The following is a 71,700-nucleotide window of genomic DNA, read 5'->3' on the forward strand; positions in this document are numbered from 1 at the left end:
GAGACATTACCTATAGTGGCCTGAATACTAATGGTGCGTCCCCAATAGTGCCTTTGAGCAACAATCATGGCAAGTAGTTTTTCTCACTGATGCCGACTCTGTTTGTTAAATCTGATTTGTCCTGATGCTTATCTAAACTGCTTACCCATTACTGACTCCAGGGCTTGTTGTTTTCCTTATTGCCTGCTTACTCCACCAGTCAGCGACTACTCTGGAGATGCAACGTAGGGATTCGTAGCAGCAAAGTCCAGATCCCTGTACAGGGGTTAAAGGGTGAAAACTTGCGATCCCTAGCCTCTGCTACGCAGAGTAGCCAGCGCCAAGTCTGGCTGTGGTAGTGCAATTGCTAAACAGGCAATTCCGAACGCAAAAATGTTAGAGGAATTTAGCATTATAGAAAATGTGTTTGAAAAATTTTAAAAGTTAGGTTCGAGAGGTTATATGGGAGAGGGGCGGGGTTTGTGGGATAGGGAGGGAGGTGGTGATGGTTTGTGGGATAGGGAGGGGGGTTGTCGGGGTTTGTGGGATAGGGAGGGATGTGGTGGGGGTTTGTGGGATAGGGAGGGGGGTTGTGGGGGTTTGTGGGATAGGGAGGGAGGTGGTGAGGGTTTGTGGGATAGGGAGGGGGTGGTGGGAGGTAATGGGGTTTTATGGGATTGGGAGGGAGGGAGTGTATGGGATATTTATTTTTTAAACTTGGTAATGTTTTAAAAAGGTATTCCGGTTGCAACAGGTTAGCCCCTAATGACCCCAATTGCAATAGTGCGCCCACTTAATGGCTCCAAAAGCAATAGTGCCCCCCTTAATGGCCCCAATGGACTCAATAGTAGCAGTGCGTCCCCTTAATGGCCCCAATAGCAATAGTGCTGCAATGGTAATATTGCCCTATTATTTTTGGAGACATTACCTATAGTGGCCTGAATACTAATGGTGCGTCCCCAATAGTGCCTTTGAGCAACAATCATGGCAAGTAGTTTTTCTCACTGATGCCGACTCTGTTTGTTAAATCTGATTTGTCCTGATGCTTATCTAAACTGATTACCCATTACTGACTCCAGGGCTTGTTGTTTTCCTTATTGCCTGCTTACTCCACCAGTCAGCGACTACTCTGGAGATGCAACCTAGGGATTCGTAGCAGCGAAGTCCAGATCCCTGTACAGGGGTTAAAGGGTGAAAACTTGTGATCCCTAGCCTCTGCTACCCAGAGTAGCCAGCGCCAAGTCTGGCTGTGGTAGTGCAATTGCTAAACAGGCATTTCCGAACACAAAAATGTTAGAGGAATTTAGCATTATAGAAAATGTGTTTGAAAAATTTTAAAAGTTATGTTCGAGAGGTTATATGGGAGAGGGGTGGGGTTTGTGGGATAGGGAGGGAGGTGGTGGGGGTTTGTGGGATAGGGAGGGGGGTTGTGGGGGTTTTTGGGATAGGGAGGGAGGTGGTGGGGTTTGTGGGATTGGGAGGGGGGTGGTGGGAGGTAATGGGGTTTTATGGGATAGGGAGGGAGGGAGTGTATGGGATATTTATTTTTTAAACTTGGTAATGTTTTAAAAAGGTATTCCGGTTGCAACAGGTTAGCCCCTAATGACCCCAATTGCAATAGTGCGCCCACTTAATGGCTCCAAAAGCAATAGTGCCCCCCTTAATGGCCCCAATGGACTCAATAGTAGCAGTGCGTCCCCTTAATGGCCCCAATAGCAATAGTGCTGCAATGGTAATATTGCCTTATTATTTTTGGAGACATTACCTATAGTGGCCTGAATACTAATGGTGCGTCCCCAATAGTGCCTTTGAGCAACAATCATGGCAAGTAGTTTTTCTCACTGATGCCGACTCTGTTTGTTAAATCTGATTTGTCCTGATGCTTATCTAAACTGATTACCCATTACTGACTCCAGGGCTTGTTGTTTTCCTTATTGCCTGCTCACTTCACCAGTCAGCGACTACTCTGGAGATGCAACGTAGGGATTCGTAGCAGCGAAGTCCAGATCCCTGTACAGGGGTTAAAGGGTGAAAACTTGCGATCCCTAGCCTCTGCTACCCAGAGTAGCCAGCGCCAAGTCTGGCTGTGGTACTGCAATTGCTAAACAGGCAATTCCGAACACAAAAATGTTAGTGGAATTTAGCATTATAGAAAATGTGTTTGAAAAATTTTAAAAGTTATGTTCGAGAGGTTATATGGGAGAGGGGTGGGGTTTGTGGGATAGGGAGGGAGGTGGTGGGGGTTTGTGGGATAGGGAGGGGGGTTGTGGGGGTTTTGGGGATAGGGAGGGAGGTGGTGAGGGTTTGTGGGATAGGGAGGGGGTGGTGGGAGGTAGCGGGGTTTTATGGGATTGGGAGGGAGGGAGTGTATGGGATATTTATTTTTTAAACTTGGTAATGTTTTAAAAAGGTATTCCGGTTGCAACAGGTTAGCCCCTAATGACCCCAATTGCAATAGTGCGCCCACTTAATGGCTCCAAAAGCAATAGTGCCCCCCTTAATGGCCCCAATGGACTCAATAGTAGCAGTGCGTCCCCTTAATGGCCCCAATAGCAATAGTGCTGCAATGGTAATATTGCCTTATTATTTTTGGAGACATTACCTATAGTGGCCTGAATACTAATGGTGCGTCCCCAATAGTGCTTTTGAGCAACAATCATGGCAAGTAGTTTTTCTCACTGATGCCGACTCTGTTTGTTAAATCTGTTTTGTCCTGATGCTTATCTAAACTGATTACCCATTACTGACTCCAGGGCTTGTTGTTTTCCTTATTGCCTGCTTACTCCACCAGTCAGCGACTACTCTGGAGATGCAACCTAGGGATTCGTAGCAGCGAAGTCCAGATCCCTGTACAGGGGTTAAAGGGTGAAAACTTGCGATCCCTAGCCTCTGCTACCCAGAGTAGCCAGCGCCAAGTCTGGCTGTGGTAGTGCAATTGCTAAACAGGCAATTCCGAACACAAAAATGTTAGAGGAATTTAGCATTATAGAAAATGTGTTTGAAAAATTTTAAAAGTTATGTTCGAGAGGTTATATGGGAGAGGGGTGGGGTTTGTGGGATAGGGAGGGAGGTGGTGGGGGTTTGTGGGATAGGGAGGGGGGTTGTGGGGGGTTTTGGGATAGGGAGGGAGGTGGTGGGGTTTGTGGGATAGGGAGGGTGGTGGTGGGAGGTAATGGGGTTTTATGGCATAGGGAGGGAGGGTGTGTAGAGGATATTTATATTTTAAACTTGGTAATGTTTTAAAAAGGTATTCCGGTTGCAACAGGTTAGCCCCTAATGACCCCAATTGTAATAGTGCGCCCACTTAATGGCTCCAAAAGCAATAGTGCCCCCCTTAATGGCCCCAATGGACTCAATAGTAGCAGTGCGTCCCCTTAATGGCCCCAATAGCAATAGTGCTGCAATGGTAATATTGCCTTATTATTTTTGGAGACATTACCTATAGTGGCCTGAATACTAATGGTGCGTCCCCAATAGTGCCTTTGAGCAACAATCATGGCAAGTAGTTTTTCTCACTGATGCCGACTCTGTTTGTTAAATCTGATTTGTCCTGATGCTTATCTAAACTGATTACCCATTACTGACTCCAGGGCTTGTTGTTTTCCTTATTGCCTGCTCACTTCACCAGTCAGCGACTACTCTGGAGATGCAACGTAGGGATTCGTAGCAGCGAAGTCCAGATCCCTGTACAGGGGTTAAAGGGTGAAAACTTGCGATCCCTAGCCTCTGCTACCCAGAGTAGCCAGCGCCAAGTCTGGCTGTGGTACTGCAATTGCTAAACAGGCAATTCCGAACACAAAAATGTTAGTGGAATTTAGCATTATAGAAAATGTGTTTGAAAAATTTTAAAAGTTATGTTCGAGAGGTTATATGGGAGAGGGGTGGGGTTTGTGGGATAGGGAGGGAGGTGGTGGGGGTTTGTGGGATAGGGAGGGGGGTTGTGGGGGTTTTGGGGATAGGGAGGGAGGTGGTGAGGGTTTGTGGGATAGGGAGGGGGTGGTGGGAGGTAGCGGGGTTTTATGGGATTGGGAGGGAGGGAGTGTATGGGATATTTATTTTTTAAACTTGGTAATGTTTTAAAAAGGTATTCCGGTTGCAACAGGTTAGCCCCTAATGACCCCAATTGCAATAGTGCGCCCACTTAATGGCTCCAAAAGCAATAGTGCCCCCCTTAATGGCCCCAATGGACTCAATAGTAGCAGTGCGTCCCCTTAATGGCCCCAATAGCAATAGTGCTGCAATGGTAATATTGCCTTATTATTTTTGGAGACATTACCTATAGTGGCCTGAATACTAATGGTGCGTCCCCAATAGTGCCTTTGAGCAACAATCATGGCAAGTAGTTTTTCTCACTGATGCCGACTCTGTTTGTTAAATCTGTTTTGTCCTGATGCTTATCTAAACTGATTACCCATTACTGACTCCAGGGCTTGTTGTTTTCCTTATTGCCTGCTTACTCCACCAGTCAGCGACTACTCTGGAGATGCAACCTAGGGATTCGTAGCAGCGAAGTCCAGATCCCTGTACAGGGGTTAAAGGGTGAAAACTTGCGATCCCTAGCCTCTGCTACCCAGAGTAGCCAGCGCCAAGTCTGGCTGTGGTAGTGCAATTGCTAAACAGGCAATTCCGAACACAAAAATGTTAGAGGAATTTAGCATTATAGAAAATGTGTTTGAAAAATTTTAAAAGTTATGTTCGAGAGGTTATATGGGAGAGGGGTGGGGTTTGTGGGATAGGGAGGGAGGTGGTGGGGGTTTGTGGGATAGGGAGGGGGGTTGTGGGGGGTTTTGGGATAGGGAGGGAGGTGGTGGGGTTTGTGGGATAGGGAGGGTGGTGGTGGGAGGTAATGGGGTTTTATGGCATAGGGAGGGAGGGTGTGTAGAGGATATTTATATTTTAAACTTGGTAATGTTTTAAAAAGGTATTCCGGTTCCAACAGGTTAGCCCCTAATGACCCCAATTGTAATAGTGCGCCCACTTAATGGCTCCAAAAGCAATAGTGCCACCCTTAATGGCCCCAATGGACTCAATAGTAGCAGTGCGTCCCCTTAATGGCCCCAATAGCAATAGTGCTGCAATGGTAATATTGCCTTATTATTTTTGGAGACATTACCTATAGTGGCCTGAATACTAATGGTGCGTCCCCAATAGTGCCTTTGAGCAACAATCATGGCAAGTAGTTTTTCTCACTGATGCCGACTCTGTTTGTTAAATCTGATTTGTCCTGATGCTTATCTAAACTGCTTACCCATTACTGACTCCAGGGCTTGTTGTTTTCCTTATTGCCTGCTTACTCCACCAGTCAGCGACTACTCTGGAGATGCAACGTAGGGATTCGTAGCAGCAAAGTCCAGATCCCTGTACAGGGGTTAAAGGGTGAAAACTTGCGATCCCTAGCCTCTGCTACGCAGAGTAGCCAGCGCCAAGTCTGGCTGTGGTAGTGCAATTGCTAAACAGGCAATTCCGAACGCAAAAATGTTAGAGGAATTTAGCATTATAGAAAATGTGTTTGAAAAATTTTAAAAGTTAGGTTCGAGAGGTTATATGGGAGAGGGGCGGGGTTTGTGGGATAGGGAGGGAGGTGGTGATGGTTTGTGGGATAGGGAGGGGGGTTGTCGGGGTTTGTGGGATAGGGAGGGATGTGGTGGGGGTTTGTGGGATAGGGAGGGGGGTTGTGGGGGTTTGTGGGATAGGGAGGGAGGTGGTGAGGGTTTGTGGGATAGGGAGGGGGTGGTGGGAGGTAATGGGGTTTTATGGGATTGGGAGGGAGGGAGTGTATGGGATATTTATTTTTTAAACTTGGTAATGTTTTAAAAAGGTATTCCGGTTGCAACAGGTTAGCCCCTAATGACCCCAATTGCAATAGTGCGCCCACTTAATGGCTCCAAAAGCAATAGTGCCCCCCTTAATGGCCCCAATGGACTCAATAGTAGCAGTGCGTCCCCTTAATGGCCCCAATAGCAATAGTGCTGCAATGGTAATATTGCCCTATTATTTTTGGAGACATTACCTATAGTGGCCTGAATACTAATGGTGCGTCCCCAATAGTGCCTTTGAGCAACAATCATGGCAAGTAGTTTTTCTCACTGATGCCGACTCTGTTTGTTAAATCTGATTTGTCCTGATGCTTATCTAAACTGATTACCCATTACTGACTCCAGGGCTTGTTGTTTTCCTTATTGCCTGCTTACTCCACCAGTCAGCGACTACTCTGGAGATGCAACCTAGGGATTCGTAGCAGCGAAGTCCAGATCCCTGTACAGGGGTTAAAGGGTGAAAACTTGTGATCCCTAGCCTCTGCTACCCAGAGTAGCCAGCGCCAAGTCTGGCTGTGGTAGTGCAATTGCTAAACAGGCATTTCCGAACACAAAAATGTTAGAGGAATTTAGCATTATAGAAAATGTGTTTGAAAAATTTTAAAAGTTATGTTCGAGAGGTTATATGGGAGAGGGGTGGGGTTTGTGGGATAGGGAGGGAGGTGGTGGGGGTTTGTGGGATAGGGAGGGGGGTTGTGGGGGTTTTTGGGATAGGGAGGGAGGTGGTGGGGTTTGTGGGATTGGGAGGGGGGTGGTGGGAGGTAATGGGGTTTTATGGGATAGGGAGGGAGGGAGTGTATGGGATATTTATTTTTTAAACTTGGTAATGTTTTAAAAAGGTATTCCGGTTGCAACAGGTTAGCCCCTAATGACCCCAATTGCAATAGTGCGCCCACTTAATGGCTCCAAAAGCAATAGTGCCCCCCTTAATGGCCCCAATGGACTCAATAGTAGCAGTGCGTCCCCTTAATGGCCCCAATAGCAATAGTGCTGCAATGGTAATATTGCCTTATTATTTTTGGAGACATTACCTATAGTGGCCTGAATACTAATGGTGCGTCCCCAATAGTGCCTTTGAGCAACAATCATGGCAAGTAGTTTTTCTCACTGATGCCGACTCTGTTTGTTAAATCTGTTTTGTCCTGATGCTTATCTAAACTGATTACCCATTACTGACTCCAGGGCTTGTTGTTTTCCTTATTGCCTGCTTACTCCACCAGTCAGCGACTACTCTGGAGATGCAACCTAGGGATTCGTAGCAGCGAAGTCCAGATCCCTGTACAGGGGTTAAAGGGTGAAAACTTGCGATCCCTAGCCTCTGCTACCCAGAGTAGCCAGCGCCAAGTCTGGCTGTGGTAGTGCAATTGCTAAACAGGCAATTCCGAACACAAAAATGTTAGAGGAATTTAGCATTATAGAAAATGTGTTTGAAAAATTTTAAAAGTTATGTTCGAGAGGTTATATGGGAGAGGGGTGGGGTTTGTGGGATAGGGAGGGAGGTGGTGGGGGTTTGTGGGATAGGGAGGGGGGTTGTGGGGGGTTTTGGGATAGGGAGGGAGGTGGTGGGGTTTGTGGGATAGGGAGGGTGGTGGTGGGAGGTAATGGGGTTTTATGGCATAGGGAGGGAGGGTGTGTAGAGGATATTTATATTTTAAACTTGGTAATGTTTTAAAAAGGTATTCCGGTTCCAACAGGTTAGCCCCTAATGACCCCAATTGTAATAGTGCGCCCACTTAATGGCTCCAAAAGCATTAGTGCCACCCTTAATGGCCCCAATGGACTCAATAGTAGCAGTGCGTCCCCTTAATGGCCCCAATAGCAATAGTGCTGCAATGGTAATATTGCCTTATTATTTTTGGAGACATTACCTATAGTGGCCTGAATACTAATGGTGCGTCCCCAATAGTGCCTTTGAGCAACAATCATGGCAAGTAGTTTTTCTCACTGATGCCGACTCTGTTTGTTAAATCTGATTTGTCCTGATGCTTATCTAAACTGCTTACCCATTACTGACTCCAGGGCTTGTTGTTTTCCTTATTGCCTGCTTACTCCACCAGTCAGCGACTACTCTGGAGATGCAACGTAGGGATTCGTAGCAGCAAAGTCCAGATCCCTGTACAGGGGTTAAAGGGTGAAAACTTGCGATCCCTAGCCTCTGCTACGCAGAGTAGCCAGCGCCAAGTCTGGCTGTGGTAGTGCAATTGCTAAACAGGCAATTCCGAACGCAAAAATGTTAGAGGAATTTAGCATTATAGAAAATGTGTTTGAAAAATTTTAAAAGTTAGGTTCGAGAGGTTATATGGGAGAGGGGCGGGGTTTGTGGGATAGGGAGGGAGGTGGTGATGGTTTGTGGGATAGGGAGGGGGGTTGTCGGGGTTTGTGGGATAGGGAGGGATGTGGTGGGGGTTTGTGGGATAGGGAGGGGGGTTGTGGGGGTTTGTGGGATAGGGAGGGAGGTGGTGAGGGTTTGTGGGATAGGGAGGGGGTGGTGGGAGGTAATGGGGTTTTATGGGATTGGGAGGGAGGGAGTGTATGGGATATTTATTTTTTAAACTTGGTAATGTTTTAAAAAGGTATTCCGGTTGCAACAGGTTAGCCCCTAATGACCCCAATTGCAATAGTGCGCCCACTTAATGGCTCCAAAAGCAATAGTGCCCCCCTTAATGGCCCCAATGGACTCAATAGTAGCAGTGCGTCCCCTTAATGGCCCCAATAGCAATAGTGCTGCAATGGTAATATTGCCCTATTATTTTGGAGACATTACCTATAGTGGCCTGAATACTAATGGTGCGTCCCCAATAGTGCCTTTGAGCAACAATCATGGCAAGTAGTTTTTCTCACTGATGCCGACTCTGTTTGTTAAATCTGATTTGTCCTGATGCTTATCTAAACTGATTACCCATTACTGACTCCAGGGCTTGTTGTTTTCCTTATTGCCTGCTTACTCCACCAGTCAGCGACTACTCTGGAGATGCAACCTAGGGATTCGTAGCAGCGAAGTCCAGATCCCTGTACAGGGGTTAAAGGGTGAAAACTTGTGATCCCTAGCCTCTGCTACCCAGAGTAGCCAGCGCCAAGTCTGGCTGTGGTAGTGCAATTGCTAAACAGGCATTTCCGAACACAAAAATGTTAGAGGAATTTAGCATTATAGAAAATGTGTTTAAAAAATTTTAAAAGTTATGTTCGAGAGGTTATATGGGAGAGGGGTGGGGTTTGTGGGATAGGGAGGGAGGTGGTGGGGGTTTGTGGGATAGGGAGGGGGGTTGTGGGGGTTTGTGGGATAGGGAGGGAGGTGGTGGGGTTTGTGGGATTGGGAGGGGGGTGGTGGGAGGTAATGGGGTTTTATGGGATAGGGAGGGAGGGAGTGTATGGGATATTTATTTTTTAAACTTGGTAATGTTTTAAAAAGGTATTCCGGTTGCAACAGGTTAGCCCCTAATGACCCCAATTGCAATAGTGCGCCCACTTAATGGCTCCAAAAGCAATAGTGCCCCCCTTAATGGCCCCAATGGACTCAATAGTAGCAGTGCGTCCCCTTAATGGCCCCAATAGCAATAGTGCTGCAATGGTAATATTGCCTTATTATTTTTGGAGACATTACCTATAGTGGCCTGAATACTAATGGTGCGTCCCCAATAGTGCCTTTGAGCAACAATCATGGCAAGTAGTTTTTCTCACTGATGCCGACTCTGTTTGTTAAATCTGTTTTGTCCTGATGCTTATCTAAACTGATTACCCATTACTGACTCCAGGGCTTGTTGTTTTCCTTATTGCCTGCTTACTCCACCAGTCAGCGACTACTCTGGAGATGCAACCTAGGGATTCGTAGCAGCGAAGTCCAGATCCCTGTACAGGGGTTAAAGGGTGAAAACTTGCGATCCCTAGCCTCTGCTACCCAGAGTAGCCAGCGCCAAGTCTGGCTGTGGTAGTGCAATTGCTAAACAGGCAATTCCGAACACAAAAATGTTAGAGGAATTTAGCATTATAGAAAATGTGTTTGAAAAATTTTAAAAGTTATGTTCGAGAGGTTATATGGGAGAGGGGTGGGGTTTGTGGGATAGGGAGGGAGGTGGTGGGGGTTTGTGGGATAGGGAGGGGGGTTGTGGGGGGTTTTGGGATAGGGAGGGAGGTGGTGGGGTTTGTGGGATAGGGAGGGTGGTGGTGGGAGGTAATGGGGTTTTATGGCATAGGGAGGGAGGGTGTGTAGAGGATATTTATATTTTAAACTTGGTAATGTTTTAAAAAGGTATTCCGGTTCCAACAGGTTAGCCCCTAATGACCCCAATTGTAATAGTGCGCCCACTTAATGGCTCCAAAAGCATTAGTGCCACCCTTAATGGCCCCAATGGACTCAATAGTAGCAGTGCGTCCCCTTAATGGCCCCAATAGCAATAGTGCTGCAATGGTAATATTGCCTTATTATTTTTGGAGACATTACCTATAGTGGCCTGAATACTAATGGTGCGTCCCCAATAGTGCCTTTGAGCAACAATCATGGCAAGTAGTTTTTCTCACTGATGCCGACTCTGTTTGTTAAATCTGATTTGTCCTGATGCTTATCTAAACTGCTTACCCATTACTGACTCCAGGGCTTGTTGTTTTCCTTATTGCCTGCTTACTCCACCAGTCAGCGACTACTCTGGAGATGCAACGTAGGGATTCGTAGCAGCAAAGTCCAGATCCCTGTACAGGGGTTAAAGGGTGAAAACTTGCGATCCCTAGCCTCTGCTACGCAGAGTAGCCAGCGCCAAGTCTGGCTGTGGTAGTGCAATTGCTAAACAGGCAATTCCGAACGCAAAAATGTTAGAGGAATTTAGCATTATAGAAAATGTGTTTGAAAAATTTTAAAAGTTAGGTTCGAGAGGTTATATGGGAGAGGGGCGGGGTTTGTGGGATAGGGAGGGAGGTGGTGATGGTTTGTGGGATAGGGAGGGGGGTTGTCGGGGTTTGTGGGATAGGGAGGGATGTGGTGGGGGTTTGTGGGATAGGGAGGGGGGTTGTGGGGGTTTGTGGGATAGGGAGGGAGTTGGTGAGGGTTTGTGGGATAGGGAGGGGGTGGTGGGAGGTAATGGGGTTTTATGGGATTGGGAGGGAGGGAGTGTATGGGATATTTATTTTTTAAACTTGGTAATGTTTTAAAAAGGTATTCCGGTTGCAACAGGTTAGCCCCTAATGACCCCAATTGCAATAGTGCGCCCACTTAATGGCTCCAAAAGCAATAGTGCCCCCCTTAATGGCCCCAATGGACTCAATAGTAGCAGTGCGTCCCCTTAATGGCCCCAATAGCAATAGTGCTGCAATGGTAATATTGCCCTATTATTTTTGGAGACATTACCTATAGTGGCCTGAATACTAATGGTGCGTCCCCAATAGTGCCTTTGAGCAACAATCATGGCAAGTAGTTTTTCTCACTGATGCCGACTCTGTTTGTTAAATCTGATTTGTCCTGATGCTTATCTAAACTGATTACCCATTACTGACTCCAGGGCTTGTTGTTTTCCTTATTGCCTGCTTACTCCACCAGTCAGCGACTACTCTGGAGATGCAACCTAGGGATTCGTAGCAGCGAAGTCCAGATCCCTGTACAGGGGTTAAAGGGTGAAAACTTGTGATCCCTAGCCTCTGCTACCCAGAGTAGCCAGCGCCAAGTCTGGCTGTGGTAGTGCAATTGCTAAACAGGCATTTCCGAACACAAAAATGTTAGAGGAATTTAGCATTATAGAAAATGTGTTTGAAAAATTTTAAAAGTTATGTTCGAGAGGTTATATGGGAGAGGGGTGGGGTTTGTGGGATAGGGAGGGAGGTGGTGGGGGTTTGTGGGATAGGGAGGGGGGTTGTGGGGGTTTTTGGGATAGGGAGGGAGGTGGTGGGGTTTGTGGGATTGGGAGGGGGGTGGTGGGAGGTAATGGGGTTTTATGGGATAGGGAGGGAGGGAGTGTATGGGATATTTATTTTTTAAACTTGGTAATGTTTTAAAAAGGTATTCCGGTTGCAACAGGTTAGCCCCTAATGACCCCAATTGCAATAGTGCGCCCACTTAATGGCTCCAAAAGCAATAGTGCCCCCCTTAATGGCCCCAATGGACTCAATAGTAGCAGTGCGTCCCCTTAATGGCCCCAATAGCAATAGTGCTGCAATGGTAATATTGCCTTATTATTTTTGGAGACATTACCTATAGTGGCCTGAATACTAATGGTGCGTCCCCAATAGTGCCTTTGAGCAACAATCATGGCAAGTAGTTTTTCTCACTGATGCCGACTCTGTTTGTTAAATCTGATTTGTCCTGATGCTTATCTAAACTGATTACCCATTACTGACTCCAGGGCTTGTTGTTTTCCTTATTGCCTGCTCACTTCACCAGTCAGCGACTACTCTGGAGATGCAACGTAGGGATTCGTAGCAGCGAAGTCCAGATCCCTGTACAGGGGTTAAAGGGTGAAAACTTGCGATCCCTAGCCTCTGCTACCCAGAGTAGCCAGCGCCAAGTCTGGCTGTGGTAGTGCAATTGCTAAACAGGCAATTCCGAACACAAAAATGTTAGAGGAATTTAGCATTATAGAAAATGTGTTTGAAAAATTTTAAAAGTTATGTTCGAGAGGTTATATGGGAGAGGGGTGGGGTTTGTGGGATAGGGAGGGAGGTGGTGGGGGTTTGTGGGATAGGGAGGGGGTTGTGGGGGTTTTGGGGATAGGGAGGGAGGTGGTGAGGGTTTGTGGGATAGGGAGGGGGTGGTGGGAGGTAGCGGGGTTTTATGGGATTAGGAGGGAGGGAGTGTATGGGATATTTATTTTTTAAACTTGGTAATGTTTTAAAAAGGAATTCCGGTTGCAACAGGTTAGCCCCTAATGACCCCAATTGCAATAGTGCGCCCACTTAATGGCTCCAAAAGCAATAGTGCCCCCCTTAATGGCCCCAATGGACTCAATAGTAGCAGTGCGTCCCCTTAATGGCCCCAATAGCAATAGTGCTGCAATGGTAATATTGCCTTATTATTTTTGGAGACATTACCTATAGTGGCCTGAATACTAATGGTGCGTCCCCAATAGTGCCTTTGAGCAACAATCATGGCAAGTAGTTTTTCTCACTGATGCCGACTCTGTTTGTTAAATCTGTTTTGTCCTGATGCTTATCTAAACTGATTACCCATTACTGACTCCAGGGCTTGTTGTTTTCCTTATTGCCTGCTTACTCCACCAGTCAGCGACTACTCTGGAGATGCAACCTAGGGATTCGTAGCAGCGAAGTCCAGATCCCTGTACAGGGGTTAAAGGGTGAAAACTTGCGATCCCTAGCCTCTGCTACCCAGAGTAGCCAGCGCCAAGTCTGGCTGTGGTAGTGCAATTGCTAAACAGGCAATTCCGAACACAAAAATGTTAGAGGAATTTAGCATTATAGAAAATGTGTTTGAAATATTTTAAAAGTTATGTTCGAGAGGTTATATGGGAGAGGGGTGGGGTTTGTGGGATAGGGAGGGAGGTGGTGGGGGTTTGTGGGATAGGGAGGGGGGTTGTGGGGGGTTTTGGGATAGGGAGGGAGGTGGTGGGAGGTAATGGGGTTTTATGGGATAGGGAGGGAGGGTGTGTAGAGGATATTTATATTTTAAACTTGGTAATGTTTTAAAAAGGTATTCCGGTTCCAACAGGTTAGCCCCTAATGACCCCAATTGTAATAGTGCGCCCACTTAATGGCTCCAAAAGCAATAGTGCCACCCTTAATGGCCCCAATGGACTAAATAGTAGCAGTGCGTCCCCTTAATGGCCCCAATAGCAATAGTGCTGCAATGGTAATATTGCCTTATTATTTTTGGAGACATTACCTATAGTGGCCTGAATACTAATGGTGCGTCCCCAATAGTGCCTTTGAGCAACAATCATAGCAAGTAGTTTTTCTCACTGATGCCGACTCTGTTAAATCTGATTTGTTCTAATGCTTATCTAAACTGATTACCCATTACTGACTCCAGGGCTTGTTGTTTTCCTTATTGCCTGCTTACTCCACCAGTCAGCGACTACTCTGGAGATGCAACCTAGGGATTCGTAGCAGCGAAGTCCAGATCCCTGTACAGGGGTTAAAGGGTGAAAACTTGCGATCCCTAGCCTCTGCTACCCAGAGTAGCCAGCGCCAAGTCTGGCTGTGGTAGTACAATTGCTAAACAGGCAATTCCGAACACAAAAATGTTAGAGGAATTTAGCATTATAGAAAATGTGTTTGAAAAATTTTAAAAGTTATGTTCGAGAGGTTATATGGGAGAGGGGTGGGGTTTGTGGGATAGGGAGGGAGGTGGTGGGGGTTTGTGGGATAGGGGGGGGGTTGTCGGGGTTTGTGGGATAAGGAGAGAGGTGGTGGGGGTTTGTGGGATAGGGAGGGGGGTTGTGGGGGTTTGTGGGATAGGGAGGGAGGTGGTGAGGGTTTGTGGGATAGGGAGGGGGTGGTGGGAGGTAATGGGGTTTTATGGGATTGGGAGGGAGGGAGTGTATGGGATATTTATTTTTTAAACTTGGTAATGTTTTAAAAAGGTATTCCGGTTGCAACAGGTTAGCCCCTAATGACCCCAATTGCAATAGTGCGCCCACTTAATGGCTCCAAAAGCAATAGTGCCCCCCTTAATGGCCCCAATGGACTCAATAGTAGCAGTGCTTCCTCTTAATGGCCCCAATAGCAATAGTGCTGCAATGGTAATATTGCCTTATTATTTTGTAGACATTACCTATAGTGGCCTGAATACTAATGGTGCGTCCCCAATAGTGCCTTTGAGTAACAATCATGGCAAGTAGTTTTTCTCACTGATGCCGACTCTGTTTGTTAAATCTGATTTGTCCTGATGCTTATCTAAACTGATTACCCATTACTGACTCCAGGGCTTGTTGTTTTCCTTATTGCCTGCTTACTCCACCAGTCAGCGACTACTCTGGAGATGCAACCTAGGGATTCGTAGCAGCGAAGTCCAGATCCCTGTACAGGGGTTAAAGGGTGAAAACTTGCGATCCCTAGCCTCTGCTACCCAGAGTAGCCAGCGCCAAGTCTGGCTGTGGTAGTGCAATTGCTAAACAGGCAATTCCGAACACAAAAATGTTAGAGGAATTTAGCATTATAGAAAATGTGTTTGAAAAATTTTAATAGTTATGTTCGAGAGGTTATATGGGAGAGGGGTGGGGTTTGTGGGATAGGGAGGGAGGTGGTGGGGGTTTGTGGGATAGGGAGGGGGGTTGTGGGGGGTTTTGGGATAGGGAGGGAGGTGGTGGGGTTTGTGGGATAGGGAGGGGGGTGGTGGGAGGTAATGGGGTTTTATGGGATAGGGAGGGAGGGTGTGTAGAGGATATTTATATTTTAAACTTGGTAATGTTTTAAAAAGGTATTCCGGTTCCAACAGGTTAGCCCCTAATGACCCCAATTGTAATAGTGCGCCCACTTAATGGCTCCAAAAGCAATAGTGCCACCCTTAATGGCCCCAATGGACTAAATAGTAGCAGTGCGTCCCTTTAATGGCCCCAATAGCAATAGTGCTGCAATGGTAATATTGCCTTATTATTTTTGGAGACATTACCTATAGTGGCCTGAATACTAATGGTGCGTCCCCAATAGTGCCTTTGAGCAACAATCATGGCAAGTAGTTTTTCTCACTGATGCCGACTCTGTTAAATCTGATTTGTTCTAATGCTTATCTAAACTGATTACCCATTACTGACTCCAGGGCTTGTTGTTTTCCTTATTGCCTGCTTACTCCACCAGTCAGCGACTACTCTGGAAATGCAACCTAGGGATTCGTAGCAGCGAAGTCCAGATCCCTGTACAGGGGTTAAAGGGTGAAAACTTGCGATCCCTAGCCTCTGCTACCCAGAGTAGCCAGCGCCAAGTCTGGCTGTGGTAGTGCAATTGCTAAACAGGCAATTCCGAACACAAAAATGTTAGAGGAATTTAGCATTATAGAAAATGTGTTTGAAAAATTTTAAAAGTTATGTTCGAGAGGTTATATGGGAGAGGGGTGGGGTTTGTGGGATAGGGAGGGAGGTGGTGGGAGTTTGTGGGATAGGGAGGGGGGTTGTGGGGGTTTGTGGGATAGGGAGGGAGGTGGTGAGGGTTTGTGGGATAGGGAGGGGGTGGTGGGAGGTAATGGGGTTTTATGGGATTGGGAGGGAGGGAGTGTATGGGATATTTATTTTTTAAACTTGGTAATGTTTTAAAAAGGTATTCCGGTTGCAACAGGTTAGCCCCTAATGACCCCAATTGCAATAGTGCGCCCACTTAATGGCTCCAAAAGCAATAGTGCCCCCCTTAATGGCCCCAATGGACTCAATAGTAGTAGTGCGTCCCCTTAATGGCCCCAATAGCAATAGTGCTGCAATGGTAATATTGCCTTATTATTTTTGGAGACATTACCTATAGTGGACTGAATACTAATGGTGCGTCCCCAATAGTGCCTTTGAGCAACAATCATGGCAAGTAGTTTTTCTCACTGATGCCGACTCTGTTTGTTAAATCTGTTTTGTCCTGATGCTTATCTAAACTGATTACCCATTACTGACTCCAGGGCTTGTTGTTTTCCTTATTGCCTGCTTACTCCACCAGTCAGCGACTACTCTGGAGATGCAACCTAGGGATTCGTAGCAGCGAAGTCCAGATCCCTGTACAGGGGTTAAAGGGTGAAAACTTGCGATCCCTAGCCTCTGCTACCCAGAGTAGCCAGCGCCAAGTCTGGCTGTGGTAGTGCAATTGCTAAACAGGCAATTCCGAACACAAAAATGTTAGAGGAATTTAGCATTATAGAAAATGTGTTTGAAAAATTTTAAAAGTTATGTTCGAGAGGTTATATGGGAGAGGGGTGGGGTTTGTGGGATAGGGAGGGAGGTGGTGGGGGTTTGTGGGATAGGGAGGGGGGTTGTGGGGGGTTTTGGGATAGGGAGGGAGGTGGTGGGGTTTGTGGGATAGGGAGGGTGGTGGTGGGAGGTAATGGGGTTTTATGGGATAGGGAGGGAGGGTGTGTAGAGGATATTTATATTTTAAACTTGGTAATGTTTTAAAAAGGTATTCCGGTTCCAACAGGTTAGCCCCTAATGACCCCAATTGTAATAGTGCGCCCACTTAATGGCTCCAAAAGCAATAGTGCCACCCTTAATGGCCCCAATGGACTCAATAGTAGCAGTGCGTCCCCTTAATGGCCCCAATAGCAATAGTGCTGCAATGGTAATATTGCCTTATTATTTTTGGAGACATTACCTATAGTGGCCTGAATACTAATGGTGCGTCCCCAATAGTGCCTTTGAGCAACAATCATGGCAAGTAGTTTTTCTCACTGATGCCGACTCTGTTTGTTAAATCTGATTTGTCCTGATGCTTATCTAAACTGCTTACCCATTACTGACTCCAGGGCTTGTTGTTTTCCTTATTGCCTGCTTACTCCACCAGTCAGCGACTACTCTGGAGATGCAACGTAGGGATTCGTAGCAGCAAAGTCCAGATCCCTGTACAGGGGTTAAAGGGTGAAAACTTGCGATCCCTAGCCTCTGCTACCCAGAGTAGCCAGCGCCAAGTCTGGCTGTGGTAGTGCAATTGCTAAACAGGCAATTCCGAACGCAAAAATGTTAGAGGAATTTAGCATTATAGAAAATGTGTTTGAAAAATTTTAAAAGTTAGGTTCGAGAGGTTATATGGGAGAGGGGCGGGGTTTGTGGGATAGGGAGGGAGGTGGTGGGGGTTTGTGGGATAGGGAGGGGGGTTGTCGGGGTTTGTGGGTTAGGGAGGGATGTGGTGGGGGTTTGTGGGATAGGGAGGGGGGTTGTGGGGGTTTGTGGGATAGGGAGGGAGGTGGTGAGGGTTTGTGGGATAGGGAGGGGGTGGTGGGAGGTAATGGGGTTTTATGGGATTGGGAGGGAGGGAGTGTATGGGATATTTATTTTTTAAACTTGGTAATGTTTTAAAAAGGTATTCCGGTTGCAACAGGTTAGCCCCTAATGACCCCAATTGCAATAGTGCGCCCACTTAATGGCTCCAAAAGCAATAGTGCCCCCCTTAATGGCCCCAATGGACTCAATAGTAGCAGTGCGTCCCCTTAATGGCCCCAATAGCAATAGTGCTGCAATGGTAATATTGCCCTATTATTTTTGGAGACATTACCTATAGTGGCCTGAATACTAATGGTGCGTCCCCAATAGTGCCTTTGAGCAACAATCATGGCAAGTAGTTTTTCTCACTGATGCCGACTCTGTTTGTTAAATCTGATTTGTCCTGATGCTTATCTAAACTGATTACCCATTACTGACTCCAGGGCTTGTTGTTTTCCTTATTGCCTGCTTACTCCACCAGTCAGCGACTACTCTGGAGATGCAACCTAGGGATTCGTAGCAGCGAAGTCCAGATCCCTGTACAGGGGTTAAAGGGTGAAAACTTGTGATCCCTAGCCTCTGCTACCCAGAGTAGCCAGCGCCAAGTCTGGCTGTGGTAGTGCAATTGCTAAACAGGCATTTCCGAACACAAAAATGTTAGAGGAATTTAGCATTATAGAAAATGTGTTTGAAAAATTTTAAAAGTTATGTTCGAGAGGTTATATGGGAGAGGGGTGGGGTTTGTGGGATAGGGAGGGAGGTGGTGGGGGTTTGTGGGATAGGGAGGGGGGTTGTGGGGGTTTTTGGGATAGGGAGGGAGGTGGTGGGGTTTGTGGGATAGGGAGGGGGGTGGTGGGAGGTAATGGAGTTTTATGGGATAGGGAGGGAGGGAGTGTATGGGATATTTATTTTTTAAACTTGGTAATGTTTTAAAAAGGTATTCCGGTTGCAACAGGTTAGCCCCTAATGACCCCAATTGCAATAGTGCGCCCACTTAATGGCTCCAAAAGCAATAGTGCCCCCCTTAATGGCCCCAATGGACTCAATAGTAGCAGTGCGTCCCCTTAATGGCCCCAATAGCAATAGTGCTGCAATGGTAATATTGCCTTATTATTTTTGGAGACATTACCTATAGTGGCCTGAATACTAATGGTGCGTCCCCAATAGTGCCTTTGAGCAACAATCATGGCAAGTAGTTTTTCTCACTGATGCCGACTCTGTTTGTTAAATCTGATTTGTCCTGATGCTTATCTAAACTGATTACCCATTACTGACTCCAGGGCTTGTTGTTTTCCTTATTGCCTGCTTACTCCACCAGTCAGCGACTACTCTGGAGATGCAACCTAGGGATTCGTAGCAGCGAAGTCCAGATCCCTGTACAGGGGTTAAAGGGTGAAAACTTGCGATCCCTAGCCTCTGCTACCCAGAGTAGCCAGCGCCAAGTCTGGCTGTGGTAGTGCAATTGCTAAACAGGCATTTCCGAACACAAAAATGTTAGAGGAATTTAGCATTATAGAAAATGTGTTTGAAAAATTTTAAAAGTTATGTTCGAGAGGTTATATGGGGGAGGGGTGGGGTTTGTGGGATAGGGAGGGAGGTGGTGGGGGTTTGTGGGATAGGGAGGGGTGTTGTGGGGGTTTGTGGGATAGGGAGGGAGGTGGTGAGGGTTTGTGGGATAGGGAGGGGGTGGTGGGAGGTAGGGGGGTTTTATGGGATTGGGAGGGAGGGAGTGTATGGGATATTTATTTTTTAAACTTGGTAATGTTTTAAAAAGGTATTCCGGTTGCAACAGGTTAGCCCCTAATGACCCCAATTGCAATAGTGCTCCCACATAATGGCTCCAAAAGCAATAGTGCCCCCCTTAATGGCCCCAATGGACTCAATAGTAGCAGTGCGCCCCCTTAATGGCCCCAATAGCAATAGTGCTGCAATGGTAATATTGCCTTATTATTTTTGGAGACATTACCTATAGTGGCCTGAATACTAATGGTGCGTCCCCAATAGTGCCTTTGAGCAACAATCATGGCAAGTAGTTTTTCTCACTGATGCCGACTCTGTTAAATCTGATTTGTCCTGATGCTTATCTAAACTGATTACCCATTACTGACTCCAGGGCTTGTTGTTTTCCTTATTGCCTGCTTACTCCACCAGTCAGCGACTACTCTGGAGATGCAACCTAGGGATTCGTAGCAGCGAAGTCCAGATCCCTGTACAGGGGTAAAGGGTGAAAACTTGCGATCCCTAGCCTCTGCTACCCAGAGTAGCCAGCGCCAAGTCTGGCTGTGGTAGTGCAATTGCTAAACAGGCAATTCCGAACACAAAAATGTTAGAGGAATTTAGCATTATAGAAAATGTGTTTGAAAAATTTTAAAAGTTAGGTTTGAGAGGTTATATGGGAGAGGAGCGGGGTTTGTGGGATAGAGAGGGAGGTGGTGGGGGTTTGTGGGATAGGGAGGGGGGTTGTCGGGGTTTGTGGGATAAGGAGAGAGGTGGTGGGGGTTTGTGGGATAGGGAGGGAGGTGGTGAGGGTTTGTGGGATAGGGAGGGGGTGGTGGGAGGTAATGGGGTTTTATGGGATTGGGAGGGAGGGAGTGTATGGGATATTTATTTTTTTAAACTTGGTAATGTTTTAAAAAGGTATTCCGGTTGCAACAGGTTAGCCCCTAATGACCCCAATTGCAATAGTGCGTCCACTTAATGGCTCCAAAAGCAATAGTGCCCCCCTTAATGGCCCCAATGGACTCAATAGTAGCAGTGCGTCCCCTTAATGGCCCCAATAGCAATAGTGCTGCAATGGTAATATTGCCTTATTATTTTTGGAGACATTACCTATAGTGGCCTGAATACTAATGGTGCGTCCCCAATAGTGCCTTTGAGCAACAATCATGGCAAGTAGTTTTGCTCACTGATGCCGACTCTGTTTGTTAAATCTGATTTGTCCTGATGCTTATCTAAACTGATTACCCATTACTGACTCCAGGGCTTGTTGTTTTCCTTATTGCCTGCTCACTTCACCAGTCAGCGACTACTCTGGAGATGCAACCTAGGGATTCGTAGCAGCGAAGTCCAGATCCCTGTACAGGGGTTAAAGGGTGAAAACTTGCGATCCCTAGCCTCTGCTACCCAGAGTAGCCAGCGCCAAGTCTGGCTGTGGTAGTGCAATTGCTAAACAGGCAATTCCGAACACAAAAATGTTAGAGGAATTTAGCATTATAGAAAATGTGTTTGAAAAATTTTAAAAGTTATGTTCGAGAGGTTATATGGGAGAGGGGTGGGGTTTGTGGGATAGGGAGGGAGGTGGTGGGGGTTTGTGGGATAGGGAGGGGGGTTGTGGGGGTTTTGGGGATAGGGAGGGAGGTGGTGAGGGTTTGTGGGTAGGGAGGGGGTGGTGGGAGGTAGGGGGGTTTTATGGGATTGGGAGGGAGGGAGTGTATGGGATATTTATTTTTTAAACTTGGTAATGTTTTAAAAAGGTATTCCGGTTGCAACAGGTTAGCCCCTAATGACCCCAATTGCAATAGTGCGCCCACTTAATGGCTCCAAAAGCAATAGTGCCCCCCTTAATGGCCCCAATGGACTCAATAGTAGCAGTGCGTCCCCTTAATGGCCCCAATAGCAATAGTGCTGCAATGGTAATATTGCCCTATTATTTTTGGAGACATTACCTATAGTGGCCTGAATACTAATGGTGCGTCCCCAATAGTGCCTTTGAGCAACAATCATGGCAAGTAGTTTTTCTCACTGATGCCGACTCTGTTTGTTAAATCTGTTTTGTCCTGATGCTTATCTAAACTGATTACCCATTACTGACTCCAGGGCTTGTTGTTTTCCTTATTGCCTGCTTACTCCACCAGTCAGCGACTACTCTGGAGATGCAACCTAGGGATTCGTAGCAGCGAAGTCCAGATCCCTGTACAGGGGTTAAAGGGTGAAAACTTGCGATCCCTAGCCTCTGCTACCCAGAGTAGCCAGCGCCAAGTCTGGCTGTGGTAGTGCAATTGCTAAACAGGCAATTCCGAACACAAAAATGTTAGAGGAATTTAGCATTATAGAAAATGTGTTTGAAAAATTTTAAAAGTTATGTTCGAGAGGTTATATGGGAGAGGGGTGGGGTTTGTGGGATAGGGAGGGAGGTGGTGGGGGTTTGTGGGATAGGGAGGGGGGTTGTGGGGGGTTTTGGGATAGGGAGGGAGGTGGTGGGGTTTGTGGGATAGGGAGGGTGGTGGTGGGAGGTAATGGGGTTTTATGGCATAGGGAGGGAGGGTGTGTAGAGGATATTTATATTTTAAACTTGGTAATGTTTTAAAAAGGTATTCCGGTTCCAACAGGTTAGCCCCTAATGACCCCAATTGCAATAGTGCGCCCACTTAATGGCTCCAAAAGCAATAGTGCCACCCTTAATGGCCCCAATGGACTCAATAGTAGCAGTGCGTCCCCTTAATGGCCCCAATAGCAATAGTGCTGCAATGGTAATATTGCCTTATTATTTTTGGAGACATTACCTATAGTGGCCTGAATACTAATGGTGCGTCCCCAATAGTGCCTTTGAGCAACAATCATGGCAAGTAGTTTTTCTCACTGATGCCGACTCTGTTTGTTAAATCTGTTTTGTCCTGATGCTTATCTAAACTGATTACCCATTACTGACTCCAGGGCTTGTTGTTTTCCTTATTGCCTGCTTACTCCACCAGTCAGCGACTACTCTGGAGATGCAACCTAGGGATTCGTAGCAGCGAAGTCCAGATCCCTGTACAGGGGTTAAAGGGTGAAAACTTGCGATCCCTAGCCTCTGCTACCCAGAGTAGCCAGCGCCAAGTCTGGCTGTGGTAGTGCAATTGCTAAACAGGCAATTCCGAACACAAAAATGTTAGAGGAATTTAGCATTATAGAAAATGTGTTTGAAATATTTTAAAAGTTATGTTCGAGAGGTTATATGGGAGAGGGGTGGGGTTTGTGGGATAGGGAGGGAGGTGGTGGGGGTTTGTGGGATAGGGAGGGGGGTTGTGGGGGGTTTTGGGATAGGGAGGGAGGTGGTGGGAGGTAATGGGGTTTTATGGGATAGGGAGGGAGGGTGTGTAGAGGATATTTATATTTTAAACTTGGTAATGTTTTAAAAAGGTATTCCGGTTCCAACAGGTTAGCCCCTAATGACCCCAATTGTAATAGTGCGCCCACTTAATGGCTCCAAAAGCAATAGTGCCACCCTTAATGGCCCCAATGGACTAAATAGTAGCAGTGCGTCCCCTTAATGGCCCCAATAGCAATAGTGCTGCAATGGTAATATTGCCTTATTATTTTTGGAGACATTACCTATAGTGGCCTGAATACTAATGGTGCGTCCCCAATAGTGCCTTTGAGCAACAATCATAGCAAGTAGTTTTTCTCACTGATGCCGACTCTGTTAAATCTGATTTGTTCTAATGCTTATCTAAACTGATTACCCATTACTGACTCCAGGGCTTGTTGTTTTCCTTATTGCCTGCTTACTCCACCAGTCAGCGACTACTCTGGAGATGCAACCTAGGGATTCGTAGCAGCGAAGTCCAGATCCCTGTACAGGGGTTAAAGGGTGAAAACTTGCGATCCCTAGCCTCTGCTACCCAGAGTAGCCAGCGCCAAGTCTGGCTGTGGTAGTACAATTGCTAAACAGGCAATTCCGAACACAAAAATGTTAGAGGAATTTAGCATTATAGAAAATGTGTTTGAAAAATTTTAAAAGTTATGTTCGAGAGGTTATATGGGAGAGGGGTGGGGTTTGTGGGATAGGGAGGGAGGTGGTGGGGGTTTGTGGGATAGGGGGGGGGTTGTCGGGGTTTGTGGGATAAGGAGAGAGGTGGTGGGGGTTTGTGGGATAGGGAGGGGGGTTGTGGGGGTTTGTGGGATAGGGAGGGAGGTGGTGAGGGTTTGTGGGATAGGGAGGGGGTGGTGGGAGGTAATGGGGTTTTATGGGATTGGGAGGGAGGGAGTGTATGGGATATTTATTTTTTAAACTTGGTAATGTTTTAAAAAGGTATTCCGGTTGCAACAGGTTAGCCCCTAATGACCCCAATTGCAATAGTGCGCCCACTTAATGGCTCCAAAAGCAATAGTGCCCCCCTTAATGGCCCCAATGGACTCAATAGTAGCAGTGCTTCCTCTTAATGGCCCCAATAGCAATAGTGCTGCAATGGTAATATTGCCTTATTATTTTGTAGACATTACCTATAGTGGCCTGAATACTAATGGTGCGTCCCCAATAGTGCCTTTGAGTAACAATCATGGCAAGTAGTTTTTCTCACTGATGCCGACTCTGTTTGTTAAATCTGATTTGTCCTGATGCTTATCTAAACTGATTACCCATTACTGACTCCAGGGCTTGTTGTTTTCCTTATTGCCTGCTTACTCCACCAGTCAGCGACTACTCTGGAGATGCAACCTAGGGATTCGTAGCAGCGAAGTCCAGATCCCTGTACAGGGGTTAAAGGGTGAAAACTTGCGATCCCTAGCCTCTGCTACCCAGAGTAGCCAGCGCCAAGTCTGGCTGTGGTAGTGCAATTGCTAAACAGGCAATTCCGAACACAAAAATGTTAGAGGAATTTAGCATTATAGAAAATGTGTTTGAAAAATTTTAATAGTTATGTTCGAGAGGTTATATGGGAGAGGGGTGGGGTTTGTGGGATAGGGAGGGAGGTGGTGGGGGTTTGTGGGATAGGGAGGGGGGTTGTGGGGGGTTTTGGGATAGGGAGGGAGGTGGTGGGGTTTGTGGGATAGGGAGGGGGGTGGTGGGAGGTAATGGGGTTTTATGGGATAGGGAGGGAGGGTGTGTAGAGGATATTTATATTTTAAACTTGGTAATGTTTTAAAAAGGTATTCCGGTTCCAACAGGTTAGCCCCTAATGACCCCAATTGTAATAGTGCGCCCACTTAATGGCTCCAAAAGCAATAGTGCCACCCTTAATGGCCCCAATGGACTAAATAGTAGCAGTGCGTCCCTTTAATGGCCCCAATAGCAATAGTGCTGCAATGGTAATATTGCCTTATTATTTTTGGAGACATTACCTATAGTGGCCTGAATACTAATGGTGCGTCCCCAATAGTGCCTTTGAGCAACAATCATGGCAAGTAGTTTTTCTCACTGATGCCGACTCTGTTAAATCTGATTTGTTCTAATGCTTATCTAAACTGATTACCCATTACTGACTCCAGGGCTTGTTGTTTTCCTTATTGCCTGCTTACTCCACCAGTCAGCGACTACTCTGGAAATGCAACCTAGGGATTCGTAGCAGCGAAGTCCAGATCCCTGTACAGGGGTTAAAGGGTGAAAACTTGCGATCCCTAGCCTCTGCTACCCAGAGTAGCCAGCGCCAAGTCTGGCTGTGGTAGTGCAATTGCTAAACAGGCAATTCCGAACACAAAAATGTTAGAGGAATTTAGCATTATAGAAAATGTGTTTGAAAAATTTTAAAAGTTATGTTCGAGAGGTTATATGGGAGAGGGGTGGGGTTTGTGGGATAGGGAGGGAGGTGGTGGGAGTTTGTGGGATAGGGAGGGGGGTTGTGGGGGTTTGTGGGATAGGGAGGGAGGTGGTGAGGGTTTGTGGGATAGGGAGGGGGTGGTGGGAGGTAATGGGGTTTTATGGGATTGGGAGGGAGGGAGTGTATGGGATATTTATTTTTTAAACTTGGTAATGTTTTAAAAAGGTATTCCGGTTGCAACAGGTTAGCCCCTAATGACCCCAATTGCAATAGTGCGCCCACTTAATGGCTCCAAAAGCAATAGTGCCCCCCTTAATGGCCCCAATGGACTCAATAGTAGTAGTGCGTCCCCTTAATGGCCCCAATAGCAATAGTGCTGCAATGGTAATATTGCCTTATTATTTTTGGAGACATTACCTATAGTGGACTGAATACTAATGGTGCGTCCCCAATAGTGCCTTTGAGCAACAATCATGGCAAGTAGTTTTTCTCACTGATGCCGACTCTGTTTGTTAAATCTGTTTTGTCCTGATGCTTATCTAAACTGATTACCCATTACTGACTCCAGGGCTTGTTGTTTTCCTTATTGCCTGCTTACTCCACCAGTCAGCGACTACTCTGGAGATGCAACCTAGGGATTCGTAGCAGCGAAGTCCAGATCCCTGTACAGGGGTTAAAGGGTGAAAACTTGCGATCCCTAGCCTCTGCTACCCAGAGTAGCCAGCGCCAAGTCTGGCTGTGGTAGTGCAATTGCTAAACAGGCAATTCCGAACACAAAAATGTTAGAGGAATTTAGCATTATAGAAAATGTGTTTGAAAAATTTTAAAAGTTATGTTCGAGAGGTTATATGGGAGAGGGGTGGGGTTTGTGGGATAGGGAGGGAGGTGGTGGGGGTTTGTGGGATAGGGAGGGGGGTTGTGGGGGGTTTTGGGATAGGGAGGGAGGTGGTGGGGTTTGTGGGATAGGGAGGGTGGTGGTGGGAGGTAATGGGGTTTTATGGGATAGGGAGGGAGGGTGTGTAGAGGATATTTATATTTTAAACTTGGTAATGTTTTAAAAAGGTATTCCGGTTCCAACAGGTTAGCCCCTAATGACCCCAATTGTAATAGTGCGCCCACTTAATGGCTCCAAAAGCAATAGTGCCACCCTTAATGGCCCCAATGGACTCAATAGTAGCAGTGCGTCCCCTTAATGGCCCCAATAGCAATAGTGCTGCAATGGTAATATTGCCTTATTATTTTTGGAGACATTACCTATAGTGGCCTGAATACTAATGGTGCGTCCCCAATAGTGCCTTTGAGCAACAATCATGGCAAGTAGTTTTTCTCACTGATGCCGACTCTGTTTGTTAAATCTGATTTGTCCTGATGCTTATCTAAACTGCTTACCCATTACTGACTCCAGGGCTTGTTGTTTTCCTTATTGCCTGCTTACTCCACCAGTCAGCGACTACTCTGGAGATGCAACGTAGGGATTCGTAGCAGCAAAGTCCAGATCCCTGTACAGGGGTTAAAGGGTGAAAACTTGCGATCCCTAGCCTCTGCTACCCAGAGTAGCCAGCGCCAAGTCTGGCTGTGGTAGTGCAATTGCTAAACAGGCAATTCCGAACGCAAAAATGTTAGAGGAATTTAGCATTATAGAAAATGTGTTTGAAAAATTTTAAAAGTTAGGTTCGAGAGGTTATATGGGAGAGGGGCGGGGTTTGTGGGATAGGGAGGGAGGTGGTGGGGGTTTGTGGGATAGGGAGGGGGGTTGTCGGGGTTTGTGGGTTAGGGAGGGATGTGGTGGGGGTTTGTGGGATAGGGAGGGGGGTTGTGGGGGTTTGTGGGATAGGGAGGGAGGTGGTGAGGGTTTGTGGGATAGGGAGGGGGTGGTGGGAGGTAATGGGGTTTTATGGGATTGGGAGGGAGGGAGTGTATGGGATATTTATTTTTTAAACTTGGTAATGTTTTAAAAAGGTATTCCGGTTGCAACAGGTTAGCCCCTAATGACCCCAATTGCAATAGTGCGCCCACTTAATGGCTCCAAAAGCAATAGTGCCCCCCTTAATGGCCCCAATGGACTCAATAGTAGCAGTGCGTCCCCTTAATGGCCCCAATAGCAATAGTGCTGCAATGGTAATATTGCCCTATTATTTTTGGAGACATTACCTATAGTGGCCTGAATACTAATGGTGCGTCCCCAATAGTGCCTTTGAGCAACAATCATGGCAAGTAGTTTTTCTCACTGATGCCGACTCTGTTTGTTAAATCTGATTTGTCCTGATGCTTATCTAAACTGATTACCCATTACTGACTCCAGGGCTTGTTGTTTTCCTTATTGCCTGCTTACTCCACCAGTCAGCGACTACTCTGGAGATGCAACCTAGGGATTCGTAGCAGCGAAGTCCAGATCCCTGTACAGGGGTTAAAGGGTGAAAACTTGTGATCCCTAGCCTCTGCTACCCAGAGTAGCCAGCGCCAAGTCTGGCTGTGGTAGTGCAATTGCTAAACAGGCATTTCCGAACACAAAAATGTTAGAGGAATTTAGCATTATAGAAAATGTGTTTGAAAAATTTTAAAAGTTATGTTCGAGAGGTTATATGGGAGAGGGGTGGGGTTTGTGGGATAGGGAGGGAGGTGGTGGGGGTTTGTGGGATAGGGAGGGGGGTTGTGGGGGTTTTTGGGATAGGGAGGGAGGTGGTGGGGTTTGTGGGATAGGGAGGGGGGTGGTGGGAGGTAATGGAGTTTTATGGGATAGGGAGGGAGGGAGTGTATGGGATATTTATTTTTTAAACTTGGTAATGTTTTAAAAAGGTATTCCGGTTGCAACAGGTTAGCCCCTAATGACCCCAATTGCAATAGTGCGCCCACTTAATGGCTCCAAAAGCAATAGTGCCCCCCTTAATGGCCCCAATGGACTCAATAGTAGCAGTGCGTCCCCTTAATGGCCCCAATAGCAATAGTGCTGCAATGGTAATATTGCCTTATTATTTTTGGAGACATTACCTATAGTGGCCTGAATACTAATGGTGCGTCCCCAATAGTGCCTTTGAGCAACAATCATGGCAAGTAGTTTTTCTCACTGATGCCGACTCTGTTTGTTAAATCTGATTTGTCCTGATGCTTATCTAAACTGATTACCCATTACTGACTCCAGGGCTTGTTGTTTTCCTTATTGCCTGCTTACTCCACCAGTCAGCGACTACTCTGGAGATGCAACCTAGGGATTCGTAGCAGCGAAGTCCAGATCCCTGTACAGGGGTTAAAGGGTGAAAACTTGCGATCCCTAGCCTCTGCTACCCAGAGTAGCCAGCGCCAAGTCTGGCTGTGGTAGTGCAATTGCTAAACAGGCATTTCCGAACACAAAAATGTTAGAGGAATTTAGCATTATAGAAAATGTGTTTGAAAAATTTTAAAAGTTATGTTCGAGAGGTTATATGGGGGAGGGGTGGGGTTTGTGGGATAGGGAGGGAGGTGGTGGGGGTTTGTGGGATAGGGAGGGGTGTTGTGGGGGTTTGTGGGATAGGGAGGGAGGTGGTGAGGGTTTGTGGGATAGGGAGGGGGTGGTGGGAGGTAGGGGGGTTTTATGGGATTGGGAGGGAGGGAGTGTATGGGATATTTATTTTTTAAACTTGGTAATGTTTTAAAAAGGTATTCCGGTTGCAACAGGTTAGCCCCTAATGACCCCAATTGCAATAGTGCTCCCACATAATGGCTCCAAAAGCAATAGTGCCCCCCTTAATGGCCCCAATGGACTCAATAGTAGCAGTGCGCCCCCTTAATGGCCCCAATAGCAATAGTGCTGCAATGGTAATATTGCCTTATTATTTTTGGAGACATTACCTATAGTGGCCTGAATACTAATGGTGCGTCCCCAATAGTGCCTTTGAGCAACAATCATGGCAAGTAGTTTTTCTCACTGATGCCGACTCTGTTAAATCTGATTTGTCCTGATGCTTATCTAAACTGATTACCCATTACTGACTCCAGGGCTTGTTGTTTTCCTTATTGCCTGCTTACTCCACCAGTCAGCGACTACTCTGGAGATGCAACCTAGGGATTCGTAGCAGCGAAGTCCAGATCCCTGTACAGGGGTTAAAGGGTGAAAACTTGCGATCCCTAGCCTCTGCTACCCAGAGTAGCCAGCGCCAAGTCTGGCTGTGGTAGTGCAATTGCTAAACAGGCAATTCCGAACACAAAAATGTTAGAGGAATTTAGCATTATAGAAAATGTGTTTGAAAAATTTTAAAAGTTAGGTTTGAGAGGTTATATGGGAGAGGAGCGGGGTTTGTGGGATAGAGAGGGAGGTGGTGGGGGTTTGTGGGATAGGGAGGGGGGTTGTCGGGGTTTGTGGGATAAGGAGAGAGGTGGTGGGGGTTTGTGGGATAGGGAGGGAGGTGGTGAGGGTTTGTGGGATAGGGAGGGGGTGGTGGGAGGTAATGGGGTTTTATGGGATTGGGAGGGAGGGAGTGTATGGGATATTTATTTTTTTAAACTTGGTAATGTTTTAAAAAGGTATTCCGGTTGCAACATGTTAGCCCCTAATGACCCCAATTGCAATAGTGCGCCCACTTAATGGCTCCAAAAGCAATAGTGCCCCCCTTAATGGCCCCAATGGACTCAATAGTAGCAGTGCGTCCCCTTAATGGCCCCAATAGCAATAGTGCTGCAATGGTAATATTGCCTTATTATTTTTGGAGACATTACCTATAGTGGCCTGAATACTAATGGTGCGTCCCCAATAGTGCCTTTGAGCAACAATCATGGCAAGTAGTTTTGCTCACTGATGCCGACTCTGTTTGTTAAATCTGATTTGTCCTGATGCTTATCTAAACTGATTACCCATTACTGACTCCAGGGCTTGTTGTTTTCCTTATTGCCTGCTCACTTCACCAGTCAGCGACTACTCTGGAGATGCAACCTAGGGATTCGTAGCAGCGAAGTCCAGATCCCTGTACAGGGGTTAAAGGGTGAAAACTTGCGATCCCTAGCCTCTGCTACCCAGAGTAGCCAGCGCCAAGTCTGGCTGTGGTAGTGCAATTGCTAAACAGGCAATTCCGAACACAAAAATGTTAGAGGAATTTAGCATTATAGAAAATGTGTTTGAAAAATTTTAAAAGTTATGTTCGAGAGGTTATATGGGAGAGGGGTGGGGTTTGTGGGATAGGGAGGGAGGTGGTGGGGGTTTGTGGGATAGGGAGGGGGGTTGTGGGGGTTTTGGGGATAGGGAGGGAGGTGGTGAGGGTTTGTGGGTAGGGAGGGGGTGGTGGGAGGTAGGGGGGTTTTATGGGATTGGGAGGGAGGGAGTGTATGGGATATTTATTTTTTAAACTTGGTAATGTTTTAAAAAGGTATTCCGGTTGCAACAGGTTAGCCCCTAATGACCCCAATTGCAATAGTGCGCCCACTTAATGGCTCCAAAAGCAATAGTGCCCCCCTTAATGGCCCCAATGGACTCAATAGTAGCAGTGCGTCCCCTTAATGGCCCCAATAGCAATAGTGCTGCAATGGTAATATTGCCCTATTATTTTTGGAGACATTACCTATAGTGGCCTGAATACTAATGGTGCGTCCCCAATAGTGCCTTTGAGCAACAATCATGGCAAGTAGTTTTTCTCACTGATGCCGACTCTGTTTGTTAAATCTGTTTTGTCCTGATGCTTATCTAAACTGATTACCCATTACTGACTCCAGGGCTTGTTGTTTTCCTTATTGCCTGCTTACTCCACCAGTCAGCGACTACTCTGGAGATGCAACCTAGGGATTCGTAGCAGCGAAGTCCAGATCCCTGTACAGGGGTTAAAGGGTGAAAACTTGCGATCCCTAGCCTCTGCTACCCAGAGTAGCCAGCGCCAAGTCTGGCTGTGGTAGTGCAATTGCTAAACAGGCAATTCCGAACACAAAAATGTTAGAGGAATTTAGCATTATAGAAAATGTGTTTGAAAAATTTTAAAAGTTATGTTCGAGAGGTTATATGGGAGAGGGGTGGGGTTTGTGGGATAGGGAGGGAGGTGGTGGGGGTTTGTGGGATAGGGAGGGGGGTTGTGGGGGGTTTTGGGATAGGGAGGGAGGTGGTGGGGTTTGTGGGATAGGGAGGGTGGTGGTGGGAGGTAATGGGGTTTTATGGCATAGGGAGGGAGGGTGTGTAGAGGATATTTATATTTTAAACTTGGTAATGTTTTAAAAAGGTATTCCGGTTCCAACAGGTTAGCCCCTAATGACCCCAATTGCAATAGTGCGCCCACTTAATGGCTCCAAAAGCAATAGTGCCACCCTTAATGGCCCCAATGGACTCAATAGTAGCAGTGCGTCCCCTTAATGGCCCCAATAGCAATAGTGCTGCAATGGTAATATTGCCTTATTATTTTTGGAGACATTACCTATAGTGGCCTGAATACTAATGGTGCGTCCCCAATAGTGCCTTTGAGCAACAATCATGGCAAGTAGTTTTTCTCACTGATGCCGACTCTGTTTGTTAAATCTGATTTGTCCTGATGCTTATCTAAACTGCTTACCCATTACTGACTCCAGGGCTTGTTGTTTTCCTTATTGCCTGCTTACTCCACCAGTCAGCGACTACTCTGGAGATGCAACGTAGGGATTCGTAGCAGCAAAGTCCAGATCCCTGTACAGGGGTTAAAGGGTGAAAACTTGCGATCCCTAGCCTCTGCTACGCAGAGTAGCCAGCGCCAAGTCTGGCTGTGGTAGTGCAATTGCTAAACAGGCAATTCCGAACGCAAAAATGTTAGAGGAATTTAGCATTATAGAAAATGTGTTTGAAAAATTTTAAAAGTTAGGTTCGAGAGGTTATATGGGAGAGGGGCGGGGTTTGTGGGATAGGGAGGGAGGTGGTGATGGTTTGTGGGATAGGGAGGGGGGTTGTCAGGGTTTGTGGGATAGGGAGGGATGTGGTGGGGGTTTGTGGGATAGGGAGGGGGGTTGTGGGGGTTTGTGGGATAGGGAGGGAGGTGGTGAGGGTTTGTGGGATAGGGAGGGGGTGGTGGGAGGTAATGGGGTTTTATGGGATTGGGAGGGAGGGAGTGTATGGGATATTTATTTTTTAAACTTGGTAATGTTTTAAAAAGGTATTCCGGTTGCAACAGGTTAGCCCCTAATGACCCCAATTGCAATAGTGCGCCCACTTAATGGCTCCAAAAGCAATAGTGCCCCCCTTAATGGCCCCAATGGACTCAATAGTAGCAGTGCGTCCCCTTAATGGCCCCAATAGCAATAGTGCTGCAATGGTAATATTGCCCTATTATTTTTGGAGACATTACCTATAGTGGCCTGAATACTAATGGTGCGTCCCCAATAGTGCCTTTGAGCAACAATCATGGCAAGTAGTTTTTCTCACTGATGCCGACTCTGTTTGTTAAATCTGATTTGTCCTGATGCTTATCTAAACTGATTACCCATTACTGACTCCAGGGCTTGTTGTTTTCCTTATTGCCTGCTTACTCCACCAGTCAGCGACTACTCTGGAGATGCAACCTAGGGATTCGTAGCAGCGAAGTCCAGATCCCTGTACAGGGGTTAAAGGGTGAAAACTTGTGATCCCTAGCCTCTGCTACCCAGAGTAGCCAGCGCCAAGTCTGGCTGTGGTAGTGCAATTGCTAAACAGGCATTTCCGAACACAAAAATGTTAGAGGAATTTAGCATTATAGAAAATGTGTTTGAAAAATTTTAAAAGTTATGTTCGAGAGGTTATATGGGAGAGGGGTGGGGTTTGTGGGATAGGGAGGGAGGTGGTGGGGGTTTGTGGGATAGGGAGGGGGGTTGTGGGGGTTTTTGGGATAGGGAGGGAGGTGGTGGGGTTTGTGGGATTGGGAGGGGGGTGGTGGGAGGTAATGGGGTTTTATGGGATAGGGAGGGAGGGAGTGTATGGGATATTTATTTTTTAAACTTGGTAATGTTTTAAAAAGGTATTCCGGTTGCAACAGGTTAGCCCCTAATGACCCCAATTGCAATAGTGCGCCCACTTAATGGCTCCAAAAGCAATAGTGCCCCCCTTAATGGCCCCAATGGACTCAATAGTAGCAGTGCGTCCCCTTAATGGCCCCAATAGCAATAGTGCTGCAATGGTAATATTGCCTTATTATTTTTGGAGACATTACCTATAGTGGCCTGAATACTAATGGTGCGTCCCCAATAGTGCCTTTGAGCAACAATCATGGCAAGTAGTTTTTCTCACTGATGCCGACTCTGTTTGTTAAATCTGATTTGTCCTGATGCTTATCTAAACTGATTACCCATTACTGACTCCAGGGCTTGTTGTTTTCCTTATTGCCTGCTCACTTCACCAGTCAGCGACTACTCTGGAGATGCAACGTAGGGATTCGTAGCAGCGAAGTCCAGATCCCTGTACAGGGGTTAAAGGGTGAAAACTTGCGATCCCTAGCCTCTGCTACCCAGAGTAGCCAGCGCCAAGTCTGGCTGTGGTAGTGCAATTGCTAAACAGGCAATTCCGAACACAAAAATGTTAGAGGAATTTAGCATTATAGAAAATGTGTTTGAAAAATTTTAAAAGTTATGTTCGAGAGGTTATATGGGAGAGGGGTGGGGTTTGTGGGATAGGGAGGGAGGTGGTGGGGGTTTGTGGGATAGGGAGGGGGGTTGTGGGGGTTTTGGGGATAGGGAGGGAGGTGGTGAGGGTTTGTGGGATAGGGAGGGGGTGGTGGGAGGTAGCGGGGTTTTATGGGATTGGGAGGGAGGGAGTGTATGGGATATTTATTTTTTAAACTTGGTAATGTTTTAAAAAGGTATTCCGGTTGCAACAGGTTAGCCCCTAATGACCCCAATTGCAATAGTGCGCCCACTTAATGGCTCCAAAAGCAATAGTGCCCCCCTTAATGGCCCCAATGGACTCAATAGTAGCAGTGCGTCCCCTTAATGGCCCCAATAGCAATAGTGCTGCAATGGTAATATTGCCTTATTATTTTTGGAGACATTACCTATAGTGGCCTGAATACTAATGGTGCGTCCCCAATAGTGCCTTTGAGCAACAATCATGGCAAGTAGTTTTTCTCACTGATGCCGACTCTGTTTGTTAAATCTGTTTTGTCCTGATGCTTATCTAAACTGATTACCCATTACTGACTCCAGGGCTTGTTGTTTTCCTTATTGCCTGCTTACTCCACCAGTCAGCGACTACTCTGGAGATGCAACCTAGGGATTCGTAGCAGCGAAGTCCAGATCCCTGTACAGGGGTTAAAGGGTGAAAACTTGCGATCCCTAGCCTCTGCTACCCAGAGTAGCCAGCGCCAAGTCTGGCTGTGGTAGTGCAATTGCTAAACAGGCAATTCCGAACACAAAAATGTTAGAGGAATTTAGCATTATAGAAAATGTGTTTGAAAAATTTTAAAAGTTATGTTCGAGAGGTTATATGGGAGAGGGGTGGGGTTTGTGGGATAGGGAGGGAGGTGGTGGGGGTTTGTGGGATAGGGAGGGGGGTTGTGGGGGGTTTTGGGATAGGGAGGGAGGTGGTGGGGTTTGTGGGATAGGGAGGGTGGTGGTGGGAGGTAATGGGGTTTTATGGCATAGGGAGGGAGGGTGTGTAGAGGATATTTATATTTTAAACTTGGTAATGTTTTAAAAAGGTATTCCGGTTCCAACAGGTTAGCCCCTAATGACCCCAATTGTAATAGTGCGCCCACTTAATGGCTCCAAAAGCAATAGTGCCACCCTTAATGGCCCCAATGGACTCAATAGTAGCAGTGCGTCCCCTTAATGGCCCCAATAGCAATAGTGCTGCAATGGTAATATTGCCTTATTATTTTTGGAGACATTACCTATAGTGGCCTGAATACTAATGGTGCGTCCCCAATAGTGCCTTTGAGCAACAATCATGGCAAGTAGTTTCTCTCACTGATGCCGACTCTGTTTGTTAAATCTGATTTGTCCTGATGCTTATCTAAACTGCTTACCCATTACTGACTCCAGGGCTTGTTGTTTTCCTTATTGCCTGCTTACTCCACCAGTCAGCGACTACTCTGGAGATGCAACGTAGGGATTCGTAGCAGCAAAGTCCAGATCCCTGTACAGGGGTTAAAGGGTGAAAACTTGCGATCCCTAGCCTCTGCTACGCAGAGTAGCCAGCGCCAAGTCTGGCTGTGGTAGTGCAATTGCTAAACAGGCATTTCCGAACACAAAAATGTTAGAGGAATTTAGCATTATAGAAAATGTGTTTGAAAAATTTTAAAAGTTATGTTCGAGAGGTTATATGGGAGAGGGGTGGGGTTTGTGGGATAGGGAGGGAGGTGGTGGGGGTTTGTGGGATAGGGAGGGGGGTTGTGGGGGTTTTTGGGATAGGGAGGGAGGTGGTGGGGTTTGTGGGATTGGGAGGGGGGTGGTGGGAGGTAATGGGGTTTTATGGGATAGGGAGGGAGGGAGTGTATGGGATATTTATTTTTTAAACTTGGTAATGTTTTAAAAAGGTATTCCGGTTGCAACAGGTTAGCCCCTAATGACCCCAATTGCAATAGTGCGCCCACTTAATGGCTCCAAAAGCAATAGTGCCCCCCTTAATGGCCCCAATGGACTCAATAGTAGCAGTGCGTCCCCTTAATGGCCCCAATAGCAATAGTGCTGCAATGGTAATATTGCCTTATTATTTTTGGAGACATTACCTATAGTGGCCTGAATACTAATGGTGCGTCCCCAATAGTGCCTTTGAGCAACAATCATGGCAAGTAGTTTTTCTCACTGATGCCGACTCTGTTTGTTAAATCTGTTTTGTCCTGATGCTTATCTAAACTGATTACCCATTACTGACTCCAGGGCTTGTTGTTTTCCTTATTGCCTGCTTACTCCACCAGTCAGCGACTACTCTGGAGATGCAACGTAGGGATTCGTAGCAGCAAAGTCCAGATCCCTGTACAGGGGTTAAAGGGTGAAAACTTGCGATCCCTAGCCTCTGCTACGCAGAGCAGCCAGCGCCAAGTCTGGCTGTGGTAGTGCAATTGCTAAACAGGCAATTCCGAACGCAAAAATGTTAGAGGAATTTAGCATTATAGAAAATGTGTTTGAAAAATTTTAAAAGTTAGGTTCGAGAGGTTATATGGGAGAGGGGCGGGGTTTGTGGGATAGGGAGGGAGGTGGTGATGGTTTGTGGGATAGGGAGGGGGGTTGTCGGGGTTTGTGGGATAGGGAGGGATGTGGTGGGGGTTTGTGGGATAGGGAGGGGGGTTGTGGGGGTTTGTGGGATAGGGAGGGAGGTGGTGAGGGTTTGTGGGATAGGGAGGGGGTGGTGGGAGGTAATGGGGTTTTATGGGATTGGGAGGGAGGGAGTGTATGGGATATTTATTTTTTAAACTTGGTAATGTTTTAAAAAGGTATTCCGGTTGCAACAGGTTAGCCCCTAATGACCCCAATTGCAATAGTGCGCCCACTTAATGGCTCCAAAAGCAATAGTGCCCCCCTTAATGGCCCCAATGGACTCAATAGTAGCAGTGCGTCCCCTTAATGGCCCCAATAGCAATAGTGCTGCAATGGTAATATTGCCCTATTATTTTTGGAGACATTACCTATAGTGGCCTGAATACTAATGGTGCGTCCCCAATAGTGCCTTTGAGCAACAATCATGGCAAGTAGTTTTTCTCACTGATGCCGACTCTGTTTGTTAAATCTGATTTGTCCTGATGCTTATCTAAACTGATTACCCATTACTGACTCCAGGGCTTGTTGTTTTCCTTATTGCCTGCTTACTCCACCAGTCAGCGACTACTCTGGAGATGCAACCTAGGGATTCGTAGCAGCGAAGTCCAGATCCCTGTACAGGGGTTAAAGGGTGAAAACTTGTGATCCCTAGCCTCTGCTACCCAGAGTAGCCAGCGCCAAGTCTGGCTGTGGTAGTGCAATTGCTAAACAGGCATTTCCGAACACAAAAATGTTAGAGGAATTTAGCATTATAGAAAATGTGTTTGAAAAATTTTAAAAGTTATGTTCGAGAGGTTATATGGGAGAGGGGTGGGGTTTGTGGGATAGGGAGGGAGGTGGTGGGGGTTTGTGGGATAGGGAGGGGGGTTGTGGGGGTTTTTGGGATAGGGAGGGAGGTGGTGGGGTTTGTGGGATTGGGAGGGGGGTGGTGGGAGGTAATGGGGTTTTATGGGATAGGGAGGGAGGGAGTGTATGGGATATTTATTTTTTAAACTTTGTAATGTTTTAAAAAGGTATTCCGGTTGCAACAGGTTAGCCCCTAATGACCCCAATTGCAATAGTGCGCCCACTTAATGGCTCCAAAAGCAATAGTGCCCCCCTTAATGGCCCCAATGGACTCAATAGTAGCAGTGCGTCCCCTTAATGGCCCCAATAGCAATAGTGCTGCAATGGTAATATTGCCTTATGATTTTTGGAGACATTACCTATAGTGGCCTGAATACTAATGGTGCGTCCCCAATAGTGCCTTTGAGCAACAATCATGGCAAGTAGTTTTTCTCACTGATGCCGACTCTGTTTGTTAAATCTGATTTGTCCTGATGCTTATCTAAACTGATTACCCATTACTGACTCCAGGGCTTGTTGTTTTCCTTATTGCCTGCTCACTTCACCAGTCAGCGACTACTCTGGAGATGCAACGTAGGGATTCGTAGCAGCGAAGTCCAGATCCCTGTACAGGGGTTAAAGGGTGAAAACTTGCGATCCCTAGCCTCTGCTACCCAGAGTAGCCAGCGCCAAGTCTGGCTGTGGTAGTGCAATTGCTAAACAGGCAATTCCGAACACAAAAATGTTAGAGGAATTTAGCATTATAGAAAATGTGTTTGAAAAATTTTAAAAGTTATGTTCGAGAGGTTATATGGGAGAGGGGTGGGGTTTGTGGGATAGGGAGGGAGGTGGTGGGGGTTTGTGGGATAGGGAGGGGGGTTGTGGGGGTTTTGGGGATAGGGAGGGAGGTGGTGAGGGTTTGTGGGATAGGGAGGGGGTGGTGGGAGGTAGCGGGGTTTTATGGGATTGGGAGGGAGGGAGTGTATGGGATATTTATTTTTTAAACTTGGTAATGTTTTAAAAAGGTATTCCGGTTGCAACAGGTTAGCCCCTAATGACCCCAATTGCAATAGTGCGCCCACTTAATGGCTCCAAAAGCAATAGTGCCCCCCTTAATGGCCCCAATGGACTCAATAGTAGCAGTGCGTCCCCTTAATGGCCCCAATAGCAATAGTGCTGCAATGGTAATATTGCCTTATTATTTTTGGAGACATTACCTATAGTGGCCTGAATACTAATGGTGCGTCCCCAATAGTGCCTTTGAGCAACAATCATGGCAAGTAGTTTTTCTCACTGATGCCGACTCTGTTTGTTAAATCTGATTTGTCCTGATGCTTATCTAAACTGATTACCCATTACTGACTCCAGGGCTTGTTGTTTTCCTTATTGCCTGCTTACTCCACCAGTCAGCGACTACTCTGGAGATGCAACCTAGGGATTCGTAGCAGCGAAGTCCAGATCCCTGTACAGGGGTTAAAGGGTGAAAACTTGTGATCCCTAGCCTCTGCTACCCAGAGTAGCCAGCGCCAAGTCTGGCTGTGGTAGTGCAATTGCTAAACAGGCATTTCCGAACACAAAAATGTTAGAGGAATTTAGCATTATAGAAAATGTGTTTGAAAAATTTTAAAAGTTATGTTCGAGAGGTTATATGGGAGAGGGGTGGGGTTTGTGGGATAGGGAGGGAGGTGGTGGGGGTTTGTGGGATAGGGAGGGGGGTTGTGGGGGTTTTTGGGATAGGGAGGGAGGTGGTGGGGTTTGTGGGATTGGGAGGGGGGTGGTGGGAGGTAATGGGGTTTTATGGGATAGGGAGGGAGGGAGTGTATGGGATATTTATTTTTTAAACTTGGTAATGTTTTAAAAAGGTATTCCGGTTGCAACAGGTTAGCCCCTAATGACCCCAATTGCAATAGTGCGCCCACTTAATGGCTCCAAAAGCAATAGTGCCCCCCTTAATGGCCCCAATGGACTCAATAGTAGCAGTGCGTCCCCTTAATGGCCCCAATAGCAATAGTGCTGCAATGGTAATATTGCCTTATTATTTTTGGAGACATTACCTATAGTGGCCTGAATACTAATGGTGCGTCCCCAATAGTGCCTTTGAGCAACAATCATGGCAAGTAGTTTTTCTCACTGATGCCGACTCTGTTTGTTAAATCTGATTTGTCCTGATGCTTATCTAAACTGATTACCCATTACTGACTCCAGGGCTTGTTGTTTTCCTTATTGCCTGCTCACTTCACCAGTCAGCGACTACTCTGGAGATGCAACGTAGGGATTCGTAGCAGCGAAGTCCAGATCCCTGTACAGGGGTTAAAGGGTGAAAACTTGCGATCCCTAGCCTCTGCTACCCAGAGTAGCCAGCGCCAAGTCTGGCTGTGGTAGTGCAATTGCTAAACAGGCAATTCCGAACACAAAAATGTTAGAGGAATTTAGCATTATAGAAAATGTGTTTGAAATATTTTAAAAGTTATGTTCGAGAGGTTATATGGGAGAGGGGTGGGGTTTGTGGGATAGGGAGGGAGGTGGTGGGGGTTTGTGGGATAGGGAGGGGGGTTGTGGGGGGTTTTGGGATAGGGAGGGAGGTGGTGGGAGGTAATGGGGTTTTATGGGATAGGGAGGGAGGGTGTGTAGAGGATATTTATATTTTAAACTTGGTAATGTTTTAAAAAGGTATTCCGGTTCCAACAGGTTAGCCCCTAATGACCCCAATTGTAATAGTGCGCCCACTTAATGGCTCCAAAAGCAATAGTGCCACCCTTAATGGCCCCAATGGACTAAATAGTAGCAGTGCGTCCCCTTAATGGCCCCAATAGCAATAGTGCTGCAATGGTAATATTGCCTTATTATTTTTGGAGACATTACCTATAGTGGCCTGAATACTAATGGTGCGTCCCCAATAGTGCCTTTGAGCAACAATCATAGCAAGTAGTTTTTCTCACTGATGCCGACTCTGTTAAATCTGATTTGTTCTAATGCTTATCTAAACTGATTACCCATTACTGACTCCAGGGCTTGTTGTTTTCCTTATTGCCTGCTTACTCCACCAGTCAGCGACTACTCTGGAGATGCAACCTAGGGATTCGTAGCAGCGAAGTCCAGATCCCTGTACAGGGGTTAAAGGGTGAAAACTTGCGATCCCTAGCCTCTGCTACCCAGAATAGCCAGCGCCAAGTCTGGCTGTGGTAGTACAATTGCTAAACAGGCAATTCCGAACACAAAAATGTTAGAGGAATTTAGCATTATAGAAAATGTGTTTGAAAAATTTTAAAAGTTATGTTCGAGAGGTTATATGGGAGAGGGGTGGGGTTTGTGGGATAGGGAGGGAGGTGGTGGGGGTTTGTGGGATAGGGGGGGGGTTGTCGGGGTTTGTGGGATAAGGAGAGAGGTGGTGGGGGTTTGTGGGATAGGGAGGGGGGTTGTGGGGGTTTGTGGGATAGGGAGGGAGGTGGTGAGGGTTTGTGGGATAGGGAGGGGGTGGTGGGAGGTAATGGGGTTTTATGGGATTGGGAGGGAGGGAGTGTATGGGATATTTATTTTTTAAACTTGGTAATGTTTTAAAAAGGTATTCCGGTTGCAACAGGTTAGCCCCTAATGACCCCAATTGCAATAGTGCGCCCACTTAATGGCTCCAAAAGCAATAGTGCCCCCCTTAATGGCCCCAATGGACTCAATAGTAGCAGTGCTTCCTCTTAATGGCCCCAATAGCAATAGTGCTGCAATGGTAATATTGCCTTATTATTTTGGAGACATTACCTATAGTGGCCTGAATACTAATGGTGCGTCCCCAATAGTGCCTTTGAGTAACAATCATGGCAAGTAGTTTTTCTCACTGATGCCGACTCTGTTTGTTAAATCTGATTTGTCCTGATGCTTATCTAAACTGATTACCCATTACTGACTCCAGGGCTTGTTGTTTTCCTTATTGCCTGCTTACTCCACCAGTCAGCGACTACTCTGGAGATGCAACCTAGGGATTCGTAGCAGCGAAGTCCAGATCCCTGTACAGGGGTTAAAGGGTGAAAACTTGCGATCCCTAGCCTCTGCTACCCAGAGTAGCCAGTGCCAAGTCTGGCTGTGGTAGTGCAATTGCTAAACAGGCAATTCCGAACACAAAAATGTTAGAGGAATTTAGCATTATAGAAAATGTGTTTGAAAAATTTTAATAGTTATGTTCGAGAGGTTATATGGGAGAGGGGTGGGGTTTGTGGGATAGGGAGGGAGGTGGTGGGGGTTTGTGGGATAGGGAGGGGGGTTGTGGGATAGGGAGGGGGGTTGTGGGGGGTTTTGGGATAGGGAGGGAGGTGGTGGGGTTTGTGCGATAGGGAGGGGGGTGGTGGGAGGTAATGGGGTTTTATGGGATAGGGAGGGAGGGTGTGTAGAGGATATTTATATTTTAAACTTGGTAATGTTTTAAAAAGGTATTCCGGTTCCAACAGGTTAGCCCCTAATGACCCCAATTGTAATAGTGCGCCCACTTAATGGCTCCAAAAGCAATAGTGCCACCCTTAATGGCCCCAATGGACTAAATAGTAGCAGTGCGTCCCTTTAATGGCCCCAATAGCAATAGTGCTGCAATGGTAATATTGCCTTATTATTTTTGGAGACATTACCTATAGTGGCCTGAATACTAATGGTGCGTCCCCAATAGTGCCTTTGAGCAACAATCATGGCAAGTAGTTTTTCTCACTGATGCCGACTCTGTTAAATCTGATTTGTTCTAATGCTTATCTAAACTGATTACCCATTACTGACTCCAGGGCTTGTTGTTTTCCTTATTGCCTGCTTACTCCACCAGTCAGCGACTACTCTGGAGATGCAACCTAGGGATTCGTAGCAGCGAAGTCCAGATCCCTGTACAGGGGTTAAAGGGTGAAAACTTGCGATCCCTAGCCTCTGCTACCCAGAGTAGCCAGCGCCAAGTCTGGCTGTGGTAGTGCAATTGCTAAACAGGCAATTCCGAACACAAAAATGTTAGAGGAATTTAGCATTATAGAAAATGTGTTTGAAAAATTTTAAAAGTTATGTTCGAGAGGTTATATGGGAGAGGGGTGGGGTTTGTGGGATAGGGAGGGAGGTGGTGGGAGTTTGTGGGATAGGGAGGGGGGTTGTGGGGGGTTTTGGGATAGGGAGGGAGGTGGTGGGGTTTGTGGGATAGGGAGGGTGGTGGTGGGAGGTAATGGGGTTTTATGGGATAGGGAGGGAGGGTGTGTAGAGGATATTTATATTTTAAACTTGGTAATGTTTTAAAAAGGTATTCCGGTTCCAACAGGTTAGCCCCTAATGACCCCAATTGTAATAGTGCGCCCACTTAATGGCTCCAAAAGCAATAGTGCCACCCTTAATGGCCCCAATGGACTCAATAGTAGCAGTGCGTCCCCTTAATGGCCCCAATAGCAATAGTGCTGCAATGGTAATATTGCCTTATTATTTTTGGAGACATTACCTATAGTGGCCTGAATACTAATGGTGCGTCCCCAATAGTGCCTTTGAGCAACAATCATGGCAAGTAGTTTTTCTCACTGATGCCGACTCTGTTTGTTAAATCTGATTTGTCCTGATGCTTATCTAAACTGCTTACCCATTACTGACTCCAGGGCTTGTTGTTTTCCTTATTGCCTGCTTACTCCACCAGTCAGCGACTACTCTGGAGATGCAACGTAGGGATTCGTAGCAGCAAAGTCCAGATCCCTGTACAGGGGTTAAAGGGTGAAAACTTGCGATCCCTAGCCTCTGCTACCCAGAGTAGCCAGCGCCAAGTCTGGCTGTGGTAGTGCAATTGCTAAACAGGCAATTCCGAACGCAAAAATGTTAGAGGAATTTAGCATTATAGAAAATGTGTTTGAAAAATTTTAAAAGTTAGGTTCGAGAGGTTATATGGGAGAGGGGCGGGGTTTGTGGGATAGGGAGGGAGGTGGTGGGGGTTTGTGGGATAGGGAGGGGGGTTGTCGGGGTTTGTGGGTTAGGGAGGGATGTGGTGGGGGTTTGTGGGATAGGGAGGGGGGTTGTGGGGGTTTGTGGGATAGGGAGGGAGGTGGTGAGGGTTTGTGGGATAGGGAGGGGGTGGTGGGAGGTAATGGGGTTTTATGGGATTGGGAGGGAGGGAGTGTATGGGATATTTATTTTTTAAACTTGGTAATGTTTTAAAAAGGTATTCCGGTTGCAACAGGTTAGCCCCTAATGACCCCAATTGCAATAGTGCGCCCACTTAATGGCTCCAAAAGCAATAGTGCCCCCCTTAATGGCCCCAATGGACTCAATAGTAGCAGTGCGTCCCCTTAATGGCCCCAATAGCAATAGTGCTGCAATGGTAATATTGCCCTATTATTTTTGGAGACATTACCTATAGTGGCCTGAATACTAATGGTGCGTCCCCAATAGTGCCTTTGAGCAACAATCATGGCAAGTAGTTTTTCTCACTGATGCCGACTCTGTTTGTTAAATCTGATTTGTCCTGATGCTTATCTAAACTGATTACCCATTACTGACTCCAGGGCTTGTTGTTTTCCTTATTGCCTGCTTACTCCACCAGTCAGCGACTACTCTGGAGATGCAACCTAGGGATTCGTAGCAGCGAAGTCCAGATCCCTGTACAGGGGTTAAAGGGTGAAAACTTGTGATCCCTAGCCTCTGCTACCCAGAGTAGCCAGCGCCAAGTCTGGCTGTGGTAGTGCAATTGCTAAACAGGCATTTCCGAACACAAAAATGTTAGAGGAATTTAGCATTATAGAAAATGTGTTTGAAAAATTTTAAAAGTTATGTTCGAGAGGTTATATGGGAGAGGGGTGGGGTTTGTGGGATAGGGAGGGAGGTGGTGGGGGTTTGTGGGATAGGGAGGGGGGTTGTGGGGGTTTTTGGGATAGGGAGGGAGGTGGTGGGGTTTGTGGGATAGGGAGGGGGGTGGTGGGAGGTAATGGGGTTTTATGGGATAGGGAGGGAGGGAGTGTATGGGATATTTATTTTTTAAACTTGGTAATGTTTTAAAAAGGTATTCCGGTTGCAACAGGTTAGCCCCTAATGACCCCAATTGCAATAGTGCGCCCACTTAATGGCTCCAAAAGCAATAGTGCCCCCCTTAATGGCCCCAATGGACTCAATAGTAGCAGTGCGTCCCCTTAATGGCCCCAATAGCAGTAGTGCTGCAATGGTAATATTGCCTTATTATTTTTGGAGACATTACCTATAGTGGCCTGAATACTAATGGTGCGTCCCCAATAGTGCCTTTGAGCAACAATCATGGCAAGTAGTTTTTCTCACTGATGCCGACTCTGTTTGTTAAATCTGATTTGTCCTGATGCTTATCTAAACTGATTACCCATTACTGACTCCAGGGCTTGTTGTTTTCCTTATTGCCTGCTTACTCCACCAGTCAGCGACTACTCTGGAGATGCAACCTAGGGATTCGTAGCAGCGAAGTCCAGATCCCTGTACAGGGGTTAAAGGGTGAAAACTTGCGATCCCTAGCCTCTGCTACCCAGAGTAGCCAGCGCCAAGTCTGGCTGTGGTAGTGCAATTGCTAAACAGGCATTTCCGAACACAAAAATGTTAGAGGAATTTAGCATTATAGAAAATGTGTTTGAAAAATTTTAAAAGTTATGTTCGAGAGGTTATATGGGGGAGGGGTGGGGTTTGTGGGATAGGGAGGGAGGTGGTGGGGGTTTGTGGGATAGGGAGGGGTGTTGTGGGGGTTTGTGGGATAGGGAGGGAGGTGGTGAGGGTTTGTGGGATAGGGAGGGGGTGGTGGGAGGTAGGGGGGTTTTATGGGATTGGGAGGGAGGGAGTGTATGGGATATTTATTTTTTAAACTTGGTAATGTTTTAAAAAGGTATTCCGGTTGCAACAGGTTAGCCCCTAATGACCCCAATTGCAATAGTGCTCCCACATAATGGCTCCAAAAGCAATAGTGCCCCCCTTAATGGCCCCAATGGACTCAATAGTAGCAGTGCGCCCCCTTAATGGCCCCAATAGCAATAGTGCTGCAATGGTAATATTGCCTTATTATTTTTGGAGACATTACCTATAGTGGCCTGAATACTAATGGTGCGTCCCCAATAGTGCCTTTGAGCAACAATCATGGCAAGTAGTTTTTCTCACTGATGCCGACTCTGTTAAATCTGATTTGTCCTGATGCTTATCTAAACTGATTACCCATTACTGACTCCAGGGCTTGTTGTTTTCCTTATTGCCTGCTTACTCCACCAGTCAGCGACTACTCTGGAGATGCAACCTAGGGATTCGTAGCAGCGAAGTCCAGATCCCTGTACAGGGGTTAAAGGGTGAAAACTTGCGATCCCTAGCCTCTGCTACCCAGAGTAGCCAGCGCCAAGTCTGGCTGTGGTAGTGCAATTGCTAAACAGGCAATTCCGAACACAAAAATGTTAGAGGAATTTAGCATTATAGAAAATGTGTTTGAAAAATTTTAAAAGTTAGGTTTGAGAGGTTATATGGGAGAGGAGCGGGGTTTGTGGGATAGAGAGGGAGGTGGTGGGGGTTTGTGGGATAGGGAGGGGGGTTGTCGGGGTTTGTGGGATAAGGAGAGAGGTGGTGGGGGTTTGTGGGATAGGGAGGGAGGTGGTGAGGGTTTGTGGGATAGGGAGGGGGTGGTGGGAGGTAATGGGGTTTTATGGGATTGGGAGGGAGGGAGTGTATGGGATATTTATTTTTTTAAACTTGGTAATGTTTTAAAAAGGTATTCCGGTTGCAACAGGTTAGCCCCTAATGACCCCAATTGCAATAGTGCGCCCACTTAATGGCTCCAAAAGCAATAGTGCCCCCCTTAATGGCCCCAATGGACTCAATAGTAGCAGTGCGTCCCCTTAATGGCCCCAATAGCAATAGTGCTGCAATGGTAATATTGCCTTATTATTTTTGGAGACATTACCTATAGTGGCCTGAATACTAATGGTGCGTCCCCAATAGTGCCTTTGAGCAACAATCATGGCAAGTAGTTTTGCTCACTGATGCCGACTCTGTTTGTTAAATCTGATTTGTCCTGATGCTTATCTAAACTGATTACCCATTACTGACTCCAGGGCTTGTTGTTTTCCTTATTGCCTGCTCACTTCACCAGTCAGCGACTACTCTGGAGATGCAACCTAGGGATTCGTAGCAGCGAAGTCCAGATCCCTGTACAGGGGTTAAAGGGTGAAAACTTGCGATCCCTAGCCTCTGCTACCCAGAGTAGCCAGCGCCAAGTCTGGCTGTGGTAGTGCAATTGCTAAACAGGCAATTCCGAACACAAAAATGTTAGAGGAATTTAGCATTATAGAAAATGTGTTTGAAAAATTTTAAAAGTTATGTTCGAGAGGTTATATGGGAGAGGGGTGGGGTTTGTGGGATAGGGAGGGAGGTGGTGGGGGTTTGTGGGATAGGGAGGGGGGTTGTGGGGGTTTTGGGGATAGGGAGGGAGGTGGTGAGGGTTTGTGGGATAGGGAGGGGGTGGTGGGAGGTAGGGGGGTTTTATGGGATTGGGAGGGAGGGAGTGTATGGGATATTTATTTTTTAAACTTGGTAATGTTTTAAAAAGGTATTCCGGTTGCAACAGGTTAGCCCCTAATGACCCCAATTGCAATAGTGCGCCCACTTAATGGCTCCAAAAGCAATAGTGCCCCCCTTAATGGCCCCAATGGACTCAATAGTAGCAGTGCGTCCCCTTAATGGCCCCAATAGCAATAGTGCTGCAATGGTAATATTGCCTTATTATTTTTGGAGACATTACCTATAGTGGCCTGAATACTAATGGTGCGTCCCCAATAGTGCCTTTGAGCAACAATCATGGCAAGTAGTTTTTCTCACTGATGCCGACTCTGTTTGTTAAATCTGTTTTGTCCTGATGCTTATCTAAACTGATTACCCATTACTGACTCCAGGGCTTGTTGTTTTCCTTATTGCCTGCTTACTCCACCAGTCAGCGACTACTCTGGAGATGCAACCTAGGGATTCGTAGCAGCGAAGTCCAGATCCCTGTACAGGGGTTAAAGGGTGAAAACTTGCGATCCCTAGCCTCTGCTACCCAGAGTAGCCAGCGCCAAGTCTGGCTGTGGTAGTGCAATTGCTAAACAGGCAATTCCGAACACAAAAATGTTAGAGGAATTTAGCATTATAGAAAATGTGTTTGAAAAATTTTAAAAGTTATGTTCGAGAGGTTATATGGGAGAGGGGTGGGGTTTGTAGGATAGGGAGGGAGGTGGTGGGGGTTTGTGGGATAGGGAGGGGGGTTGTGGGGGGTTTTGGGATAGGGAGGGAGGTGGTGGGGTTTGTGGGATAGGGAGGGTGGTGGTGGGAGGTAATGGGGTTTTATGGCATAGGGAGGGAGGGTGTGTAGAGGATATTTATATTTTAAACTTGGTAATGTTTTAAAAAGGTATTCCGGTTCCAACAGGTTAGCCCCTAATGACCCCAATTGTAATAGTGCGCCCACTTAATGGCTCCAAAAGCAATAGTGCCACCCTTAATGGCCCCAATGGACTCAATAGTAGCAGTGCGTCCCCTTAATGGCCCCAATAGCAATAGTGCTGCAATGGTAATATTGCCTTATTATTTTTGGAGACATTACCTATAGTGGCCTGAATACTAATGGTGCGTCCCCAATAGTGCCTTTGAGCAACAATCATGGCAAGTAGTTTTTCTCACTGATGCCGACTCTGTTTGTTAAATCTGATTTGTCCTGATGCTTATCTAAACTGCTTACCCATTACTGACTCCAGGGCTTGTTGTTTTCCTTATTGCCTGCTTACTCCACCAGTCAGCGACTACTCTGGAGATGCAACGTAGGGATTCGTAGCAGCAAAGTCCAGATCCCTGTACAGGGGTTAAAGGGTGAAAACTTGCGATCCCTAGCCTCTGCTACGCAGAGTAGCCAGCGCCAAGTCTGGCTGTGGTAGTGCAATTGCTAAACAGGCAATTCCGAACGCAAAAATGTTAGAGGAATTTAGCATTATAGAAAATGTGTTTGAAAAATTTTAAAAGTTAGGTTCGAGAGGTTATATGGGAGAGGGGCGGGGTTTGTGGGATAGGGAGGGAGGTGGTGATGGTTTGTGGGATAGGGAGGGGGGTTGTCGGGGTTTGTGGGATAGGGAGGGATGTGGTGGGGGTTTGTGGGATAGGGAGGGGGGTTGTGGGGGTTTGTGGGATAGGGAGGGAGGTGGTGAGGGTTTGTGGGATAGGGAGGGGGTGGTGGGAGGTAATGGGGTTTTATGGGATTGGGAGGGAGGGAGTGTATGGGATATTTATTTTTTAAACTTGGTAATGTTTTAAAAAGGTATTCCGGTTGCAACAGGTTAGCCCCTAATGACCCCAATTGCAATAGTGCGCCCACTTAATGGCTCCAAAAGCAATAGTGCCCCCCTTAATGGCCCCAATGGACTCAATAGTAGCAGTGCGTCCCCTTAATGGCCCCAATAGCAATAGTGCTGCAATGGTAATATTGCCCTATTATTTTTGGAGACATTACCTATAGTGGCCTGAATACTAATGGTGCGTCCCCAATAGTGCCTTTGAGCAACAATCATGGCAAGTAGTTTTTCTCACTGATGCCGACTCTGTTTGTTAAATCTGATTTGTCCTGATGCTTATCTAAACTGATTACCCATTACTGACTCCAGGGCTTGTTGTTTTCCTTATTGCCTGCTTACTCCACCAGTCAGCGACTACTCTGGAGATGCAACCTAGGGATTCGTAGCAGCGAAGTCCAGATCCCTGTACAGGGGTTAAAGGGTGAAAACTTGTGATCCCTAGCCTCTGCTACCCAGAGTAGCCAGCGCCAAGTCTGGCTGTGGTAGTGCAATTGCTAAACAGGCATTTCCGAACACAAAAATGTTAGAGGAATTTAGCATTATAGAAAATGTGTTTGAAAAATTTTAAAAGTTATGTTCGAGAGGTTATATGGGAGAGGGGTGGGGTTTGTGGGATAGGGAGGGAGGTGGTGGGGGTTTGTGGGATAGGGAGGGGGGTTGTGGGGGTTTTTGGGATAGGGAGGGAGGTGGTGGGGTTTGTGGGATTGGGAGGGGGGTGGTGGGAGGTAATGGGGTTTTATGGGATAGGGAGGGAGGGAGTGTATGGGATATTTATTTTTTAAACTTGGTAATGTTTTAAAAAGGTATTCCGGTTGCAACAGGTTAGCCCCTAATGACCCCAATTGCAATAGTGCGCCCACTTAATGGCTCCAAAAGCAATAGTGCCCCCCTTAATGGCCCCAATGGACTCAATAGTAGCAGTGCGTCCCCTTAATGGCCCCAATAGCAATAGTGCTGCAATGGTAATATTGCCTTATTATTTTTGGAGACATTACCTATAGTGGCCTGAATACTAATGGTGCGTCCCCAATAGTGCCTTTGAGCAACAATCATGGCAAGTAGTTTTTCTCACTGATGCCGACTCTGTTTGTTAAATCTGTTTTGTCCTGATGCTTATCTAAACTGATTACCCATTACTGACTCCAGGGCTTGTTGTTTTCCTTATTGCCTGCTTACTCCACCAGTCAGCGACTACTCTGGAGATGCAACCTAGGGATTCGTAGCAGCGAAGTCCAGATCCCTGTACAGGGGTTAAAGGGTGAAAACTTGCGATCCCTAGCCTCTGCTACCCAGAGTAGCCAGCGCCAAGTCTGGCTGTGGTAGTGCAATTGCTAAACAGGCAATTCCGAACACAAAAATGTTAGAGGAATTTAGCATTATAGAAAATGTGTTTGAAAAATTTTAAAAGTTATGTTCGAGAGGTTATATGGGAGAGGGGTGGGGTTTGTGGGATAGGGAGGGAGGTGGTGGGGGTTTGTGGGATAGGGAGGGGGGTTGTGGGGGGTTTTGGGATAGGGAGGGAGGTGGTGGGGTTTGTGGGATAGGGAGGGTGGTGGTGGGAGGTAATGGGGTTTTATGGCATAGGGAGGGAGGGTGTGTAGAGGATATTTATATTTTAAACTTGGTAATGTTTTAAAAAGGTATTCCGGTTCCAACAGGTTAGCCCCTAATGACCCCAATTGTAATAGTGCGCCCACTTAATGGCTCCAAAAGCAATAGTGCCACCCTTAATGGCCCCAATGGACTCAATAGTAGCAGTGCGTCCCCTTAATGGCCCCAATAGCAATAGTGCTGCAATGGTAATATTGCCTTATTATTTTTGGAGACATTACCTATAGTGGCCTGAATACTAATGGTGCGTCCCCAATAGTGCCTTTGAGCAACAATCATGGCAAGTAGTTTTTCTCACTGATGCCGACTCTGTTTGTTAAATCTGATTTGTCCTGATGCTTATCTAAACTGCTTACCCATTACTGACTCCAGGGCTTGTTGTTTTCCTTATTGCCTGCTTACTCCACCAGTCAGCGACTACTCTGGAGATGCAACGTAGGGATTCGTAGCAGCAAAGTCCAGATCCCTGTACAGGGGTTAAAGGGTGAAAACTTGCGATCCCTAGCCTCTGCTACGCAGAGTAGCCAGCGCCAAGTCTGGCTGTGGTAGTGCAATTGCTAAACAGGCAATTCCGAACGCAAAAATGTTAGAGGAATTTAGCATTATAGAAAATGTGTTTGAAAAATTTTAAAAGTTAGGTTCGAGAGGTTATATGGGAGAGGGGCGGGGTTTGTGGGATAGGGAGGGAGGTGGTGATGGTTTGTGGGATAGGGAGGGGGGTTGTCGGGGTTTGTGGGATAGGGAGGGATGTGGTGGGGGTTTGTGGGATAGGGAGGGGGGTTGTGGGGGTTTGTGGGATAGGGAGGGAGGTGGTGAGGGTTTGTGGGATAGGGAGGGGGTGGTGGGAGGTAATGGGGTTTTATGGGATTGGGAGGGAGGGAGTGTATGGGATATTTATTTTTTAAACTTGGTAATGTTTTAAAAAGGTATTCCGGTTGCAACAGGTTAGCCCCTAATGACCCCAATTGCAATAGTGCGCCCACTTAATGGCTCCAAAAGCAATAGTGCCCCCCTTAATGGCCCCAATGGACTCAATAGTAGCAGTGCGTCCCCTTAATGGCCCCAATAGCAATAGTGCTGCAATGGTAATATTGCCCTATTATTTTTGGAGACATTACCTATAGTGGCCTGAATACTAATGGTGCGTCCCCAATAGTGCCTTTGAGCAACAATCATGGCAAGTAGTTTTTCTCACTGATGCCGACTCTGTTTGTTAAATCTGATTTGTCCTGATGCTTATCTAAACTGATTACCCATTACTGACTCCAGGGCTTGTTGTTTTCCTTATTGCCTGCTTACTCCACCAGTCAGCGACTACTCTGGAGATGCAACCTAGGGATTCGTAGCAGCGAAGTCCAGATCCCTGTACAGGGGTTAAAGGGTGAAAACTTGTGATCCCTAGCCTCTGCTACCCAGAGTAGCCAGCGCCAAGTCTGGCTGTGGTAGTGCAATTGCTAAACAGGCATTTCCGAACACAAAAATGTTAGAGGAATTTAGCATTATAGAAAATGTGTTTGAAAAATTTTAAAAGTTATGTTCGAGAGGTTATATGGGAGAGGGGTGGGGTTTGTGGGATAGGGAGGGAGGTGGTGGGGGTTTGTGGGATAGGGAGGGGGGTTGTGGGGGTTTTTGGGATAGGGAGGGAGGTGGTGGGGTTTGTGGGATTGGGAGGGGGGTGGTGGGAGGTAATGGGGTTTTATGGGATAGGGAGGGAGGGAGTGTATGGGATATTTATTTTTTAAACTTGGTAATGTTTTAAAAAGGTATTCCGGTTGCAACAGGTTAGCCCCTAATGACCCCAATTGCAATAGTGCGCCCACTTAATGGCTCCAAAAGCAATAGTGCCCCCCTTAATGGCCCCAATGGACTCAATAGTAGCAGTGCGTCCCCTTAATGGCCCCAATAGCAATAGTGCTGCAATGGTAATATTGCCTTATTATTTTTGGAGACATTACCTATAGTGGCCTGAATACTAATGGTGCGTCCCCAATAGTGCCTTTGAGCAACAATCATGGCAAGTAGTTTTTCTCACTGATGCCGACTCTGTTTGTTAAATCTGATTTGTCCTGATGCTTATCTAAACTGATTACCCATTACTGACTCCAGGGCTTGTTGTTTTCCTTATTGCCTGCTCACTTCACCAGTCAGCGACTACTCTGGAGATGCAACGTAGGGATTCGTAGCAGCGAAGTCCAGATCCCTGTACAGGGGTTAAAGGGTGAAAACTTGCGATCCCTAGCCTCTGCTACCCAGAGTAGCCAGCGCCAAGTCTGGCTGTGGTAGTGCAATTGCTAAACAGGCAATTCCGAACACAAAAATGTTAGAGGAATTTAGCATTATAGAAAATGTGTTTGAAAAATTTTAAAAGTTATGTTCGAGAGGTTATATGGGAGAGGGGTGGGGTTTGTGGGATAGGGAGGGAGGTGGTGGGGGTTTGTGGGATAGGGAGGGGGGTTGTGGGGGTTTTGGGGATAGGGAGGGAGGTGGTGAGGGTTTGTGGGATAGGGAGGGGGTGGTGGGAGGTAGCGGGGTTTTATGGGATTGGGAGGGAGGGAGTGTATGGGATATTTATTTTTTAAACTTGGTAATGTTTTAAAAAGGTATTCCGGTTGCAACAGGTTAGCCCCTAATGACCCCAATTGCAATAGTGCGCCCACTTAATGGCTCCAAAAGCAATAGTGCCCCCCTTAATGGCCCCAATGGACTCAATAGTAGCAGTGCGTCCCCTTAATGGCCCCAATAGCAATAGTGCTGCAATGGTAATATTGCCTTATTATTTTTGGAGACATTACCTATAGTGGCCTGAATACTAATGGTGCGTCCCCAATAGTGCCTTTGAGCAACAATCATGGCAAGTAGTTTTTCTCACTGATGCCGACTCTGTTTGTTAAATCTGTTTTGTCCTGATGCTTATCTAAACTGATTACCCATTACTGACTCCAGGGCTTGTTGTTTTCCTTATTGCCTGCTTACTCCACCAGTCAGCGACTACTCTGGAGATGCAACGTAGGGATTCGTAGCAGCAAAGTCCAGATCCCTGTACAGGGGTTAAAGGGTGAAAACTTGCGATCCCTAGCCTCTGCTACCCAGAGTAGCCAGCGCCAAGTCTGGCTGTGGTAGTGCAATTGCTAAACAGGCAATTCCGAACACAAAAATGTTAGAGGAATTTAGCATTATAGAAAATGTGTTTGAAAAATTTTAAAAGTAAGGTTCGAGAGGTTATATGGGAGAGGGGCGGGGTTTGTGGGATAGGGAGGGAGGTGGTGATGGTTTGTGGGATAGGGAGGGGGGTTGTCGGGGTTTGTGGGATAGGGAGGGATGTGGTGGGGGTTTGTGGGATAGGGAGGGGGGTTGTGGGGGTTTGTGGGATAGGGAGGGAGGTGGTGAGGGTTTGTGGGATAGGGAGGGGGTGGTGGGAGGTAATGGGGTTTTATGGGATTGGGAGGGAGGGAGTGTATGGGATATTTATTTTTTAAACTTGGTAATGTTTTAAAAAGGTATTCCGGTTGCAACAGGTTAGCCCCTAATGACCCCAATTGCAATAGTGCGCCCACTTAATGGCTCCAAAAGCAATAGTGCCCCCCTTAATGGCCCCAATGGACTCAATAGTAGCAGTGCGTCCCCTTAATGGCCCCAATAGCAATAGCAATAGTGCTGCAATGGTAATATTGCCCTATTATTTTTGGAGACATTACCTATAGTGGCCTGAATACTAATGGTGCGTCCCCAATAGTGCCTTTGAGCAACAATCATGGCAAGTAGTTTTTCTCACTGATGCCGACTCTGTTTGTTAAATCTGATTTGTCCTGATGCTTATCTAAACTGATTACCCATTACTGACTCCAGGGCTTGTTGTTTTCCTTATTGCCTGCTTACTCCACCAGTCAGCGACTACTCTGGAGATGCAACCTAGGGATTCGTAGCAGCGAAGTCCAGATCCCTGTACAGGGGTTAAAGGGTGAAAACTTGCGATCCCTAGCCTCTGCTACCCAGAGTAGCCAGCGCCAAGTCTGGCTGTGGTAGTGCAATTGCTAAACAGGCAATTCCGAACACAAAAATGTTAGAGGAATTTAGCATTATGGAAAATGTGTTTGAAAAATTTTAATAGTTATGTTCGAGAGGTTATATGGGAGAGGGGCGGGGTTTGTGGGATAGGGAGGGAGGTGGTGGGGGTTTGTGGGATAGGGAGGGGGGTTGTGGGGGTTTGTGGGATAGGGAGGGAGGTGGTGGGGTTTGTGGGATAGGGAGGGGGGTTGTGGGGGTTTGTGGGATAGGGAGGGAGGTGGTGGGGGTTTGTGGGATAGGGAGGGGGGTTGTGGGTGTTTGTGGGATAGGGAGGGAGGTGGTGGGGGTTTGTGGGATAGGGAGGGGGGTTGTCGGGGTTTGTGGGATAGGGAGGGAGGTGGTGGGGGTTTGTGGGATAGGGAGGGGGGTTGTGGGTGTTTGTGGGATAGGGAGGGAGGTGGTGAGGGTTTGTGGGATAGGGAGGGGGTGGTGGGAGGTAGGGGGGTTTTATGGGATTGGGAGGGAGGGAGTGTATGGGATATTTATTTTTTAAACTTGGTAATGTTTTAAAAAGGTATTCCGGTTGCAACAGGTTAGCCCCTAATGACCCCAATTGCAATAGTGCGCCCACTTAATGGCTCCAAAAGCAATAGTGCCCCCCTTAATGGCTCCAATGGACTCAATAGTAGCAGTGCGTCCCCTTAATGGCCCCAATAGCAATAGTGCTGCAATGGTAATATTGCCTTATTATTTTTGGAGACATTACCTATAGTGGCCTGAATACTAATGGTGCGTCCCCAATAGTGCCTTTGAGCAACAATCATGGCAAGTAGTTTTTCTCACTGATGCCGACTCTGTTAAATCTGATTTGTCCTGATGCTTATCTAAACTGATTACCCATTACTGACTCCAGGGCTTGTTGTTTTCCTTATTGCCTGCTTACTCCACCAGTCAGCGACTACTCTGGAGATGCAACCTAGGGATTCGTAGCAGCGAAGTCCAGATCCCTGTACAGGGGTTAAAGGGTGAAAACTTGCGATCCCTAGCCTCTGCTACCCAGAGTAGCCAGCGCCAAGTCTGGCTGTGGTAGTGCAATTGCTAAACAGGCAATTCCGAACACAAAAATGTTAGAGGAATTTAGCATTATAGAAAATGTGGTTGAAAAATTTAAAAAGTTATGTTCGAGAGGTTATATGGGGGAGGGGTGGGGTTTGTGGGGTAGGGAGGGAGGTGGTGGGGGTTTGTGGGATAGGGAGGGGTGTTGTGGGGGTTTGTGGGATAGGGAGGGAGGTGGTGGGGTTTGTGGGATAGGGGGGGGGGTGGTGGGAGGTAGGGGGGTTTTATGGGATTGGGAGGGAGGGAGTGTATGGGATATTTATTTTTTAAACTTGGTAATGTTTTAAAAAGGTATTCCGGTTGCAACAGGTTAGCCCCTAATGACCCCAATTGCAATAGTGCGCCCACTTAATGGCTCCAAAAGCAATAGTGCCCCCCTTAATGGCCCCAATGGACTCAATAGTAGCAGTGCGCCCCCTTAATGGCTCCAATAGCAATAGTGCTGCAATGGTAATATTGCCTTATTATTTTTGGAGACATTACCTATAGTGGCCTGAATACGAATGGTGCGTCCCCAATAGTGCCTTTGAGCAACAATCATGGCAAGTAGTTTTTCTCACTGATGCCGACTCTGTTTGTTAAATCTGATTTGTCCTGATGCTTATCTAAACTGATTACCCATTACTGACTCCAGGGCTTGTTGTTTTCCTTATTGCCTGCTTACTCCACCAGTCAGCTACTACTCTGGAGATGCAACCTAGGGATTCGTAGCAGCGAAGTCCAGATCCCTGTACAGGGGTTAAAGGGTGAAAACTTGCGATCCCTAGCCTCTGCTACCCAGAGTAGCCAGCGCCAAGTCTGGCTGTGGTAGTGCAATTGCTAAACAGGCAATTCCGAACACAAAAATGTTAGAGGAATTTAGCATTATAGAAAATGTGTTTGAAAAATTTTAAAAGTTAGGTTCGAGAGGTTATATGGGAGAGGGGCGGGGTTTGTGGGATAGGGAGGGAGGTGGTGGGGGTTTGTGGGATAGGGAGGGGGGTTGTCGGGGTTTGTGGGATAGGGAGGGAGGTGGTGGGGGTTTGTGGGATAGGGAGGGGGGTTGTGGGGGTTTGTGGGATAGGGAGGGAGGTGGTGAGGGTTTGTGGGATAGGGAGGGGGGTGGTGGGAGGTAATGGGGTTTTATGGGATTGGGAGGGAGGGAGTGTATGGGATATTTATTTTTTAAACTTGGTAATGTTTTAAAAAGGTATTCCGGTTGCAACAGGTTAGACCCTAATGACCCCAATTGCAATAGTGCGCCCACTTAATGGCTCCAAAAGCAATAGTGCCCCCCTTAATGGCCCCAATGGACTCAATAGTAGCAGTGCGTCCCCTTAATGGCCCCAATAGCAATAATGCTGCAATGGTAATATTGCCTTATTATTTTTGGAGACATTACCTATAGTGGCCTGAATACTAATGGTGCATCCCCAATAGTGCCTTTGAGCAACAATCATGGCAAGTAGTTTTTCTCACTGATGCCGACTCTGTTAAATCTGATTTGTCCTGATGCTTATCTAAACTGATTACCCATTACCGACTCCAGGGCTTGTTGTTTTCCTTATTGCCTGCTTACTCCACCAGTCAGCGACTACTCTGGAGATGCAACCTAGGGATTCGTAGCAGCGAAGTCCAGATCCCTGTACAGGGGTTAAAGGGTGAAAACTTGCGATCCCTAGCCTCTGCTACCCAGAGTAGCCAGCGCCAAGTCTGGCTGTGGTAGTGCAATTGCTAAACAGGCAATTCCGAACACAAAAATGTTAGAGGAATTTAGCATTATAGAAAATGTGTTTGAAAAATTTTAAAAGTTATGTTCGAGAGGTTATATGGGAGAGGGGTGGGGTTTGTGGGATAGGGAGGGAGGTGGTGGGGGTTTGTGGGATAGGGAGGGGGGTTGTGGGGGGTTTTGGGATAGGGAGGGAGGTGGTGGGGTTTGTGGGATAGGGAGGGGGGTGGTGGGAGGTAATGGGGTTTTATGGGATAGGGAGGGAGGGTGTGTAGAGGATATTTATATTTTAAACTTGGTAATGTTTTAAAAAGGTATTCCGGTTCCAACAGGTTAGCCCCTAATGACCCCAATTGTAATAGTGCGCCCACTTAATGGCTCCAAAAGCAATAGTGCCACCCTTAATGGCCCCAATGGACTCAATAGTAGCAGTGCGTCCCCTTAATGGCCCCAATAGCAATAGTGCTGCAATGGTAATATTGCCTTATTATTTTTGGAGACATTACCTATAGTGGCCTGAATACTAATGGTGCGTCCCCAATAGTGCCTTTGAGCAACAATCATGGCAAGTAGTTTTTCTCACTGATGCCGACTCTGTTTGTTAAATCTGATTTGTCCTGATGCTTATCTAAACTGCTTACCCATTACTGACTCCAGGGCTTGTTGTTTTCCTTATTGCCTGCTTACTCCACCAGTCAGCGACTACTCTGGAGATGCAACGTAGGGATTCGTAGCAGCAAAGTCCAGATCCCTGTACAGGGGTTAAAGGGTGAAAACTTGCGATCCCTAGCCTCTGCTACCCAGAGTAGCCAGCGCCAAGTCTGGCTGTGGTAGTGCAATTGCTAAACAGGCAATTCCGAACGCAAAAATGGTAGAGGAATTTAGCATTATAGAAAATGTGTTTGAAAAATTTTAAAAGTTAGGTTGGAGAGGTTATATGGGAGAGGGGCGGGGTTTGTGGGATAGGGAGGGAGGTGGTGGGGGTTTGTGGGATAGGGAGGGGGGTTGTGGGTGTTTGTGGGATAGGGAGGGAGGTGGTGAGGGTTTGTGGGATAGGGAGGGGGTGGTGGGAGGTAGGGGGGTTTTATGGGATTGGGAGGGAGGGAGTGTATGGGATATTTATTTTTTAAACTTGGTAATGTTTTAAAAAGGTATTCCGGTTGCAACAGGTTAGCCCCTAATGACCCCAATTGCAATAGTGCGCCCACTTAATGGCTCCAAAACCAATAGTGCCCCCCTTAATGGCTCCAATGGACTCAATAGTAGCAGTGCGTCCCCTTAATGGCCCCAATAGCAATAGTGCTGCAATGGTAATATTGCCTTATTATTTTTGGAGACATTACCTATAGTGGCCTGAATACTAATGGTGCGTCCCCAATAGTGCCTTTGAGCAACAATCATGGCAAGTAGTTTTTCTCACTGATGCCGACTCTGTTTGTTAAATCTGATTTGTCCTGATGCTTATCTAAACTGATTACCCATTACTGACTCCAGGGCTTGTTGTTTTCCTTATTGCCCGCTTACTCCACCAGTCAGCTACTACTCTGGAGATGCAACCTAGGGATTCGTAGCAGCGAAGTCCAGATCCCCGTACAGGGGTTAAAGGGTGAAAACTTGCGATCCCTAGCCTCTGCTACCCAGAGTAGCCAGCGCCAAGTCTGGCTGTGGTAGTGCAATTGCTAAACAGGCAATTCCGAACACAAAAATGTTAGAGGAATTTAGCATTATGGAAAATGTGTTTGAAAAATTTTAATAGTTATGTTCGAGAGGTTATATGGGAGAGGGGCGGGGTTTGTGGGATAGGGAGGGAGGTGGTGGGGGTTTGTGGGATAGGGAGGGGGGTTGTGGGGGTTTGTGGGATAGGGAGGGAGGTGGTGGGGTTTGTGGGATAGGGAGGGGGGTTGTGGGGGTTTGTGGGATAGGGAGGGAGGTGGTGGGGGTTTGTGGGATAGGGAGGGGGGTTGTGGGTGTTTGTGGGATAGGGAGGGAGGTGGTGGGGGTTTGTGGGATAGGGAGGGGGGTTGTCGGGGTTTGTGGGATAGGGAGGGAGGTGGTGGGGGTTTGTGGGATAGGGAGGGGGGTTGTGGGTGTTTGTGGGATAGGGAGGGAGGTGGTGAGGGTTTGTGGGATAGGGAGGGGGTGGTGGGAGGTAGGGGGGTTTTATGGGATTGGGAGGGAGGGAGTGTATGGGATATTTATTTTTTAAACTTGGTAATGTTTTAAAAAGGTATTCCGGTTGCAACTGGTTAGCCCCTAATGACCCCAATTGCAATAGTGCGCCCACTTAATGGCTCCAAAAGCAATAGTGCCCCCCTTAATGGCTCCAATGGACTCAATAGTAGCAGTGCGTCCCCTTAATGGCCCCAATAGCAATAGTGCTGCAATGGTAATATTGCCTTATTATTTTTGGAGACATTACCTATAGTGGCCTGAATACTAATGGTGCGTCCCCAATAGTGCCTTTGAGCAACAATCATGGCAAGTAGTTTTTCTCACTGATGCCGACTCTGTTAAATCTGATTTGTCCTGATGCTTATCTAAACTGATTACCCATTACTGACTCCAGGGCTTGTTGTTTTCCTTATTGCCTGCTTACTCCACCAGTCAGCGACTACTCTGGAGATGCAACCTAGGGATTCGTAGCAGCGAAGTCCAGATCCCTGTACAGGGGTTAAAGGGTGAAAACTTGCGATCCCTAGCCTCTGCTACCCAGAGTAGCCAGCGCCAAGTCTGGCTGTGGTAGTGCAATTGCTAAACAGGCAATTCCGAACACAAAAATGTTAGAGGAATTTAGCATTATAGAAAATGTGGTTGAAAAATTTAAAAAGTTATGTTCGAGAGGTTATATGGGGGAGGGGTGGGGTTTGTGGGGTAGGGAGGGAGGTGGTGGGGGTTTGTGGGATAGGGAGGGGTGTTGTGGGGGTTTGTGGGATAGGGAGGGAGGTGGTGGGGTTTGTGGGATAGGGGGGGGGGTGGTGGGAGGTAGGGGGGTTTTATGGGATTGGGAGGGAGGGAGTGTATGGGATATTTATTTTTTAAACTTGGTAATGTTTTAAAAAGGTATTCCGGTTGCAACAGGTTAGCCCCTAATGACCCCAATTGCAATAGTGCGCCCACTTAATGGCTCCAAAAGCAATAGTGCCCCCCTTAATGGCCCCAATGGACTCAATAGTAGCAGTGCGCCCCCTTAATGGCTCCAATAGCAATAGTGCTGCAATGGTAATATTGCCTTATTATTTTTGGAGACATTACCTATAGTGGCCTGAATACGAATGGTGCGTCCCCAATAGTGCCTTTGAGCAACAATCATGGCAAGTAGTTTTTCTCACTGATGCCGACTCTGTTTGTTAAATCTGATTTGTCCTGATGCTTATCTAAACTGATTACCCATTACTGACTCCAGGGCTTGTTGTTTTCCTTATTGCCTGCTTACTCCACCAGTCAGCTACTACTCTGGAGATGCAACCTAGGGATTCGTAGCAGCGAAGTCCAGATCCCTGTACAGGGGTTAAAGGGTGAAAACTTGCGATCCCTAGCCTCTGCTACCCAGAGTAGCCAGCGCCAAGTCTGGCTGTGGTAGTGCAATTGCTAAACAGGCAATTCCGAACACAAAAATGTTAGAGGAATTTAGCATTATAGAAAATGTGTTTGAAAAATTTTAAAAGTTAGGTTCGAGAGGTTATATGGGAGAGGGGCGGGGTTTGTGGGATAGGGAGGGAGGTGGTGGGGGTTTGTGGGATAGGGAGGGGGGTTGTCGGGGTTTGTGGGATAGGGAGGGAGGTGGTGGGGGTTTGTGGGATAGGGAGGGGGGTTGTGGGGGTTTGTGGGATAGGGAGGGAGGTGGTGAGGGTTTGTGGGATAGGGAGGGGGGTGGTGGGAGGTAATGGGGTTTTATGGGATTGGGAGGGAGGGAGTGTATGGGATATTTATTTTTTAAACTTGGTAATGTTTTAAAAAGGTATTCCGGTTGCAACAGGTTAGACCCTAATGACCCCAATTGCAATAGTGCGCCCACTTAATGGCTCCAAAAGCAATAGTGCCCCCCTTAATGGCCCCAATGGACTCAATAGTAGCAGTGCGTCCCCTTAATGGCCCCAATAGCAATAATGCTGCAATGGTAATATTGCCTTATTATTTTTGGAGACATTACCTATAGTGGCCTGAATACTAATGGTGCATCCCCAATAGTGCCTTTGAGCAACAATCATGGCAAGTAGTTTTTCTCACTGATGCCGACTCTGTTAAATCTGATTTGTCCTGATGCTTATCTAAACTGATTACCCATTACCGACTCCAGGGCTTGTTGTTTTCCTTATTGCCTGCTTACTCCACCAGTCAGCGACTACTCTGGAGATGCAACCTAGGGATTCGTAGCAGCGAAGTCCAGATCCCTGTACAGGGGTTAAAGGGTGAAAACTTGCGATCCCTAGCCTCTGCTACCCAGAGTAGCCAGCGCCAAGTCTGGCTGTGGTAGTGCAATTGCTAAACAGGCAATTCCGAACACAAAAATGTTAGAGGAATTTAGCATTATAGAAAATGTGTTTGAAAAATTTTAAAAGTTATGTTCGAGAGGTTATATGGGAGAGGGGTGGGGTTTGTGGGATAGGGAGGGAGGTGGTGGGGGTTTGTGGGATAGGGAGGGGGGTTGTGGGGGGTTTTGGGATAGGGAGGGAGGTGGTGGGGTTTGTGGGATAGGGAGGGGGGTGGTGGGAGGTAATGGGGTTTTATGGGATAGGGAGGGAGGGTGTGTAGAGGATATTTATATTTTAAACTTGGTAATGTTTTAAAAAGGTATTCCGGTTCCAACAGGTTAGCCCCTAATGACCCCAATTGTAATAGTGCGCCCACTTAATGGCTCCAAAAGCAATAGTGCCACCCTTAATGGCCCCAATGGACTCAATAGTAGCAGTGCGTCCCCTTAATGGCCCCAATAGCAATAGTGCTGCAATGGTAATATTGCCTTATTATTTTTGGAGACATTACCTATAGTGGCCTGAATACTAATGGTGCGTCCCCAATAGTGCCTTTGAGCAACAATCATGGCAAGTAGTTTTTCTCACTGATGCCGACTCTGTTTGTTAAATCTGATTTGTCCTGATGCTTATCTAAACTGCTTACCCATTACTGACTCCAGGGCTTGTTGTTTTCCTTATTGCCTGCTTACTCCACCAGTCAGCGACTACTCTGGAGATGCAACGTAGGGATTCGTAGCAGCAAAGTCCAGATCCCTGTACAGGGGTTAAAGGGTGAAAACTTGCGATCCCTAGCCTCTGCTACCCAGAGTAGCCAGCGCCAAGTCTGGCTGTGGTAGTGCAATTGCTAAACAGGCAATTCCGAACGCAAAAATGGTAGAGGAATTTAGCATTATAGAAAATGTGTTTGAAAAATTTTAAAAGTTAGGTTGGAGAGGTTATATGGGAGAGGGGCGGGGTTTGTGGGATAGGGAGGGAGGTGGTGGGGGTTTGTGGGCTAGGGAGGGGGGTTGTGGGGGTTTTTGGGATAGGGAGGGAGGTGGTGGGGTTTGTGGGATAGGGAGGGGGGTGGTGGGAGGTAATGGGGTTTTATGGGATAGGGAGGGAGGGTGTGTAGAGGATATTTATATTTTAAACTTGGTAATGTTTTAAAAAGGTATTCCGGTTCCAACAGGTTAGCCCCTAATGACCCCAATTGTAATAGTGCGCCCACTTAATGGCTCCAAAAGCAATAGTGCCACCCTTAATGGCCCCAATGGACTCAATAGTAGCAGTGCGTCCCCTTAATGGCCCCAATAGCAATAGTGCTGCAATGGTAATATTGCCTTATTATTTTTGGAGACATTACCTATAGTGGCCTGAATACTAATGGTGCGTCCCCAATAGTGCCTTTGAGCAACAATCATGGCAAGTAGTTTTTCTCACTGATGCCGACTCTGTTTGTTAAATCTGATTTGTCCTGATGCTTATCTAAACTGATTACCCATTACTGACTCCAGGGCTTGTTGTTTTCCTTATTGCCTGCTTACTCCACCAGTCAGCGACTACTCTGGAGATGCAACCTAGGGATTCGTAGCAGCGAAGTCCAGATCCCTGTACAGGGGTTAAAGGGTGAAAACTTGCGATCCCTAGCCTCTGCTACCCAGAGTAGCCAGCGCCAAGTCTGGCTGTGGTAGTGCAATTGCTAAACAGGCAATTCCGAACACAAAAATGTTAGAGGAATTTAGCATTATAGAAAATGTGTTTGAAAAATTTTAAAAGTTATGTTCGAGAGGTTATATGGGAGAGGGGTGGGGTTTGTGGGATAGAGAGGGAGGTGGTGGGGGTTTGTGGGATAGGGAGGGGGGTTGTGGGGGTTTGTGGGATAGGGAGGGAGGTGGTGAGGGTTTGTGGGATAGGGAGGGGGTGGTGGGAGGTAGGGGGGTTTTATGGGATTGGGAGGGAGGGACTGTATGGAATATTTATTTTTTAAACTTGGTAATGTTTTAAAAAGGTATTCCGGTTGCAACAGGTTAGCCCCTAATGACCCCAATTGCAATAGTGCGCCCACTTAATGGCTCCAAAAGCAATAGTGCCCCCCTTAATGGCCCCAATGGACTCAATAGTAGCAGTGCGTCCCCTTAATGGCCCCAATAGCAATAGTGCTGCAATGGTAATATTGCCTTATTATTTTTGGAGACATTACCTATAGTGGCCTGAATACTAATGGTGCGTCCCCAATAGTGCCTTTGAGCAACAATCATGGCAAGTAGTTTTTCTCACTGATGCCGACTCTGTTAAATCTGATTTGTCCTGATGCTTATCTAAACTGATTACCCATTACTGACTCCAGGGCTTGTTGTTTTCCTTATTGCCTGCTTACTCCACCAGTCAGCGACTACTCTGGAGATGCAACCTAGGGATTCGTAGCAGCGAAGTCCAGATCCCTGTACAGGGGTTAAAGGGTGAAAACTTGCGATCCCTAGCCTCTGCTACCCAGAGTAGCCAGCGCCAAGTCTGGCTGTGGTAGTGCAATTGCTAAACAGGCAATTCCGAACACAAAAATGTTAGAGGAATTTAGCATTATAGAAAATGTGTTTGAAAAATTTTAAAAGTTATGTTCGAGAGGTTATATGGGAGAGGGGTGGGGTTTGTGGAATAGGGAGGGAGGTGGTGGGGGTTTGTGGGATAGGGAGGGGGGTTGTGGGTGTTTGTGGGATAGGGAGGGAGGTGGTGAGGGTTTGTGGGATAGGGAGGGGGTGGTGGGAGGTAGGGGGGTTTTATGGGATTGGGAGGGAGGGAGTGTATGGGATATTTATTTTTTAAACTTGGTAATGTTTTAAAAAGGTATTCCGGTTGCAACAGGTTAGCCCCTAATGACCCCAATTGCAATAGTGCGCCCACTTAATGGCTCCAAAAGCAATAGTGCCCCCCTTTATGGCTCCAATGGACTCAATAGTAGCAGTGCGTCCCCTTAATGGCCCCAATAGCAATAGTGCTGCAATGGTAATATAGCCTTATTATTTTTGGAGACATTACCTATAGTGGCCTGAATACTAATGGTGCGTCCCCAATAGTGCCTTTGAGCAACAATCATGGCAAGTAGTTTTTCTCACTGATGCCGACTCTGTTAAATCTGATTTGTCCTGCTGCTTATCTAAACTGATTACCCATTACTGACTCCAGGGCTTGTTGTTTTCCTTATTGCCTGCTTACTCCACCAGTCAGCTACTACTCTGGAGATGCAACCTAGGGATTCGTAGCAGCGAAGTCCAGATCCCTGTACAGGGGTTAAAGGGTGAAAACTTGCGATCCCTAGCCTCTGCTACCCAGAGTAGCCAGCGCCAAGTCTGGCTGTGGTAGTGCAATTGCTAAACAGGCAATTCCGAACACAAAAATGTTAGAGGAATTTAGCATTATAGAAAATGTGGTTGAAAAATTTAAAAAGTTATGTTCGAGAGGTTATATGGGGGAGGGGTGGGGTTTGTGGGATAGGGAGGGAGGTGGTGGGGGTTTGTGGGATAGGGAGGGGTGTTGTGGGGGTTTGTGGGATAGGGAGGGAGGTGGTGGGGTTTGTGGGATAGGGGGGGGGTGGTGGGAGGTAGGGGGGTTTTATGGGATTGGGAGGGAGGGAGTGTATGGGATATTTATTTTTTAAACTTGGTAATGTTTTAAAAAGGTATTCCGGTTGCAACAGGTTAGCCCCTAATGACCCCAATTGCAATAGTGCGCCCACTTAATGGCTCCAAAAGCAATAGTGCCCCCCTTAATGGCCCCAATGGACTCAATAGTAGCAGTGCGCCCCCTTAATGGCTCCAATAGCAATAGTGCTGCAATGGTAATATTGCCTTATTATTTTTGGAGACATTACCTATAGTGGCCTGAATACTAATGGTGCGTCCCCAATAGTGCCTTTGAGCAACAATCATGGCAAGTAGTTTTTCTCACTGATGCCGACTCTGTTAAATCTGATTTGTCCTGATGCTTATCTAAACTGATTACCCATTACTGACTCCAGGGCTTGTTGTTTTCCTTATTGCCTGCTTACTCCACCAGTCAGCGACTACTCTGGAGATGCAACCTAGGGATTCGTAGCAGCGAAGTCCAGATCCCTGTACGGGGGTTAAAGGGTGAAAACTTGCGATCCCTAGCCTCTGCTACCCAGAGTAGCCAGCGCCAAGTCTGGCTGTGGTAGTGCAATTGCTAAACAGGCAATTCCGAACACAAAAATGTTAGAGGAATTTAGCATTATAGAAAATGTGTTTGAAAAATTTTAAAAGTTATGTTCGAGAGGTTATATGGGAGAGGGGTGGGGTTTGTGGAATAGGGAGGGAGGTGGTGGGGGTTTGTGGGATAGGGAGGGGGGTTGTGGGTGTTTGTGGGATAGGGAGGGAGGTGGTGAGGGTTTGTGGGATAGGGAGGGGGTGGTGGGAGGTAGGGGGGTTTTATGGGATTGGGAGGGAGGGAGTGTATGGGATATTTATTTTTTAAACTTGGTAATGTTTTAAAAAGGTATTCCGGTTGCAACAGGTTAGCCCCTAATGACCCCAATTGCAATAGTGCGCCCACTTAATGGCTCCAAAAGCAATAGTGCCCCCCTTAATGGCTCCAATGGACTCAATAGTAGCAGTGCGTCCCCTTAATGGCCCCAATAGCAATAGTGCTGCAATGGTAATATTGCCTTATTATTTTTGGAGACATTACCTATAGTGGCCTGAATACTAATGGTGCGTCCCCAATAGTGCCTTTGAGCAACAATCATGGCAAGTAGTTTTTCTCACTGATGCCGACTCTGTTAAATCTGATTTGTCCTGATGCTTATCTAAACTGATTACCCATTACTGACTCCAGGGCTTGTTGTTTTCCTTATTGCCTGCTTACTCCACCAGTCAGCGACTACTCTGGAGATGCAACCTAGGGATTCGTAGCAGCGAAGTCCAGATCCCTGTACAGGGGTTAAAGGGTGAAAACTTGCGATCCCTAGCCTCTGCTACCCAGAGTAGCCAGCGCCAAGTCTGGCTGTGGTAGTGCAATTGCTAAACAGGCAATTCCGAACACAAAAATGTTAGAGGAATTTAGCATTATAGAAAATGTGTTTGAAAAATTTAAAAAGTTATGTTCGAGAGGTTATATGGGGGAGGGGTGGTTTTTGTGGGATAGGGAGGGAGGTGGTGGGGGTTTGTGGGATAGGGAGGGGTGTTGTGGGGGTTTGTGGGATAGGGAGGGAGGTGGTGGGGTTTGTGGGATAGGGGGGGGGTGGTGGGAGGTAGGGGGGTTTTATGGGATTGGGAGGGAGGGAGTGTATGGGATATTTATTTTTTAAACTTGGTAATGTTTTAAAAAGGTATTCCGGTTGCAACAGGTTAGCCCCTAATGACCCCAATTGCAATAGTGCGCCCACTTAATGGCTCCAAAAGCAATAGTGCCCCCCTTAATGGCCCCAATGGACTCAATAGTAGCAGTGCGCCCCCTTAATGGCTCCAATAGCAATAGTGCTGCAATGGTAATATTGCCTTATTATTTTTGGAGACATTACCTATAGTGGCCTGAATACTAATGGTGCGTCCCCAATAGTGCCTTTGAGCAACAATCATGGCAAGTAGTTTTTCTCACTGATGCCGACTCTGTTTGTTAAATCTGATTTGTCCTGATGCTTATCTAAACTGATTACCCATTACTGACTCCAGGGCTTGTTGTTTTCCTTATTGCCTGCTTACTCCACCAGTCAGCTACTACTCTGGAGATGCAACCTAGGGATTCGTAGCAGCGAAGGCCAGATCCCTGTACAGGGGTTAAAGGGTGAAAACTTGCGATCCCTAGCCTCTGCTACCCAGAGTAGCCAGCGCCAAGTCTGGCTGTGGTAGTGCAATTGCTAAACAGGCAATTCCGAACATAAAAATGTTAGAGGAATTTAGCATTATAGAAAATGTGTTTGAAAAATTTTAAAAGTTATGTTCGAGAGGTTATATGGGAGAGGGGTGGGGTTTGTGGGATAGGGAGGGGGGTTGTGGGGGTTTGTGGGATAGGGAGGGAGGTGGTGAGGGTTTGTGGGATAGGGAGGGGGTGGTGGGAGGTAGGGGGGTTTTATGGGATTGGGAGGGAGGGACTGTATGGAATATTTATTTTTTAAACTTGGTAATGTTTTAAAAAGGTATTCCGGTTGCAACAGGTTAGCCCCTAATGACCCCAATTGCAATAGTGCGCCCACTTAATGGCTCCAAAAGCAATAGTGCCCCCCTTAATGGCCCCAATGGACTCAATAGTAGCAGTGCGTCCCCTTAATGGCCCCAATAGCAATAGTGCTGCAATGGTAATATTGCCTTATTATTTTTGGAGACATTACCTATAGTGGCCTGAATACTAATGGTGCGTCCCCAATAGTGCCTTTGAGCAACAATCATGGCAAGTAGTTTTTCTCACTGATGCCGACTCTGTTATATCTGATTTGTCCTGATGCTTATCTAAACTGATTACCCATTACTGACTCCAGGGCTTGTTGTTTTCCTTATTGCCTGCTTACTCCACCAGTCAGCGACTACTCTGGAGATGCAACCTAGGGATTCGTAGCAGCGAAGTCCAGTTCCCTGTACAGGGGTTAAAGGGTGAAAACTTGCGATCCCTAGCCTCTGCTACCCAGAGTAGCCAGCGCCAAGTCTGGCTGTGGTAGTGCAATTGCTAAACAGGCAATTCCGAACACAAAAATGTTAGAGGAATTTAGCATTATAGAAAATGTGTTTGAAAAATTTTAAAAGTTATGTTCGAGAGGTTATATGGGAGAGGGGTGGGGTTTGTGGGATAGGGAGGGAGGTGGTGGGGGTTTGTGGGATAGGGAGGGGGTTGTGGGGGTTTTTGGGATAGGGAGGGAGGTGGTGGGGTTTGTGGGATAGGGAGGGGGGTGGTGGGAGTTAATGGGGTTTTATGGGATAGGGAGGGAGGGTGTGTAGAGGATATTTATATTTTAAACTTGGTAATGTTTTAAAAAGGTATTCCGGTTCCAACAGGTTAGCCCCTAATGACCCCAATTGTAATAGTGCGCCCACTTAATGGCTCCAAAAGCAATAGTGCCACCTTTAATGGCCCCAATGGACTCAATAGTAGCAGTGCGTCCCCTTAATGGCCCCAATAGCAATAGTGCTGCAATGGTAATATTGCCTTATTATTTTTGGAGACATTACCTATAGTGGCCTGAATACTAATGGTGCGTCCCCAATAGTGCCTTTGAGCAACAATCATGGCAAGTAGTTTTTCTCACTGATGCCGACTCTGTTTGTTAAATCTGATTTGTCCTGATGCTTATCTAAACTGCTTACCCATTACTGACTCCAGGGCTTGTTGTTTTCCTTATTGCCTGCTTACTCCACCAGTCAGCGACTACTCTGGAGATGCAACGTAGGGATTCGTAGCAGCAAAGTCCAGATCCCTGTACAGGGGTTAAAGGGTGAAAACTTGCGATCCCTAGCTTCTGCTACCCAGAGTAGCCAGCGCCAAGTCTGGCTGTGGTAGTGCAATTGCTAAACAGGCAATTCCGAACGCAAAAATGTTAGAGGAATTTAGCATTATAGAAAATGTGGTTGAAAAATTTAAAAAGTTATGTTCGAGAGGTTATATGGGGGAGGGGTGGGGTTTGTGGGATAGGGAGGGAGGTGGTGGGGGTTTGTGGGATAGGGAGGGGTGTTGTGGGGGTTTGTGGGATAGGGAGGGAGGTGGTGAGGGTTTGTGGGATAGGGAGGGGGTGGTGGGAGGTAGGGGGGTTTTATGGGATTGGGAGGGAGGGAGTGTATGGGATATTTATTTTTTAAACTTGGTAATGTTTTAAAAAGGTATTCCGGTTGCAACAGGTTAGCCCCTAATGACCCCAATTGCAATAGTGCGCCCACTTAATGGCTCCAAAAGCAATAGTGCCCCCCTTAATGGCCCCAATCGACTCAATAGTAGCAGTGCGCCCCCTTAATGGCACCAATAGCAATAGTGCGGCAATGGTAATATTGCCTTATTATTTTTGGAGACATTACCTATAGTGGCCTGAATACTAATGGTGCGTCCCCAATAGTGCCTTTGAGCAACAATCATGGCAAGTAGTTTTTCTCACTGATGCCGACTCTGTTTGTTAAATCTGATTTGTCCTGATGCTTATCTAAACTGATTACCCATTACTGACTCCAGGGCTTGTTGTTTTCCTTATTGCCTGCTTACTCCACCAGTCAGCGACTACTCTGGAGATGCAACCTAGGGATTCGTAGCAGCGAAGTCCAGATCCCTGTACAGGGGTTAAAGGGTGAAAACTTGCGATCCCTAGCCTCTGCTACCCAGAGTAGCCAGCGCCAAGTCTGGCTGTGGTAGTGCAATTGCTAAACAGGCAATTCCGAACACAAAAATGTTAGAGGAATTTAGCATTATAGAAAATGTGGTTGAAAAATTTAAAAAGTTATGTTCGAGAGGTTATATGGGGGAGGGGTGGGGTTTGTGGGATAGGGAGGGAGGTGGTGGGGGTTTGTGGGATAGGGAGGGGTGTTGTGGGGGTTTGTGGGATAGGGAGGGAGGTGGTGGGGTTTGTGGGATAGGGGGGGGGGGTGGTGGGAGGTAGGGGGGTTTTATGGGATTGGGAGGGAGGGAGTGTATGGGATATTTATTTTTTAAACTTGGTAATGTTTTAAAAAGGTATTCCGGTTGCAACAGGTTAGCCCCTAATGACCCCAATTGCAATAGTGCGCCCACTTAATGGCTCCAAAAGCAATAGTGCCCCCCTTAATGGCCCCAATGGACTCAATAGTAGCAGTGCGTCCCCTTAATGGCCCCAATAGCAATAGTGCTGCAATGGTAATATTGCCTTATTATTTTTGGAGACATTACCTATAGTGGCCTGAATACTAATGGTGCGTCCCCAATAGTGCCTTTGAGCAACAATCATGGCAAGTAGTTTTTCTCACTGATGCCGACTCTGTTAAATCTGATTTGTCCTGATGCTTATCTAAACTGATTACCCATTACTGACTCCAGGGCTTGTTGTTTTCCTTATTGCCTGCTTACTCCACCAGTCAGCGACTACTCTGGAGATGCAACCTAGGGATTCGTAGCAGCGAAGTCCAGTTCCCTGTACAGGGGTTAAAGGGTGAAAACTTGCGATCCCTAGCCTCTGCTACCCAGAGTAGCCAGCGCCAAGTCTGGCTGTGGTAGTGCAATTGCTAAACAGGCAATTCCGAACACAAAAATGTTAGAGGAATTTAGCATTATAGAAAATGTGTTTGAAAAATTTTAAAAGTTATGTTCGAGAGGTTATATGGGAGAGGGGTGGGGTTTGTGGGATAGGGAGGGAGGTGGTGGGGGTTTGTGGGATAGGGAGGGGGTTGTGGGGGTTTTTGGGATAGGGAGGGAGGTGGTGGGGTTTGTGGGATAGGGAGGGGGGTGGTGGGAGGTAATGGGGTTTTATGGGATAGGGAGGGAGGGTGTGTAGAGGATATTTATATTTTAAACTTGGTAATGTTTTAAAAAGGTATTCCGGTTCCAACAGGTTAGCCCCTAATGACCCCAATTGTAATAGTGCGCCCACTTAATGGCTCCAAAAGCAATAGTGCCACCTTTAATGGCCCCAATGGACTCAATAGTAGCAGTGCGTCCCCTTAATGGCCCCAATAGCAATAGTGCTGCAATGGTAATATTGCCTTATTATTTTTGGAGACATTACCTATAGTGGCCTGAATACTAATGGTGCGTCCCCAATAGTGCCTTTGAGCAACAATCATGGCAAGTAGTTTTTCTCACTGATGCCGACTCTGTTTGTTAAATCTGATTTGTCCTGATGCTTATCTAAACTGCTTACCCATTACTGACTCCAGGGCTTGTTGTTTTCCTTATTGCCTGCTTACTCCACCAGTCAGCGACTACTCCGGAGATGCAACGTAGGGATTCGTAGCAGCAAAGTCCAGATCCCTGTACAGGGGTTAAAGGGTGAAAACTTGCGATCCCTAGCCTCTGCTACCCAGAGTAGCCAGCGCCAAGTCTGGCTGTGGTAGTGCAATTGCTAAACAGGCAATTCCGAACACAAAAATGTTAGAGGAATTTAGCATTATAGAAAATGTGTTTGAAAAATTTTAAAAGTTAGGTTCGAGAGGTTATATGGGAGAGGGGCGGGGTTTGTGGGATAGGGAGGGAGGTGGTGGGGGTTTGTGGGATAGGGAGGGGGGTTGTCGGGGTTTGTGGGATAGGGAGGGAGGTGGTGGGGTTTGTGGGATAGGGAGGGGGGTGGTGGGAGGTAATGGGGTTTTATGGGATAGGGAGGGAGGGAGTGTATGGGATATTTATTTTTTAAACTTGGTAATGTTTTAAAAAGGTATTCCGGTTGCAACAGGTTAGCCCCTAATGACCCCAATTGCAATAGTGCGCCCACTTAATGGCTCCAAAAGCAATAGTGCCCCCCTTAATGGCCCCAATTGACTCAATAGTAGCAGTGCGTCCCCTTAATGGCCCCAATAGCAATAGTGCTGCAATGGTA

This window comes from Eleutherodactylus coqui, chromosome 4 (assembly GCF_035609145.1).
Source record: "Eleutherodactylus coqui strain aEleCoq1 chromosome 4, aEleCoq1.hap1, whole genome shotgun sequence".
In the NCBI taxonomy this organism is placed as follows: domain Eukaryota; kingdom Metazoa; phylum Chordata; class Amphibia; order Anura; family Eleutherodactylidae; genus Eleutherodactylus; species Eleutherodactylus coqui.